Consider the following 72,089-nt stretch of genomic DNA (forward strand, 5'->3'; position numbering starts at 1 on the left):
GAGTGCTTGACACGTGTCCACATTGTAGCCGACAGATCGGCATGTTATTTCATTAGAACCGTTCGATAAATCGGAATGTAATGTTGTGAGAGAGAGGATAGAGAGAACAGCGAGAGAGAACACTAGTAAAAGCGCATCACTTTACAACTACCGATCGATCAAGTCTGAGTTACTATAGTTTAGTTTTAGAGAGAGAGAGAGACTAGGAATGGAATGGGAGGGCCTGTATGTAAAGGCTTAAATTAGTGTGTGTGTGTGTTTTTGCAGAACAGAAAGAGAAGAGAGGAGAGAGAGACGTTTGCTGCTTTTTTGGCCATGGCGGCGTTGCAGAGTTGTAAGTCTACTGCCTCTTAAATGCTCCACAAAATAGAAGCCTAAAAGCAAATCAAAGGACTTGGACTTCCCTCTCTTCGATTAATCTCTATCTCCAAAAGTCTTCCTTACCTTTGTCTGTCCCAAGAAAATTTAACAAAAGCTGCAACTTTTATCTAGCTACCAAATGCTCTCTTCCTCTCCCACTTCGCTGTCACGCGCTTATATAGTACAGACAAGAACTGTATTTTCCTTTTTTATTTTGTTTTAAGAGAGACTAAGAAAAATAACTTTGTTTTATTCTTTTCTTTTATTATACTCACAAATCAAGAAAAAGTGAAGGGGAGGTACCCATATCATTCTTGGGTCATAATCAAAGCCAGTGTTCGTGATCTGCTATGGATTGTCAGTCACAATTGAATTTTGGAAAAGTCTTAAAGGAGGCAACAAAATGGCTGGGTTCTTTTCACTAGGTGGAGGAGCTGCTAGTAGCAGCCAAGCCCAAGACCAGCAGCACCAACAAAGCACCAATAATCCTCCCACCGAAATTAGTCCAGAAAGTTGGTTCTTGTACAGAAATGATCAAGAGTTACCTACATACAGAGGCTTTGAGCTATGGCAAACTAGTAATTCCCAGCCTCAGATTCGGCATCCAATTAATCCGCTTCAAGATCTTTATCCTACCGCGGCTGTTGGATTAGGCGTCGGGCCGAGCCGCAGTGGCTTTACTATGACTGCGGCTCGGCCCGATCATGACCCTTCTTCTGGAGGATCGGGGGGATTGGTCATGATGAGAAGTGGGGGAGGTGGAATTAGCTGCCACGATTGTGGGAACCAAGCGAAGAAAGATTGTGAACACATGAGATGTAGGACTTGTTGCAAGAGCCGAGGCTTTCAATGCCAAACCCATGTGAAAAGCACTTGGGTTCCAGCGGCTAAAAGGAGAGAAAGGCAACAACTTACTACTTTACAGCAGCAGCAAGAAGAACAACAGCAGCAGCAAACGCAGCAGCTGCACATAGATAATAACCCCAAAAGGCAAAGAGAGGATCCAAGTTCTTCCTCTCTTGTTTGCACTCGTATATTACCTTCTAGTACTTCTGGTAAAGTTTTTGTCTTTCCCTTCTTACTGTATACGCAGAAATATACAGTATATATAGTCTCGATAAATCATACTCCTATTGCCTAAAGAATCTTTTACCAAGTAATTCACGAGAACAATATGAAAATTAAAAGAAACGAGTTTCCATTGTGGTAAAATAGTCAAGTCCACAGCTTTTACTTTTTCTCTCTTTCTTTCTTTCTTTCTTTCTTTCTTTCTTTCTTCTCATCACTGTTTTTCGGTAATCCTGACAAGGAAAGGCGCTATTCTCTCGCTCTCTTCTCTTTCTTCAATGTGTTTTTGATATCTGTGTAAGCACTACACATGCCTGTCTTTTTTCCTCTATCTACGCAAATTCTTCTCTATTTATTCTTCAACTTACTTCTTACTCGTTGAGCCATGCTTAACTTTGTGTGTTTTGTGTTATTAGGGTTAGAAGTGGGGAATTTTCCAGCCAAAGTAAGTTCAACTGCCGTATTTCACTGCGTTCGGATGAGTTCCGCTGATGATGCTGAGGATCAATTCGCTTATCAAACAGCTGTGAACATTGGCGGACACGTATTTAAAGGGATTTTATACGATCAAGGTCCTGAGAATCAGTACATGGCTGCTGGTGAAAGCTCGTCCGCCGGTGGAAGTGCTAGTCACCACCATAATCTTATTGGTGCTGCAGGCACCGCCACCTCAGCAGCCACGACTTCTGCTAGTGGTGGCGGTGCAGCTGCAGCACCCGAAGCCTCACCTTATCTCGACCCTTCTTTATATCCAGCTCCCATCAACACTTTCATGGCTGGTACGCAATTCTTTCCACCTCCAAGATCTTGATGACATGCGCTTCAATATTTTCCCACACTCCCAGAATTTGACATTTTGACTTTTACTCTGTAATGGGATACTGTTACGTTAGTATTAGCCGTTAAGGTTTGAAAATTTCTAGGAAAAAAAAGGAGCACATGAAAGAAAAGGAGGGAATTGAGGGGATGATGTTTAGTTTTGAGTTCTAATTTCAATGCATAGTTGAATTGATTCCATTAGTTGTCTTAGAAATGTCCAATAAAGGCGCTCTTTTTAAGCTGAAATATTGGCTTCTTGTTTTATTTTCTTTTCAAATTGCAAGTTATTCTTTTCCCCCTATTTTCTCGTTTGAATTGACTAAAAGTCTATTTTTGGTGGAGATACATGAATTTAGGAGGAAGTATGGTCTATAGCAATTTCAAATGACTTGTTATAAGCGTCTCAAAACGGGGTTCGATTTCCGAGAACAAACAGTGTTTGAGTTTTAGTAGGCATTTGGTCACAAAAATCGTAATTTTTGTAAGTAGTGTTTAGAGTTAAGTTGAAAAATGGTGTTTGAAATTATGTTTAGTGCATTTCACTTCGAAAAATGTTGCAATTTGGGTAAGGAGAACTGAATTTTTACTTGGAAAATTGATTTTCAAGTGGTACAAGCTATTTTGTCAACCTTGAAACTGATCTTCAAATTTTTCCCCCAAAATTCAGTCCAATTTGATAACCAAACAATGATTTGAAAATATTTTTTGGAGAAAAAGAAGAAAAATTAATGTCTTAACGGCTACTTATTTTCCAATTGTGAAATACTTATCTGAACAGGTGAAAATAATTTAATGCATTTGAAAGCTCAAATTCCTAGCTGAATTTCGAATTTAGCTCCTTTATCTTCTCCGTAAACGTGTAGTGAGAATGTAGTGACACTCAAGGAGGTAATTTATTCCTTTGGTCAATCGACATTGTCAAACATCAGTGTGGTCTTACTCGTTACATTATTTATCATGTTGTGTACATAGTAGTTTATTAATCTACACTACCCATAGAAGTTACTTTTACGTGATCAGTGAAATTTTTTTTACTGCCGGTGTATACTACTCTAGTTAAACTATGTGGAAAAAGCAATGTTATCTGTAGCTACTATGTTATGTCCGTTGTATCTTGAATGGAGCTTTGTGTTTATAAGAGATGTAACTTGCATGTAAAAAATGAAATGCTGCTTTTGATTGGTTCAGGTCTGATTAAATGCATATTGGCAGGCACATTAAGTTCAAATTAATGTGCCATAAAGTAAATAGGAAAGTTTTTGTTAAGAGCATTTAAAACAAGATGCATCAAGGTGTTTTTCTGTTTTCAACTTTTCATTGTCAATATCTACTTCTGTGGTAACTGTGTGCAACAGATAAATTGAATAGTTTTCCTTCATTTTGCATAATTTCTGACCTGTTGCCTGTTACTCTCTGATCTGAATTGAAGGGCTCTTTTGTTCTTCTCAGACTGTTATATTTCTTATTTATACTGTCGCATCTATACTTTTCCTGATTCATGAAAGTCTAGATATAGGTGTAAACATCCTCCACAACCTCAGGATTTTGATTATATCTTATCATCATCCTTCCTCATTAACAATTATCTTCTTGATAGTGGAGTAATAAGTATGTAGTTAAAATCTTTATCCTGGCTTAGGGATTAACTAAATTTTATTATCTATATGGATTAGTACATATAGTGTCCGTTTGATTTCTTATAATTCTTAGTTAGAAAATGGTGGAAAGCACAGCTCGAAATGTGTGCAACATCAACAAACCCATTGTAATTTCACAAGTGGATCTAGGTAATGTGTACACAATTTTATCTCTACCTTGTAAAGTTAGAAATGTTGTTTATGAGGGCGGATCTATAGCCCAAAGTATGTGGCACAGTTTTATTTCTACCTTGTAAAGTTAGAAAGGTTGTTTATGGAGGCGGATCTATAGCCCAAAGTATGTGGCATGCCAAACTAGGTATTTTATATACATTTTTTTAGAATTGATTTAATATTACCTAGTGACTTCATGCTCTAAAAAGCCTAAATAGTGCACTTGGTTGAATAATGTTTAATTATTTACCTAGAATAGCAGAGATTAATTCTCACTTAATACTTTTATTTTTATTCCTTTTTTTTTAGTGGTGTACGCATTTTATAAAAATCCTATATCTACCTCTAACTGTTTGCTCTTGGCTAGAGGAAGCATAGTCATATTACTTGTTGACAAGAAAACAATAGTGTACAAACCATGAAAATGTGTAATTAATGGTATTTAAAATAAAAACAATTATGTGTGCACACATTGATTAGTAGCCACTCCTATTTTAATGACCTTATATCTTATGAACGGAAATGACCGTATTCTTAGCTGGAAAAGTTAATACTCCGTATTTAAAGACGTTGATATGTTTACTTAATGGTCGAATCATTAATTAGAAGCAGTTAGAGAGAAGTTAAAAGAAAAATCTATCTTCTATCTTATATAGAATAGTAGAAGAAAAAGTATTACATTAAGACAAGTGTCTTAACCACAAAAAGCTAAGTGGTATTGTTAAGACAAAATAAACTACTTTTCAAACTAATTTTTTTTTTGAATTATTTGGTTACACTACTTGAATTAATAAATATAGATATCTTATATTTATTAATAAAAAACGAAAATACAAAAAAAAATATTCTACTCATTCAAATTGGAGTTTTAAAATTATTTTAAAATAAAAAAAAAACAAAAATAACAAAAAATATAAAACTACCAATTCAAATTAGAGAGTAATTTCATCCTAATATAGTAGTAGTGCGTGTGTGTATGGGAGTAGTTATTATACTAAATTGATAATTTATTAATAATTCATATGTCAATTTAACAATATTAAATAATGGATAATACAATTAGATAATAAAGAAATATATATATATATATATATATATAGATTTAACTGCAAAGAATTTTTACTATTAATGTCCAATAACCGCAACAACTACACCCATCCAAAAAGTTTTGCTAGAAGCCTTACTCAAAATTTAGAAGAATTTATAATAGACATAGATAGTGGATTCTATTCTATAATAGATCTAGCAGTACACTTTATCTACCTAGAACAAAATAACAGAATCTGTTTAGATAAATATAGAAAACAACTATACCTAATATCGGAAATATTCAGATATCACCAGTCAATCTACTCCCACTATATTTTTCTTACAAGCTTAGAGGAGAAGGGAAAATTACTATATAATACATAAAGGTATTTTACAAAGATGGTTGAGAGTTTTTGGATAGTTTGAGAGGATGGGTTTTTCGAATGGTTCATATATATATATATAAGATTTATAAAAATAATTAGAATTATTATGAAAAAAGGTTGTACTTAAAAAGGTTGTACTTATACACTATACTAAAATCATAATAAGCAAATAGTCATAACTGAAGAATACTAAAAAAATAAATAAATCAAATGATATCGTAAAAGTACATATACTAATTAGTTAATAAATAAAACTCATAATATCATAATAAACAATACAAAAATATAAAGAAACTATTAGGATATTATACATAAAATAATATATTATATATAAAAACACATTTTATTAATTATTAAAAATATTATACGTTTTTTATAGAAATAATAAAAGGCTTATCTCTTTATAGTTTTGATGAATTCAAAATTATAATTTAGTAAAAATGATATTATTTAAATTTTCAGTAATTATAAAATGAGAAAACTAATCAAATATTATAGTAGAAATGAATGTACAAAAAGACGTGGATAAAAATAATTTTATAATATTTATATTTTGAATTAATTAATAAACAAAATATAAATAAATAACACTCAAGAAAATTATTGATAACTTTAGACAATTGAAGAATTTTAAACAATATAACATAAGTATAAAAATATATATTTCCAGAGTAAGAAAATATGTACGTATGTTCTACTAGAAGAGAAGTAGTATCAAAATATTAAGCCAATTGACAAATTAATAAAAAATCACATTAGTAAATGTATAGTATTAGGTACTTGCTAATTTAATAAAGAATAAACAAGGAATAAACCATTTATTTAATTACTATAATGCTCTGCATCCTTTGGTTTTGTATAGATTTTATTATATTTATGTACACTACATTAAATAATAAAATAGTAACTAATATTTTTTAAAATAATATAATATATTAAATCATAATTTTATAAAATTAATATTCCGTCAAATTATCCGCGTGGGTTCTAACACTATTGAAAATGAAAATGAGGAGCAGTTCTATCCATATTTTCAGATAAGAAAAGACGTAAAGTGTGAAATATATGTATATGTCCAAGACTGCAATGGATGTAGCAATGTAGAACACCTGTAGCAGACCATTATTACATGACAAGATGGAGGGGACGTACATCAACAGGAAATATTGTCACTTTTTTTCTTCTCTTCTTTTCACTCTCACACTCTATTGCTTTAGATAATGAAAGAAAATGTTGCTATTACCTCCATTTTTTCTTTGAAGACACCCCGTAGAAGCGACAACTACTTGCATTTCAGCTTAGCTAATTATATTTACTATGAATGTGAAGTGTAAAGTAATTTTAGAAAATTACTGCAATTTACTGTAGAAGTTATATATATATATATGTACTTGTCGTATTTTTAAAGGTTTTCTACTGATTATTTGTAATAATCTTCTTTAATTAACTTGATATGATACTGTAAATAAAAGTTAACCCTTATACTATGCAAAAAATAGTGTTTTGACATGCAAACAAGTTGCATTTTTTCTCCGACATTAATTTTGTAAAGTCACGGTAGAGTTTCTTTCCTAATTTGTGTGAGATGGAATGATTCTGGGTATATACGTAGAAGTTAATTACTTCTATTACAACTGCTGTGCATTATTTGAATGAACTGCTTTTTTTCGTGATGATAACATATATTAATTGCTCATTTACTGCTAATGTTTGAATTTGAGGGTCATTATGTCATTTGAAAATTTGATTTGTTAGAGAGCATATTTAGTTTCTTAATTAAGTCTTCGACACGATTTCTGCTAAGGGGTTCAAAGAAGAAAAAAAGTAGAAGAAACTATAGCCAATGAGTATTGAACTAGCAACCTAACAAAATTTTGAACTCCCTTAACCATTGATCTATGCTTTTGGATTGTGCTAAGGAGATTCAAAATATAATATATAGAGGTATAAACCGAATTTTGCCTTATATATACAATGTAATTTTCCGATGAAGGGGTTCGGGTGAACACCCTTCCGTCCCCCTAAATTCGCCCCTGCGTGTGGGGTTAACTTTTTTCATGAGCCAAGTGCATGAAATTTCTTTTTTATAATCTGTAGCAGTAAAACGAGAACCCAAGACTTCTGCCTCCTTGGATACCATATAAGATTGAAGAATTCAACAGTATTTCACTGATAATACAAAAGCTAAGTTACAAGTAGTTTAAACAGATTACAAGTTACAACTTCAAGGTAGAATAGAGTCCTATGGTTATAGGGAAATTTGAATTAATGCTATCTACAAAATGTTGTTGGAGATGATGTCTACGAAGGGTTTGAATCCCATATTTTATCATATATACGTTGAGATATCCTAACAAAATTTACTAGAAGTATTTGCTAAATAAAGCTAATTACAGAAATCTAGCTAGGGTGTGATTGAGGAGGCTGTTCTCTCATTTTTCTATCTTACTAGTGATAAACAATATCACAATGGAGTGAATGCATTTGCAACTCCCTGTATATTTTTGACCTACTCTAACGAAAAGGTTGATGATATACATATATATTACAAGTTATTGTTTATATGTGTATATAATGGTAGAAATTTTTGTTTCATGCAGACTACTAAGATTAAAATGTGAAGAATATCTTTGGTCCGGCATTGCACTTATCTTGTCTAGATGTATGAAGCCTTTATTCAGCTTAGAACTATCCTTTTTATTCAAGTACATTTTATGGACCATAGTCTACATGAACTATCTCATGTTAGTCTTCTATATTTCAACTCCGGAATGTGATTGCATGTGCTTGTACACCAAATCTCTAATGCAGATGGAGCTTTATAGGTATCCTCGTTAGTATAGTTTGCACCTTTTCCCCCCGTTTTTTTTTTTTTTTTTTTTTTTATGCATCCACATGGGTTCATTTTCAGGGTTTTTAGAGTTACATTAACTCAACGAACCAGGTGCATGGTACTAAATTACATAGGAGATGCCCACTGATTGAACTGCAATTCCCATCACTCCATTAATCTGCTAGCTTAAAACTATTCTATTTTGCATGTTTGTTTTTCTGCGCATTTCCACTTGTAACCCCATTGCAAAATAATTTGAAGTAATTGCGAAAGAATACATGTCTCCAGGCTAAAAGTTTAACTTATACAATCAAATGGGTGCTCATAGAGCTGGCCAAATGGTTAAAAGAAAAAGTTATCCACTTGCATGTTATCCATTAAAAATGAGTTGAATAATAAACTTTTTATCAACGGGTCGAATATGGATAAGAACCATATTATCCACTTAGAAAATGGATAACTAATGGGTTAACTTTTACATTTGTAAAGACTCAAACAGGGGGTTTCTCAAGTTTGGGAGATTAGGTATTTTCCCAAAAGTAATCATATTCAGAAAGCCATGGATAATATGAATATCCATATTATTTGTTAGATTACTCATTTTTTATTCGTATTAAATATGGATCGGGTCGGATCATTTACCCTCGTTTTCGACGAACTCATATCTGACCCGACCCGCTCGTTTGCCATCGTAGGTGCAAAATTCTAGGGGGTGTATCTATGTTTGTTTTTTGAGAATCTTTCTGAAGCTGATGGAAAGTGAAAGTTGAACAAGTGTAGGTATGTAGTAGAGGAGGAGAGAATGGGTTCTACTGGCTGTTAAGTGGGACTGGTGTAATAATATTAACCTGATGGATTTAATTGAGAGAGAGAGGGAGAGATTCACAGCAATATTAAAACAAGATAGAAAGTAGTTGTGGAAAATTAAGTCTACCATCGTTTCATTGTGAGATCGTATATGAAAGAATTTGAGCATAAAATCTTAAGGTATTGCGCGAAGTTGCGTTAGACCATTTAAACCTCTTTAATTATGTTTTTTAACAGAGTTGATAAGAGATAAGATTAATATTCTCTAAAAATAATAAATATCACAACTATATAGACTAGTTGTCAATGAGGTTTCAGATCTTTAAATCCCGGTTCAAAATTCTGCGGAGACAAAAATAACTACTCCCTCCGGTCCACAATCAATTTGATTTAGGCATACCAATTAAGGAAATATTAAATTCTAGATAAAAATAGTTAGTGTAACTGAAATACCCTTAATTAAATGTTGCAGTATAATTTAATGTAAGGGGTAAAAGACTTTTTATAGATATGTACATAAGGATAATTTTGGAAAAACAAATTAAATTTTTTCTTGATTATATAAATGAACACTTATTTTGGACCAAAATAAAAAGACAAATTAGTCACTTATTGTAAACCGGAGAATAACCTTTACCAAAGGCAGAATTACACGATACATGTAAATGCTAGTGTATGCACAACTATTACGGAAAAAATGATAAATATTTATATATGGACGAATACTCCCGCATATATAGACAGAAATGAGGAACATGCATCGCAATGAAAGTGAAGAAAGGCATTTTACCTAGTTTGAACATAAATACATGGGGAACATATAGTCTGAAAGGTCAGGTTTTCAATTCTGGCTAACAAGTAGCAGAAAGAAGACGATCATATGAGCAAGTATTTTCCCATTCCCAATGCTGACAACTATTATTGCAAGTTTACTTTCCCAGGAAATTTTGAACGATGAGATTCGAGTCAGGAACCCAATTATGGTTCTTTTGGATTCAAAATACATAAATAGGTGATAAAAAAGGTGACATTTTTTATATATAGTGCCACAATATTTGGCGCTATACATTAACATTAACTGTGCCGTTAATGTATAGCGTCAAGTATTATGACACTATACTGAAAAAGCTGACACGCCCAAGTATAGCGCCAAGTATTGTGGCACTATACTGAAAAAGCTGACACGTCCAAGTATAGCGCCAAAATACCTGGCGCTATACATAAATTTTTAAAATAGAACCGTCTTCTTCATCGTCGTTCTGTTCTCTTCCTCAATATTTTACTCCTCTTGATCCCCCCATACCCGCTGCCCACGATTTTTAAAAAAAAATTCTAGGTCCCCCCGTCACATAAAAGTTGTAAAAAGTAGGTCCCACATTCGAGTAGAGCTTCGTATTATTGTTGATTCACACTTTCGAAGTCAAAATTTCAATCTATTTGCTTTTCTAAAATTCTAAATCGATGTATTTCGGTTTATTTTAAGTTGAAGCTTTTATAATAATGCATATTATTTGATTTGTATGTGTTCTATTTCGGTTTGTGTTTTTTTCCGAAACTAGCATGTTAAATTTATCCGAATTTAATATTAGTGTTTTATTAAAAAAAATATCCTTATTTATATATATATGTGTTTTCATGCCGTTTTGTGTTTTATTTGCAAGTAAATTTATTTGTTGTTTATGTTTAGTTTAGATTATTTTTTAGCGTAGTAAAATCTAGACCTTTTTAGCGTAGTAAACGTAGACCCTTTTAGCGTAGTAAAATTTAGAGCCTTGTAGCGTAGTAATGTGTAATAGTTTAGCTTAGAATTCCTTTTGTTTAATTATCATATACTGGTAGTTGAAAATGCAAACTTTTTACAATTAAGTTAATAATTGTATCAACACACATAATTAGTAATTTGTACAATTAAGTTATTAAAAAATATGAATTTAAATTATAAAAAAAATACATAATTATTAATGATAGTTTGGTGCCACTGGGCCTCAAAATATCGAGCCCGGAACCCATAGGTGTGTGTGTGTGTGTGTGTGTATATATATATATATTGTACAATTATGAATTTAAATTATAAAAAAACACATAATTATTAATGATAGTTTGGTGCCACTGGGCCTCAAAATATCGAGCCCGGAACCCATAGGTATATATATATATATATATATATATATATAATTTGTACAATTAAGTTAATAAAAAATATGAATTTAAATTATAAAAAAAATACATAATTATTAATAATAGTTTGGTGCCACTGCGCCTCAAAATATCGAGCCCGAAACCCATAAGTATATATATAATTTGTATAATTAAGTTATTAAAAAAATATGAATTTACAGTTGACGACATGGACGCAACTATACATCCCGGCCCTCGGACGTTGGATCTATTAGCCCCAGCATAGATCCGAGTATATATGGGACGGACAGTTGCTTACGCAGACTTTTCGGGCCAGGAGAGTGGATCTATTGTGGGAGTTTTTGAGTCCTCCCCGCGTTTTACATCCCCGCGTGGTCCATTACCTGGAGGAGATGGGATTATATATATTATTAGGATTGGCCGGATACAGCTCGACTATGCTTTGATCACGACCTTGATTGAGCAGTGGTGACCGGAGACACATACTTTCCATTTGCCCATCGGCGAGACCACCATCACACTCCAGGACGCTGAGATTTTATATGGCCTGTCCGCTGATGGCTTGCCAGTTTTACTGCCTGTGACCATGAGATATTATTCGCGGTAGGCATATTGGGATATGCTGCACATGCTCACGGGGTTCATGCCGGAGGACAAGGAGGTAGCGTCTGGGTCCAGTCATATATAGTTGGTCCCCATTACAGGCCACCTGGTGCAGATCCACCATATTATCACCGACGAGTCAGTGGTGGTGGATGTACATCGATACACGAGGCTGCTGTTGCTCCTTCTATTTGGGGGGTTTTTGTTCCCGAACACTTCGGGGAACCTACTGAGCCTCCGTTTTCTGCATCATATTGCCCGGTTCGAGGATACAACTATCTACAGCTGGGGTGGTGCTGTTATCTCATATCTATACAGGCAGATGTGCCGGGCTTGCATCGGCACACAGAGAGACGTTGGTGGCTTTCTGCCGCTTCTACAGGTGACAACATATTCAAATAATATGTCCATTAGTTACAACTCTATCTAGTTATAGTTAATCTTATACTTTACATCAACTTTGTATGTTAGGTTTGGGTTTGGGAGCGACTTCTGCAGTTTCAGCCACCTCTACCACAGCTACCGGCTAATGTAGAAATTTCGCAACTCCCTCTAGCCTGTAGGTGGGTTATGCGTCGTACTCTTGCACGAGAGTATGATGCCCATCATAATCTCCTCCTCTGCATGGATGTATTGGATATGCTGGAGGACACACAGGTGAATATTTAACTAAACTTACCTGTTATAGATTAACTTAGTATTGCGCATACTAATGGTTTGTGTTCTTATTTGATAGTTCATCTGGACGCCGTACAACGATGAGGTGATAGCTGCCCTGCCAGCGTATTGCACGTTCGGCCGACATATTTGGAGGGCTTCTATCCTTCTCATATGCCTCGATATTGTTGAGCATCATGCCTCCGAGCGGGTATTTCGTCAGTTTGGCCTGCCGCAGCATATATCGACTCCACCTGCATGGCATGCTTTACATTATAAGAGGGATGATCATCCAGGGCGGACGACACATTTATGGCATGGCTTAACGAGCAGTTGGGTACTTGTGACATGCGAGGGGACTTGACCCCAACTCCACAACACTTTCCTATCTAACGTTATATGGCATGGTATCGCACTGTTTCCCGATTTTTTATCAGGAACCCAGTTCATCAGGCACACGGTCGGTACGTCCCATACGCCGGGAGACACGAGGCCCTGGTATATTTTCTGTTATTATTAATTATATACCTGTAATTTAGTGCCAAATATATAGTTTATATTTTTTACTTTGTGCAGGCGATTGGATTGCATACCATCTATCATATGGGGCAGCAGATGCAGAGTCATGTCCACGATCCTGTGGTCATGCAGGAGTATAGTCGTCGATTCATGGATGTGGCTGGCCAGACACTGTAGCGAGCCTGATCGGATCAGCGTTTGGCACACAAGGCTGATTATATGGACCCAGCGTAGTACCATCGAGGTCGTAGTATCCCACGAGTTGGTGGTGACCGACGAGCTGGTGGTGCCGGACGACGTGGTCGTGGGCAGAGAGGAGGTAGTCCCCAGTAAAGGGGAGTTAAGGCTCATACTGATGATGTTGCTGCTGATATGGCAGGTGTCATGCATGAGACGGACATGCCGTCTTACAACCTTGGAATTTATCGCACTCCAGTGCCATCGCAGGTGACCCCATCGGGTCAATTATTGATCACGGGCTCGGATATTCAAGGAGTGGATTGGGGTAGATACTTCCCAGGCCCGTCTACCACTATTGAGGATCGACCGACCCAAAATTTTTATAGTGGGCGCCGACTGAGTTATGACTCCACATCACATACGCAGGTATGAGTTTATTAGTATTGAATTTGAATTTATTTTAACTGTAACTTATTTATTTTCTTTAACTTTATTAATTTCCTTTTTAAGGCTTCATGCGATGCAGCGACAGATGACTACATTCAGGATCTAGACACGATGATAGTAAGACAATATAAATTGTTGTGAATTGTTATGTAGTTTTCTATACTAAGTTTCATATTATTATGTATCCTTCTACTGAGCTGACAGCACCACCGATACATGTCATCCTGCGCCGCATCCGGCTATAAGGAGACGACTTGATGATGATGATCCTGATAGCGTACCCCGGCGGGAGGGGATGCGCCTCAGGCCAGCGGCTGCATTGAGACACACCGGATGCGGGACACATTGACATGGTGTAAACAATATTTTTGTATACATTAACAATAATATTTAATCGAATATGCCCATTATTTTTTTAGTTCTCCATTCGTTTGATAGTTTCATAAAATAAAATTTAGAACAACACAAGCACTTAAACTTAACTTCCACTTCAATTAAATAAAATTTAGTACAACACAAGCACTTAAACTTAACTCCCACTTCAATTAAAATAAAATTTAGTACAACAAACAAGAAAAATATTACTACAGCACAAACACAAACATAGCAGGCCAACATAATAAAAATACATGAAATATGAAAAATATACTAAGCACATACATGCCAATGTTTAGCCCCGGTTGCCATTTATTCTCCACTCCAACCACTTATATCGTTCTTCCAGTTGTTCTTTTTCTTCTTCTACCTCTTTCAGTTTAGCCTTCACCTCCGCAAGTTCCAGTTTATATTTTTTTACGTTCCTTTTGTGCTTCACAATTCCATTGTGTTTTCCATTTTTCTTCTCCCACCTCCTTCAGTTTTGCCCTCAAGTCTGCAATAATTCTATTGCTTTCTTTTTCATGTTTCCGTTGTCTTAAACACATATTATGAAGAAACTGCAGCTGTTCTCTGTAACATTCCTAATAACATGATTCATCAACCCATTCCTCAAAATCACAAATAGGTTCGCCGACAACCTTGTAAAACTGGTTCATATAGTGCCAGTAGCGGCGTCCAACTTCACCACCGTCCCAACAATTTTGCATCAAGCATGCTTTTCCACAGTTGTACTTTGGTGGACGAAGAGGTTGAGCCATTTGTGAAATATTTGCTTTTAGTAAAAAAGACCTTACTTTTAATGAAATATTTGCTTTTGAGCACACAAAATAACTACAATGAGCCCGTTATTTATAGGCGAGACAACACACACATAACGTACTATCTAATGGCGCTATATTTTGCGTGTTAAATATCATGATGTAGACAAGACAACTTTATGTCAGCTGGTCTGCTTTTTCAGTTCGACAAGACAACACACACATAACGCACTATCTAATGGCGCTATATTTTGCGTGTTAAATATCATGATGTTGACAAGACAACTTTATGTCAGCTGGTCAGCCTTTTTAGTTCGACAAGACAACACACACATAATAAATATACAGATAATTTTATTAAATTATTATTTAAATAGATAAAATGGGAAAGTACAAATCATAATTAACAAGCATAATTTTATTTCATAAATCTTGCAACATAGACATAACAACTAATTATTACAACATTAACTCATGGGTAATTAGGTACACTAGAAGAACACCCACCTCGAGCTTGATTACTATTGCCACCCAAAGGATATTTTCTACGGTCGTGTCCTGTTTGCGAGCATATACCACATTTGCACGCATAAACGGTGTCACTAATATCCATTTGGTTCCATATACACGTTCTCTTCTGCACCTGTCTTTTACGCAAATAAGACTTGTTACACACCATTTTAAATGGTTCTGGAGGCCAATAATGCTCAGCACCCACTGGCATAAATTCAACACCCTTCTCCATCAATTCAACACCCCTCTCCATCAATTCCGTTGCAGCTGCAGTCCATTCAACAAACCTCTCCGCCATCTACTTGAACGACATCCGCACCATGGCTGTGACGGGCTATCCTCTTGCCGACTTCAATAACCCGTTGAAGGACTCTGACACGTTTGTAGTAAGAATTCCCCATCGTCTGCCACCATCCGCATGCAACGTCCACTTTTAAAGGTCATGTCGCATTAACCAACAATAGGCTGCCTCATCTTCTTGCCTGATAGAATCCATATGCCTCTAGAATTTATACTGTTGGTGGTCTGTAACTGCCATCCACATCAAATCATGTAGATCCTTGTTGGGATGTGCCTTCTGGAAACTGGTCTTCAAGTGCCTCACACAGTAACTGTGGTATGCATAAGGTTCTTTCTATGCAGTCAAGTTCTCCACAGAACTTAATATACCACCATGCCGATAAGATATTAGACAAATACCTGAACGCTGTTTGACAACGTGCTCTTTCAGGTGGTTCAAAAATAGCGCCCGCGTCTTTGTGTTTTAATTGGCACAAACAACAAAAGCTAGAGGAAATATCTGTCCATTAGCATCCACTGCCATGACTATCAATAGCTTGATATCGTACTTTCCATAGACATGAGTTTCGTCTATGGATATTACTGGCCGGCAATGCGAAAAACCATCAATTGCTGGCTTAAACGCCCAGAACACGTAATTGAATATGTATTCTGGTGTTCCCGGACTCTGCTCAAGCTTCCATTCAACAACTGTCCCGGGGTTAAAGTGCTGCAGTGCGGTCATGTACTTTGGTAGAGATGCAAATGACTTATCCCAATTACCGTAGAAAATTTCAAACGCTCGTTTGCGCCCGAGAAATGCCTTTCTTTTCGTAATGGTATGGCCATATTCCTGGTGGACTGATGTAATGCACTCTTTGATTGTATACCTTATGGACGCTTCGAGGTGCAGAATAAGTACAAGAGAAATCAAGTCAATATCCAAGTTGAAGTGATTCCCGTTGAATGTGTCCATTTCGCATGTGTGGGTGGGAATGAATTTACCCAATTTCCACATACCTGTCTTCTTCTTAGTCGCACGCAACATCCAATTACATGGCCAAAACCACCTGCGGCAAACAGCTTTGTATACCATCGGACTTGACTCACGTACCTGTATCTCATGACACTTTTTGACGTTGTGCATTTTACAAGCCCTACTTAAGCGCGCTTTATCATGAAAAAGCATCCCCTTTGCAAGCACCGTTGGTGTAGACTCATCCCACATTACTGTCCGAATTTTATCAAAATCCCTTGTGAGAGCTTCCACATCCGGTACGGTTGGCAAGTTATCAATGTAAGGAATCTCCCTTGAATGAAACGACACTTCAAACTCGTACACTCTTCGTCTATGGGGGTCTCTCTTCAAATCAGGTCCTTCTTCCTCATCCTGCTCATCACCATCCCCATGAGGAAAGGGTGTCTCGTCTCCGGATTCATCGGCATTGTTATCGTAATCACTGTTTTGTTCCTCACTCTCTGCATCTGCCAGATCCCGATGTAATACGTCCTTTTCGGTCAATTGAGTGAGTACGGGTGGTTCAACTTGCTCGTTTTCACTGCACAACCAACAAAAATATAAGCTACTGAATTAACAAATGCTTTCCATATGGCTATATCACTTCACTTACATGTTTTAATGTGATGAAATTCCATAATGGACGTTTTTAATTAGGTGATGACTACCGGATGGGCCATTTGTAAAATTCATATCCGGCCGGTACTCCCTATTAAATATATAAGCGTTAATACAAATTCAATACGCCAAAAATATACATAGTTAACACAAATGAAAATTGAAGTTTACCACTCGTCTTGTGAATTATGAAAAGCAGGGTATAAATTATTTTCTCGCTGCTCATTCGCCGGCGGTGATAAGTTTAAATCAAGGAAAACTCTTTCATCCAAACCTGTCCGGCAAAAACTGCTCCAAAATAACCACCCGATGACTGGGGGTTATCTGTACTACGCACAACCTCGTTTTTTGGAACGTCTTCGACCTTCACATACATCTCCAACATTGTGATTACAAGAAATTCCCGGCATTCGTCCGGAGTCCTCAGAAAATCACTCAAAGTTTCATCATCGTCGATGTTAAACTCCGAGTAAAAAGTAACCCCCTGCGGAGTGACGAAATACGAATATTTTCCGGTTACTTTAAGTATCACTGAACGTTTCCTCACACTCATTTTTTTGCATAACAACGATATCAATTTATCGTACTCCATTGTAAGTGGTAATTTAACATGACACTAAACAGGTAAATTGTAGCCCATGGAGTTATTCTCCATCATAACCTCACCCCCAATATAATGAAACTCTTATTCTACGCTCTTCAGACATAATGAAAAAAATGCTGGTAAATTTAACAACAATAAACGTTTCAACAAGAGTTAAATTTTTTTTTGAATGAATTTCTATACAATCCTAACCTCTTTATATAGGGAATGACTAGCCGGAATTTATATATATATATATATATATATATATATATATATAGCCCAAAAAGTTGGCACTATACGCTTTTGAATCATTGAAGGCAGGAATTATTGGTGGGGCCAGGAAAAAGGGGTATAATGCCAAAATACCAGGCGCTATACTTGGGCGTGTCTGCTTTTTCAGTATAGTGCCACAATACTTGGCGCTATACATTGACGATACAGTTAACGTTAATGTATAACGCCAAGTATTGTGACACTATATATAAAAATATCACCTTTTTTTTTATCACCTATTTATGTATTTTGAGTCCAAAAGAACCACAATTGGGTTTCTTGGAAAAAATTAAAAAGAATACTTACAAGATTCCAAGAAAAGAAGATGAAAGATTTCCGCTTTCCTCAGGTTCAAGAAATCCTCGAGCAACAAAAAAAAGCAGATTTCTCCTGTTGTCTTGCTATGCCCTGTCTATAGTTGATTCTGCAAATTTTTTTAAAATAATATGCCCCCTTTTCGAGCTAATATTACTATTGCCAACATATATTCGCTTTGATAAATTGAAAAAATAAAAATAAATACTTTCACCCTCTTGGGACAATGTTGGAATTATGTAGACCGTTCTTTCTCGTTAACATGCCAGACAATTGAACTATTAAAGGGTGGATTTTCCTTCGGTCTCACATTATGTGTCATATTTTTTTTACGCGTCCTTTAACAAATATTAATTAGAAAAGGGATTGGACTATTCTATTCTTATTTATATCTTAAGATATAATCTTTCTTCATTAAATATTTATTATATTTATGTGTTATTTCTATATTCAAGAACAAATATTATTAAGAAAAAAAACTATCAATTTTGTCTTGAACTTCTAAATGAAAAATAATTTAAGAAAATTATTTTTAGTAATCACGACCGTTAATATGAGACTGAGAAAGTACATAAACCATAAGCTTTACACAAATACTACATTTTGGAGGAATACCTAGGTTTCTACCTAATTTTGTGTACCGATTTGCAAGAAAGTTTGAACCTGCAAGATATGCTTTAATCATAAATTAGTCGAGCGCCCAATTATTTGCTGGGAGGCGAGCAGATCTACTTGACTTTCATTTAGTCTTAGAATAATGGACTATTTGCTCTGTGCTCGAGATAAAATTGTAATGGTTCACTTCTGAATGAGAAGGGGTATTAGGGTTTGTAGTATTTTATAACATAAGAGGAGGATTATAACACATTTCTTTTTAAGGATTGTAGAGTAGCAGTTTTTCCTTTTAGGGTTGTTGCTTTTTTCAAAGCTGAATTACTAGCTAGGTTAACTAGGTTTAAATCTTAAAACACAAAATACAAATACGAGTGATTTTATTCCGTTGCCTCTTTTTATTTCACATATTTGTGGACTCATATCTTATACATCTGGGTCCACAAAATTCTAGGACCCACACAGTTGTGCGACAAAAAAGAGGCCCCACACAACTAGTGTCAGTTGTGTGAGACAAAAAATAAAAATTTTCACAAAATACTGAAATCATCTCCAACCCCAAGGTGGAATGATAAAGTGGTCCCATTGCTCCATAGGGTCAACCTAAAGTTTCTCAAAACTTGAGTACAAGAAGGATTATTTTGGTTGAAGAAGATGCTGTTCACTTAATCCCCTCGGCAGAACAGTATATATTTGCAAATAAAATCTGTCTTCATAAGGAAATAAAAGAACATGCAGTGGCCAGAACTGCAAATTCTATTGTGTTTTTTTGGGACTTTCCAAATCTTGAAAGCAGAGGATGATTTTATGGCGGACCCATTTTCAGAAGAGTTAGACTACTCGTTTTCTTGATGTAGTGGGGTCAAAATTCTTAAGCTGCATATGATAATGGAGCTATTGTATGTTGGATTTATATGTACGAGAATATGAAGGGTTGCAATAATAACGTTGCTAAATCTGAACAATGTTCCAAAAGACACGGTCAGAGTGACTATTTTAGATCCAATGGTTGCAATATATACAACGCTATTGTTAGTTCGATTACCTTGTCATGAAATAAAAAGGGTAGCTGCAGTAGTGTACAGGAAACAGTGGACACCGAGTCACATGACCCTATATATTCTAGGCTTACTCTTTTAATTCGGCCTTTAAATACCTAAATTTATTTACGAAGTCTTTTTCGGAACGTCGTTGGGGGTCGTGTGTGGGGGAGGGGGGACATAGAAAGGAAAAATTGCACGGGCGTCCTATTTGGTCGCCCCCGTTTAATCTATACCCACTTTATGAAAAAGTTTTAACTTGTACCTACTTTTTAAATAATTTTAGGGCCCTTTCTCCTCCTCCTCTTCCTTCGTTTTCTTTTTCTTCTTCTTCGGGTGACAATGATTTTATATGGTGTTTGTGAATATATTTTAATGTACTTTATAATATTTTACAGTGATGAGCTGTTATGACGCTTTATTTTTTACTATTGCTTAGAGTTTCTTCTTATTCTTCTTTTTCTTAATTGCAAAATAGGTTCATCACATTTATTGTTGTTTTGACAAATTAATGATGGGATGAAATTGGCTCACTCCTGTTGTTGGATCTATGTGAACGAAGTCGACACGGAAATTAAAAAATCTCAAAATTAGTCCATGAAAGGTGATAGAACATGTGAAACTTAATTCAAGGGGGAGACTAATGGGTATGTATGAACAAAGTCCTACGTGAAAAATAGAAAATAAAAAACAAGCTACTTATAAGGAGTTGGATATTGTTAATGGTGTGAGGCATTTGAGAAAATTCATACGGGCTTGGCTTAAAACAGATAATATCACACCATATTAAGAGGAGTAAAACCGATAATAGCTACTTTTTGGATAGACCATTAGAGTTTGACCGCCTTTTCATAATTGTATTGGCAAAGTAGCCGCTCAAAAGTAACCCTTATCTTAAATAGTGAAAATAACATGAGCTAGCTAGTTTTCGGATTGATAATCGAAAAATAGTCACTATTTTAGCGGAAATACGGAAAGTTCCAGCATAATATACTGGATTATGAAGTTCCTGCGTATGAACTTTCAGCATATTATGTTGGAACTCCAGCACATTTTGAAATTCAAACACATTATGGTGGAATCTCATATGCAAAAAATTCAAACTTTTTTTTTCCAGATTTTAAAGTGTTTTTTCTAAGATTTTATCTTTACTTGGAAAAATGGCCAATTTTCGGTTATTTTTAAAATTGTGGCCTTTTTCAATTGTCCGTTGTAAATTAGGTTATTTTTAAATTTTTACCTCTAAAATACGAAAGAACTCCAACAATTGGTGTCGGATTTCATACATTCTACAAGTAAAACCCCAGCATAATATATTTGAGTTCCAATCTACAAGTGTAATTCCAAATAAACGGTACTAGACTTTAGAACCTTTCAAGGTAAAACTCCAGTACACTGTACTGGAGTTCAAACCTTCATAGGTTCAAAATCCAGCAACATTTTTTTAGCGTTCCCTTTATAAGTTTAAACTCAGCAACGATTACTAGGTTCAAACTTTTTTATGTTCAAACACTAGCAATCTTTAGAGGAGTCTGAGTCCTTTGTCACATTATTTCACTCAAAGGTACCTTGTTTTGAATCCTATGATATAATCATGGAGTTCTAACTTTCACAAGTTGAAACTACAAGATATTATCCTTGAGTTTAAAAGAGGTACCAAGGTAAAATAATTATTTTAGGTTCAAACCCCAACATAATTACTAGGTTTAATTTCAAATCTTTATAGGTTCAAGCTCTGGCAATGATTACTGAGATTTGAATTCTTTTCACATTGTTTCATCTATAAAGGTTTGGACCCAATTATTTTGAACTCTAGGAATCGTTCCTGAATTTTACACTAGTAAATACTCAAAATTCAGGAAACGTTCTTGAGACTTCAAACTCCAGAAGAGATTGCTGGAGTTGTATTTCGTATTTTAATTAGGGGCGAAAATGTAAATTTAATTGAACAAGTGGATACTTTGGCATTATAATTTAAAATATAGTTAAACTTTAATAACCTGCAGAAAAAGTGACCAAATTACCTCATTTTTCTTATTAAGAGTATATTTGAACCGTTTTAGTCGAACCGTTTTAGTCGAACACCTTTTTCAAAGGCCAGGTTAGCTGAATGCTCACTAAAAGAGTCAATTCTTTTTACTCCGGCAATTGGCATAAAGTTTATACTGATTAGTGCGCCGTACCAAGGGAATAAAGGAAAAAAAGGATGAAACTCTTCTCTTGTAGCAATGTGTTTGGTAGATAGAGTTACACGTATTCTACATCAGTTATATTGTATAAGGTTTCCAAAGAGGTTTAAACGATAAAGAAAATTTAAATAGCAGCCCACCAAATCACTTAATTTAACTACCGCAAATTAATGAGATGGAACCAAAAGTACCATAGTTGATGTAAAAACAATTGAATTTAGGATCTTAAAGTCTAAACCCTTTAATTTTAAATTTTATATAAAGTTCCCATTAGGATATGGGTTGTTATTGCATAACCAGACACTTCACCCGAGGAGGATGTGGCCTTGCCTAAGTGATACAACATTTTTGTACAATATTACAAAAAGTTACTACCACAGTTACATTTCAAGCGTCAATATCTAGTCGAATTGCTCACAAGTTTTGTTGGATATGTTAAACTTAACTCAATTTTTTCTCGCAGTATTATTCAATTATTCGTAAATTTTGTCTGACACACAAAGTTTGCTTTGTCCTCGTGCTACCTATCTAGTAGATATATTGAGTATTGAGATTTTGATGATTAACAAAGTTTGTTCTGATAAAATGTTCGAAGAACCAGGTCATCCACTGTGTTGCTTAATTGCTCTAAGAACCAGTCCTCAGAGTGAAGGACCAACTCACCATGATTGATGATTGTACGTCTTTGCAAGACACTAACTTTATCTCAAAGTTACCCAGGTCCGAGTTTAGTGGAAGAAAGCTTCTTCACATGATAAGGGTTGTTGACCAAGAAGATACACATAAATAAGTGAGAGACAAGAGTCCCAAGACTGGTGGAGCCCGTGGAACAGTAGGAGTCCTATCAAACGAGAAGCAAACTACACATAGGACTCCTAGAAGATCTTGGAGTCCAGGAGTTTAAATACTATCCATGTGGACTGCTGAGCCTATCCTTTCACACATCGACTGAAGAACTGCATTTTACACACTCTAGTCGAATACTAGTATTGTGTTCTTCTTGAGTCAGTCTGGTGAATGTGTTTTAGGAAATTAAGTTGTAATCAAAGTGTCACAAACAATTAGTGAGTTGGAGTGAGTGTTTGCTTTACAAGTTAGAGTAACTTGTAAAGCAAATAGTCGTAGTAGGAATACTGAAGAGTATTGAGTTACAGCCTCATAATCGATACATTTTGGCTCATTGTTCTAGTGGAGTTGAATTGAAAATCCTACACAGTAGGTCGTGATTTTTGCACCTTTTGATCCGGGTGAATTTTCACGTAAAATTATTATTTTTACTTTACTGCTTATTTTACTTCACGTTTAAGGAGTACGGTAAAGAACCAAGCTCTTTAGTAATTCATAAGGGCACTCAAACTAACAATTAGTATCAAAGTAGGTTCTCTCACACACATGGCTAACACCTAGAGAGATATATGAAGCAAAATGAGTGCTCCACCCGGAATTAATGAAGGACAATCAACTACCTGACTATCTCAGTTCAATGAAAAATATTACAGTTGGTGGAAAGCAAAAATGGAAGATTTCCTAACAGCTGAAGACTATGAAATATGGACCATAGTAAACCAAGGTCCATTAACTCCTACTAAACAAAATACGCAATATGAAACAATTCCTAAGGACCCCTCTAAATTTGTGGTAGCAGATTTCAGAATGTTGGAGAAGAATGCAAAGGCTAAGAAAATCCTTATCTTTGGACTTGGTCCTAATGAGTACAATAGAATATCTGCTTGCTCTATTGCAAATGAGATCTAGAATGCACTCCAAACTGCTCACGAAGGAACAAACCAAGTGAAGAGATTAATGATAGAATTTCTTATGAGAAACTATGAGCTCTTCTCCATGAAGAAGTCTGAGCCCATCCAGGAGATAATGACTAGGTTTACCATAATAGCTAATGAACTAAAGTCACTTGGAAGGTGTTCACCTCAAAAGAGTTGGTTAGCAAAGTTCTAAGGATCCTTCCAGCTTCATGGGAATCAAAAGTCACATTTATTCAAGAAGCTAAGGAGCTGGACCAAATCTCACTTGATGAGTTGGTTGGAAACTTAAAGACTCATAAAATAAGAAAGATAGAACTGTGTAAGGAAGAACCAAATAGGGATAAGGCCTTAGTCGTTAAAGCGTTCGAGGAAGATGAATCTGATAGTGATGATCCTGACTTTGCAATGTTTGCTAAGTTCAAGAAGTTCATGAAGAACTCCAAAAATACATCTAAGAGAGAGACCAGTGGTAAGCCTAAGCAAATAGACAAAACTAATTATGATGGGTGCTATAAGTGCAGAAAGCTAGACCACATGGTCAAGGCTGTCCAATGTGGGAAATTGAGTGGAGGAAAGAATGAGCCAAAAAGGAGAAAAGGGAGAAGATGAGAGAAAAAGGTTCCAACAAAGGAAAAATCCTTAGTAAAGGATTCACTGAAGCAATGATGCAGGCCTTTCTAACAGCTTATGAGGACATTGGAAGTGATAAAGAGGAAGAAAATGAGGATGAAGCCATAAGTCTCTATGCTGTAATTAATGAACATCATATAGTGGAGACATAATCTCCTTTACAGCTTGGAATGCACATTGGATGACCTTCTCTATTTGATGGACATCACTATGATGAATGAAAGATGCATATGAAAACGTTCTTTCATGCCACTGTCTTTGACCTATGGGTTATTGTCAGTCATGGACCAATCATCCCTACCAAATGGATGTGACTGTAACAAGTGTAACAAGAGAGAAGAGGAATATGATGATGAAGACTGTCAACTAATCCAAAATATTGCTAAAGCAAATGACCTGCTCTATAGAAGTTTGCCTAGAAATATTCCCTTGCATATCTGTCCATGATATATGGAGGACCTTGGAAGCTAATTTTAGAGATGTAAACATTGAAGCGGCATTGATGACAATTGAAGAAATCCAAACAGAAGAAGAAGTGATAGAAAATAATGGCCATGAGTGATCAGAGACTGAAGAAGAAATAAATCAGGTAAATATCTCTAACTTGAAATAAAACATTCATGCTATATCTAAAAAAATAACTGATGGCCATAATTGTGACCATGATGAGTAAAATGGACAAAATGAGTGCTGGAAATAATCAGTTAATAAGTAAACTTTCATGTGTCAAACTTGATCTCAAAGAACTTGAATCTGACCAAGCTGATCTAGAAGGACAAGTCAAAGACCTTAAGAACCAGGTTCTTGAGCTCACTTCAAAAAAAAGAGGAGTCACCTGATATACATGTGATCGGCTCCAACCCTACACCACTATATAATGACAAAGAGTGGTCGATGCAGCTTTTACCCGAAGGGTCGGGATCGATTTCCACAGGGAGTTAATATTGGTTGGGAGTTGAGTTTCTATCTAATTTAGCTATGCGTTTTGCTTTTAATTGCACTTCTAACCATGTTTGGATCTGTTATTATTCTACTTTTAATGCTATTGATTGCTGAAAATAAACTAAGTACAATGTTTTTGTAAAGTTTTCTCAAGTGATAAAAAGCACTAGGAAAGTGACTTACACCTAGGCGAGTATCTAGTGTGATCTAAAATTTAGGACAAACTTGTTATATTTGGGGTTGTGATATAATCTTTACACAAAATTACTCACTCTATACCTCTCAGTAGTTTGGGTGACTTTGCCTTAATTGGTTTTCTCAAGCCCAATTGGGTGTTCAAACAATACAAGTAAAATTGGCTCAAGTCGGGTATTACTATCTTTAGGTTTAACCCTTTAATTGGGGCTATCAATCTCTTGAGTGCACCCCAATTGCTTGTTAGCCTAATTTTCCTAGACTTAGTCCCTCTTTCTCAAGAAGAGTCTAAGTTATAAAGGCATGAATCAGTATTTGCAACCACCAATTTTATAATTAAAGCATGAATCAAGCTAAATATCACTAATCCATAAATAATTAAGCTCTAAGATAGAAGACCCATTAAATACACACACTAGGGTTGGGTCACAACCCTAGCTAATTGGTTTAGCTACTCATAATCAAGGTAGAAATCAAAGATGAAGATGAAATATAAGCCATAAAAGTTGATTACAAGAATAAACTATAAGAATATAAGCTAAAGCTACTCTAAAATTACTCAAAGTGGTAAAGTAAGGCTGTTCACGAGCTCCCTGCTACAAAAGATACCCTAAAAATGTAAAAAAGATCTATTTATACACAACTAAAATTACTGGACAAAAATACCCCTACGGAGGTTTCGCTGTCAGCGTAATACTGAGCGCCTCAGCGCTTAGACTTCCGCGGCCATGCAAAAGAAGGCGTGGACCGAGTTTCTTATCTTTTGTGCTTGGTCTGGACTTGATTTCTCTAGGAGCATAAGCGTTAGCATCAACTACGGCCCCACAATTTATATGCGGACCACGTTTCTCATTTAGGCTTGGTTTTCAAGGTCTCTGAACTTTGATTGACGCTCTCAGCAGAATTTGCACCGTGACCATTTTAGGTCTTCCACTGCCGTGCTATTTCATCGCGGTCAGCGGTATCTGTTGTACCCAAAAATACCTTCTCTGAATCTTAATTCCGCTGACAGCGTAATTATGGCCGCCCCAACAGTGGACCTTCCGCGGTCGCTCTTTTCTTTCGCAGTCAGCACTTTTATCTCAGCTTTGAACTTGTGCAATTTTAAATCCTTCATGAGTTGGTTATGGCTTTCTTGCCTCACTTTGACCAAATCCTGCAAACAAGCACAATAAGTCAATTTTCGGGAATACTTTTACACATTTTTTTATCCAAAACCTAAGCAAAAGAGGGCATAAGATAGGCTAAAATCTATAGTTATCAACTCCCCAAACTTAAGCTTTTGCTTGTCCTCAAGCAAACAAAGTAATTCCCACCTCTACAAGGTAAAAGAAAGAAGAATTTCAGCTGCTCTATGGTGACTTCAACAAGCATCAATTGGGACTAACGATTACCCTCAACACAAATGTATTATCAACAACACACAACCTTTTTAGCACCATGGCTCTAGTGAGACACAAGAGCATCAAGAGTTGACTTAATTCATCAAGGAAGCTCGCTCTACTACGTAGGTCGCTGTGGAACCTAAACTCTTTCTTCTTTACTCTCCATAAGCAAATCTCACTTTAGATTATAGCACTCAGAACAAGGATTGTGGAAAATACACTCTTCTTTCTCGAAGGAAGGTCACAAGTCTGGCTCTAAGTACCACAAGCTTGCCCCTCATGTGAATCACCACTAATGTAAGCTCACTCAACTCAAAATCATATAGGAATTTTGCGGGAATGTAATGAAGGCTTTTGGTTCACGATAGGATATATCGGTCTATGAAGGTTTCACCTTTCCTTAAGCTCTTCATTTACCCATTTCGGCTCACACTTTCTTGACTCTTTGAGTCATTTTCTTCTTCCTTAGGGGACTAGAGAGATATACTGTCACTCTTTCTTGTTCATGACAACCATTTTTCTCCTTTCTAATCATTCCAAGCTTTCATCATTGTTTTTATTGAATCCCTTTATTTTTCTATATTATTCACTTTTTTTTTTTGACTTTTTGGCTTTTCTTTCTTATTTTTTTTTTGCCTACCCTTTTATCTTTATTTTTTACCTTTGATCACTTTTGCATTCCTCGTCTTTCCCCTCTAACTTATGCTTTTTCCAATTGTGCTAAGGAAAGATCAGATGCCAAGAGAGGGTCATCTTAGAATGGATAAAGGCTTGTATCATGGTTATTGAAAGAACAAGGGCTATGGCTCAACGAGGTTGACTAGAGATATCATATTTGGTGGGATATGGATGCTTTGAAGTTTCAATTTGGATAAAGGAGTTCCTATAATCATTTCTCAAGTAGAGTTACACTATTTCGCCTAGGCAAACATTCAGGGCAAGTTCTAGACTTATTGGCACGAGACTTGGACTTGCAAATCAATACCTCACCTCACAAGCTGTCGGATTGCTAAAGAGAATAGAGTCGAGGGACACAACAACCTTAGCTAAGATTGAGCAACATAAATGGTCCCGAAAAACCACTCGGTGATTGTTTAGTCAACACAAAAGTCTAAAGGTCAAAACTAGCACCATTCTTTTCAAATGAACTTGTTTCTAACCATAAGGTCAAAGGTAAATGTGCTAGTCCCAAGTGAAGCTTTGCCTGAGACACTTTTATTCTTTATTATTATTTACACAAAAACATAAAGAAAACAGACTCAAACTCTTAAGAAAGTTGTCATGCCGTCCATCATCGGGAAGAGCCACCCGATTCATACAAATTTTATCTTTGGAAAGAACTGTGGCATTAAGAAAATCAAGGGATTATTGATCACGAAAACTTGTAAAAATAAGAAGCTACAAATTGTAAAAAAGAAACAACTAAATGAAATAAGAAGCTATGCTATTAAGGAAAATTGCAAAAGAAGTTATAAAGTAAAATATGTAAAGTAAACTGAATATGTACAATAGGGGATTGAGACGAATATACATAAATGGGGAATGAATATATACATGGAAAGGTAACTTTATATACATACCGAAATTGAAAAATAGCGAAAAGTAAAAAATAAACGGTAAAGTTATATACATACCAAAAGTGAAAAATAACTATAAAGAAAAATAAGTATCATAATTACATTCCAGTCATCAAATCAAAATAGGACCCCCCAAATAAAAACTAGCATTGTCCTCAATGCTAAAAGCAAAAATAAGATCAAAGAGGGGTTAGAGAGTAAAGAAAACTCCCTATGTTTTCTCTGTCTGCATGGGGTCACTGGCTGGGTCCTGTGGCTGGCCCGAGTCACCTCCCCGGGGGTCCTCCAGCTCAATCTCTAAGTCCTCAGTATGGGGAATCACCCCTCTCCTCATGGGCTCTCTGTCAGCCTCCTGCTCTGGTGCCTGTGCTGCTTGAGCTGCTAGAGCTAGCTCTTCCAATAGTAGGTCCAATGGGATGTCTCCAGCTGATCTAATCTTTATCACCTCCTTCCTCAGCAGCTTTACCGACTCCTTTGAAGCTCGAGTCTTCTTCATTTTCTTTGATTGTTTGGTCAGGTCCATGATAGCTTTTCCTTGTGCTTCCAAAGTGGCCATGATCAGCTTCTGGTTATCCAGAAGCATTTTTAGTGATTCTTCCACAGAAGCAGGCACCTTAGGCTGTGCTGGAACTGACTGAGCTGTCACTGTGCTGGATAAGACAAATAACTTTAATGTAGCTGCCTGCATCTAGTTGTTGATGCTGGACAGAGTCTGGTTAACCCTCAGTGCAGTCAGAGGGTATGCTGATAAAGAAGGCACCGAAGAAGGCATATAAGTAGATGGTCCAGAAGGAGGATGCGGTATGGCAGTGGGAGGCTCGGAAAGTGGCCACCACCCCTGGATCTTCAGACTGGCCAGTGGAAGTGGTGGATTTGCCCTTGGACTTGGGGTTGTCTAAACCCTGAAGGCTGTACCAGGATAATGGCCTCTTTGGTTTCACCTTAGTGTCAAAGTCCCTTCCTTCGACTTCCTGATCCTCTAAGTACATGGTAAGGAAGTTCGGGAAAGGGTATGAGCTCTCATTCTTGTTAACCACTCTGGTGTCACCCTGGACATAATATTCCTGATGTTGATCGGGTACCCCGCCATGATGGCCCCCACAATAATAGTCTGTGAGACCGACATATCACTGTCATGTGTAGTGGGGGTATAACTGGCTGCACACAAACATTTCCCAACCCTTCGCCTCGAAGCTCAAAGTGTTCCTGTAGATTGGGACCCCAGGTGTTAGTCAAACTAGAGTAGTCCCCGGGAGAGCAATCACTGATGCCAACCACGGGCGGGCTAACTCATCCATAGCCACCTTCTCTAGATACAAGGACTCATCCTCATCATTGAACCCAACATAATTATTCAGAGTCTTGCCATTAAACTTAATATTCTTGTTCCGGACTTTGGTAAAAAATGTGCCCTTTTTGATGTGGGCGACATTAGTGTAAAACTCCTTGACCAAGTGTTTATTGGCATCCGGTAAGTTGCTTGTGAAGAACTGATAACCCACTCTCTCATTGAATTGCCTCTTGATATTTGGGTTATGAGGTAGCATATCCCGCTCAATGAAAACCCTTTGATGTGTAAGTGACCTCTGAGGCCACCACTCCCGAAACTTGTGGTAGGCTTTTTCACTCACAAATCTTTCTTGCCATACCACCGGGTTCCTTGTTCTCTCTAACCCTCCTGTTTGGGTGTCACCACCCCTCCCGTCATCAGGGATCTCAACATCTACATCAATAAGGTTTGCTAGTGAGGCTAAAGGTGTAGCTGGAGGAGAAGCTGATGCTGAAGACACACTACTTTCCTCTGAACCATCAGACGACGCAGAAGAAGTAGGGGAGGCAAAGGGTGTAGGCTCATCCCGTATCTGGAATCTCTCTTGGAAGTCCGCGGGCATATGTGTTAGCACTGAGTCTCCTTCCGAAACTTCTCGGGAAAGGACATATTCACTACCCTCTGAATGCGATGCTGCTCTGTCCGCAACTTTGATTGTTTTCTTCTACTTCCCTATCGATTTCTGGACTGTTAGTGGTAATTTGGTCCTTCCTTGTCCTCCTTTTCCCCTGCCTTAGGAGTATTCAACCCTCCCTTTTTGTGTATCACCGACACCTCTAGATCGGACCATTGTCTGCAGATAGTAAGCCATGAAACAAAGTCAGAATAATGTATCAATCATATGGTTATGCATTACTTGTGAAACTAAAACATTGCACCTAGAAATAAGGCATAACAAAGGACTTGCATAAACTGCCTCTCAAAATCAGGATCCATTACCAGTGAAAAAAGAAGCGTGACTGCGTAAAGGCAACCGTAGACTGCGGAAAAAGCACCGCGTTCGCAAAATACTGGGAATCAGACTACCCAATCTCTGAATCTGATATACCGCTGAGAGCGGAATTTTGGGCGCGGCCACAAAAGCTACACCGCTGTCTGCAAAAAAATAAACGCGGTTGCGGACCCAATTTTGTAATTTTTTGACCATAGAATCCGTTGTCAGCAAAAAAGGAAGCGCGGCCGCATAATGCAGGCCATTGTCAGTGGAATTTCCTCCACTGACCACGTATTTCAAACCAATTTTAACTCCACATTTGAGAAGAATGCTGACCGCAAAATTACGGTCTCGACTGCAGAATTCAAAAAAAGAAACGGGTAACCTAGGGTTTTCACTAGCATACAACTTAGGCCATTTAAGTGCTAAAATGAACAACCCTACCCCCTATTAGGCATACATAACAATTACCTACATGAATTTTTAATATCAATGCCAAGTTTATGGGTATTAATCAAACCCTAATTAAAAAGAAGAAGTTAAAACTAAGAGAAAAAAATAGAAACAATGCTATGATTTGAACATACCAGTTGTTTGATTTTAAGTTGGAAACTAAATGCTGTCTAGCGCTATAAAGTTGGATCAAATTAGAGGAGATGAACAGTAGGCTCTTTCTTTTGAGAGCGTGCGAAAAAGGTAAAAGGAGGAGGACCCTCCTGTCACACCTCCTTTTTCTACCCCCGAAAGGGTATAAAGGAGTTTTTTCCAATTTAAGTGACAATCGAAACGGGATTATTTATTTATGATTCAGAGTCACCACTTGGAAAAATTTATGGTGTCCCAAGTCACCGGTATAAAATACCAAATCGAGGAAAGATTGACTCTGTTTTATAGTCCGCGAACACAAAAATCCGAGTAAGGAATTCTATTAACTCGGGATAAGGTGTTAGGCATTCCCGGGTTCTGTGGTTCTAGCACGGTCACTCAACTATTATTGTTGGCCTAATTATCTGATTTTAAAGCACTTTTAAACCTCTGTGCATTTTTCAACTTTAATACTGCTTTTATTTATTTAAGGAATTATTTCAAGGTTATTTAAAACACATCGTAAGCCACGCTACATTAAATGCACCTGTGAGTCACGACACGTTCTATTTAACCTTATTGGAAATTAGAACCGTTTCACATAAAATATACCCTCCGATTTAGTAGTAGCCATGATAATTATATAATTAATGCGCCTAAAGCAAACTACGAAGTTTATTTTTAATATATAAATTATAACACATGAGGGCCATAGGTTGTGGATTTTGTTTGCGTATAGCGCGCCTCAAATTATTTTTAAAGGGAAAGATTTGTAATATTCTTTTTAGGTGGCAAACTAAAGATGCTCTTACTTTAATCTAATTTGAAATTGGGTATCACAAAGACGTCACGAGAATCGTACCCGTAATTGTAATAATTAATTATGTGCCTAACTTAAACTACGAGATTCGTAATTCTTGAAACTAATGCGAGGTAATGACAGGCTATGGATTAACGCTAAGGTATTAGATATTGATACATGCTTTTAAAAACCCCTTGTACTATTGGGCCCAGGGGAAACCTATCATGTTATTTAAAATATATAACCCCTACGAGCCATTGAACTCAAAATCAAGCCCAAGCGGAAAGAGGCATTTCCAAGCCTCATTATGGCCTTACCCCGTCATTCAGGCCCAATGGCAACAACTACCAATTTCAACTACCTAACAAACGAATAGCATATTTACAGCTGCATACCCAAGAGGTGAACGAACTAAATAAAAATTCCATTCAGATTGAAACATGGCACAATTACAAATGACTCATTTAACTAACTTTATATGCATTAACCACATAGTAAAAAAAAAGGCTTGAACTATTGCATAAACCCCCTGAACACTTATTCAAACCTGTCACACCTCCCTTTTTACTATCCCGCAGGGGTATCAGGGAGTTTTATAAATTTAAGTGACAAGCAAAACATGATTATTATTTAAGATCAGAGTCGCCACTTGAGATAATTTATGGTGTCCCAAGTCACCTATTTAAATCCCGAATCGAGGAAAAGATTGACTCTGTTTTATAGTCCGCGAAACACAGAAATCCGGGTAAGGAATTCTGTTAACCCGGGAGAAGGTGTTAGGCATTCCCGGGTTCCGTGGTTTTAGCACGGTCGCTCAACTGTTATTATTGGCCTATTTATTTGATTTTTAAAAAAAATATCTTTGAACCCTATGTGCATTTTATTCTTTTTAAACCACTTTTAATAATTAGTGTGACATATTGCGAATCATCACGGGAACCGTACCCACGATCTACAACATGTTAATTTTGTTAATAAGATTAAATGTGGCCGGATCACATAAATGTACCCCTGAATTTTAGAAATTAAGCATCACAACTACATTACGGGAACCATACCCGTAGCTGTGATAATTATTTAATCAAATGCGCCTAAAGTAAACTACGAGAGTGCAAAAACATTTTCTAAACCAATTTTGTGAGGGCCATATGTTATGGATTTTATTTGTTTATGTCACACCTCAAATTATTTTAATAGAAAAAATTTGTATATTTTATCACAACCACGTCGCGGGAACCGTACTCGTAGTTGTAATAATTCAGTTACGCGCCTAAAGAATACTACGAGATTCATTTTAGTAACTAAGTTATAAAATATGAGGACCATAGATTATATGATTCAAATGTATTAATGACACGCCTCAAAACTATTCAACTAAATGAATTATGGATATTCATATTAAAACTAATTTGAAATTAGGTGTCACAACTACGTCATGGGAACCGTGCCCGTAGTTGTGATAATTTATTTATGTGCCTAAAGCATACTACGACGTTCTTGAATCTAAGTGAGCCACAATCCCGGGAATAAACGCTCATGCCGTTCAATGAAGCTAGATGAATAAGCATCCAGATAAAACAATAGAATACCAAGCTAAATAAATCAAAATATTGGGAGAAAACATTAAGATCAAACATGATAACAATTAGACACAGTAAAGTCGAACAAACATGCATCCGTATAAATGAGTAGGATTTGGTATTCTAGTAACTTTCCATTTGTTGTGAAGCTAACTCTCTGAATTGTCATAATATAGTACATTATTCATAAGCCAAAAATGCCACCAACATCAAGAATGCCTTCAATCGATATTGTGTTTCAAGAACTTATTGATTGCAAAGTGGATAAAACTTGGACAGAAAGGAAAGAAGCAGACAGATATCTTAAAGACTCTGAAGGACAAGATGAGAAACATCAGGCAGGTAAGAAGGGGGAATTGCTCTCAAATAAAACTGTGCAGGCAAGAAAACACGAAGATAATCAAGTGAAAACCATAACTTCACCAAATCCAAGGAATGGTTTAGCAAGCTTAAGAAGAAACAGTTTTCTTTGAATCAAACCATACTCAATACAAAAATTTTCACACAAAAAAAGAATCCAGAAATGGAACACCTTCAAAAGATTTCTCTAACGGTATAAAACAAGTTGATCTTTCCATACATCGGAGCTCTTCTACCTCTATAATGATCACGCAGAGCAGCAAGAACAAAATGCCATTTAAAATGCATTGTCAATACAGTATTATCTAGAGAAATGAGGCTAGACAGTATCACTCAATCATCCAAGCAGGAGAAACCAATCAAACTGCTACTTACGGGAGGGGAGGGATGTCATATAGAACCTCATCCATGCCATATCACCTTTAGCACAAAGCTCTAAACAACAAAGAAAACAACTCAATCTAAGAGCCAACCTGTTTTTGACGGAATTTACGTTAGATTTCATATGTAACCTACCCAGATCCAATCACCTCACGGAATTTAATCCAAACAATAGAAGACGACGAGCATAAAGACTTAAATAAACTCACGTTGAAGCAAAAGATAACCAACAAATCCTACATCAACTGGATACAACAAAACTATAACTCAAACTAGCAGAAATTGCAGCTGAAGCTACTCAGAAGCGCATCAAACTGGACAGAAACATGTTAAGGAACTGAACTTGCAATATCTCTTTATTACAACTTTAGGTCACAACCCATGAATCAAATTCTCAGTCAACAACACTCCAAATCGGTCTCCTTTTGTATTCACATTTCCATAAAAAAAACAGCAGAACCACTCAAACAAACATGTTCAAACTCAGAAAACCAACTCAAAGCTCAACCAAACATCCCAAAATTGTTCAGTGATGTTAATTTTTACATCTCAGGTATCCAGAAATCGATTCAAACAAACAAGATATTTCAGCTCACACAAAATAGAAAAATAGGGGAGTTTGGAAGTGAACCTAAAAATGAACTTTCGATTAATGCAATTTAACAATTACAACGATTCTCAAAGGAAGCGAGTCCAAACAGAGATTGCAATGAACTCACGAATCAGCAGCTAAACGAACAGCGTTCGAGCAGCTCCAAATGAACAACACTCAGTCGACTTCCATTAACTCAAAATGAAATCCAGAAAATGAACTCAGCCTTCGAGCTCAATCCAAAATCATCATGAAAAATGAAAATTTCTGAACTTCAAGATGAAGAGAACAAAGGGGCTCAGATTAAAAAAACGAAAATGATTTTTTTTGTATTTTTCTATTGTAACTAGAATTAAACTAAGATGGTTTCAAAATGAATCAAAAAGAAAAAGATGCTTTCTTAGAACCCTATTTCCCAAGTGACCTCTGCTTCTCCAAAAGAAAATCCCTCAGAATCATCCCCCTTTACAAAATCGGATTCGGTCCTTTTTGAAAACGAGCACCTGATGAATGTGGGGCTCGGATTGAATGAAATCAATCCAACGCCTCACACTCATCCAATGATTGTCCTCCAGAACCTTCCAATCACGCGATATGGTTCAAAATTGGGCAAGTGAAGGGGTGGGGGGGGGATTGGTGTCAGAAACCGTTACACCTATGGCATGAGGAGAGAACTGAGAGACGCGTGATGCAAGTTTGGATTCACTCGCCTGAATTTGGACTGAATTGGGGCTTGGTTTGGGCGAGAGAGACGATTGAACAGTACTATGCGCCACTTTCGGGTCTTCGGGATTTAGGTCTAGGGTCGCTTGTTTTGTGTTATTAGTTATTTGGGGATGGGTCGGGTTTGGGGATGACGGGCGGGTGAGTGGGGTAATTTGGGCTGGACCTGGACGGGCAGGCGTGAGACTTTGGCTGGGAGGGGAATTGAGTTAATTCCCAGCCCAATTTGAATGAATCTCCTTCCCAAATTCATTTTCTTTTTCTTTTTTTCTCTTTTTTCTTTTTCTTTAATTAATAAAATCCTAGAATTAACTCCTAAATTAATCTAAGTTGTAAAATTAAACTAATTGCCTAGTCATAATAATTATAAAATTACTTAGTCCTAAATTAAAGGAAAAAATCAATAGACTAAAATTAAAAGGTGTAAAATGAGCTATTTTATGATTTTCGTTTTTAATAAAATAAATAATTGCTAATTAATTCCAAAAATATAAAATCAAACCTAATTGTGATGCATGGTATTTTTGGATTTTCATGATTTTTTTAATAAAAATGAACATGCACAGAAAATGCAAATAATTAGCACGAATTTCCACAAAATCCTATAAAATTGTAAAAAATAGAAAAAAATATTTTCTTGTATTTTATGGGAGTAATTCACATAGGGCAAAAATCACATGCTCACAGCTGCCCCTCTTTGCTCGGAAACGCGAAGAGTTTTCATGTAAAGATAAAGTTAGCGGATACGAGCGAATTTTGCCCGTTTGAATACTCCGTGTGAAGCATCTTTTGAATTATTTTCATTCCTGCTTTTCTTTGCTTGGTTCTTATTTTTTTCTTTTATTCTCTCATTTTCCCCTCTCTTTTCTTTTTCTTTTTCTTTTTTTTTCCTTTTCTTTTCTCTCTTTTCGTTCTTTTCTTTCTTTTCTTTCTCTTTTTCTCTTATCTTTTCCCCTTTTCCTTCTTTATTTACCTTTTGTATCCGTTCTTCTGAACTTTACTACTGATTCTAAAAGAGGGGTATAAAATAAAAATAAACAAGGCTCAAAGAGGTAACAAAGGGTAAAGTGTTTAGATAGGAGAATAAAATGCCTTCGTCATTCCAATCTTCAAAACATGCCAAGTACAAGCAAACACAATTTAAACCAAAGAAATCATACATAATGTCTTTTGACTACATCAGAATTGATAGCCATATCTACACATTTGCCTTCTACATTTGTTAAATACAAAGCACCAACAGACAACACTTTCGTTACGATGAACGGCCCCTGCCAATTTGGGGCGAACTTGCCTTTTGCTTCAGCTTGATGTGGGGGGATGCGCTTCAATACTTGTTGACCTAGTTCAAATTTCCAGGGACACACCTTTTTATTGTATGCTTTTGCCATTATCTTTTGATACAGCTGGCCATGACACAGTGCTGCCAATCTCTTCTCATCAATCAAACTTAATTGCTCCAGACGGGTTTTGACCCACTCATCATCATCAGTCTCAGCTTCAGAAACAATCCGAAGGGATGGAATTTCAACTTCCGTAGGTATCACTGCTTCTATGCCATATACCAACAAATAGGGAGTTGCACCTACTGAAGTGCGAACAGTAGTGCGACAACCCAACAATGCAAAGGGTAACTTTTCATGCCATTTCCTGGAACCCTGCACCATTTTCCGAAGTATCTTCTTTATGTTCTTGTTGGCTGCCTCAACTGCTCCATTCGCCGTGGGGCGGTATGGAGTGGAATTGCGATGCATAATCTTAAACTGTTGACACAGTTCTTTCATCAGATGACTATTAAGATTAGCACCATTATATGTGATGTGAGATTACAAACCCACAAATGATATTTGAGTGAACAAAATCGACCACTACCTTCTTGGTCACAGATTTGAAAGTTTTAGCTTCAACCCACTTAGTGAAATAGTCAATGGCCACCAGAATGAACCTGTGTCCATTGGATACTGCTGGCTTAATCGGTTCGATGACGTCCATACCCCAAACAACAAAGGGCCATGGTGTGGACATTGTGTGCAATTCAGATGGCGAAGAATGAATCAAGTCTCCGTGTACCTAGCATTGATGACACTTGCGCACAAAACTGATACAATCTCGCTCCATGGTAAGCCAATAATAACCTGCTCGATGAATTTTCTTTGCCAAAACATATCCACTCATATGCGGTCCGTAGACTCCAGAATGTATTTCACAGTCGTGGCTTGTCTAGCATCTGTACATCTTAACAATCCAAGATCTGGAGTTCTTTTGTACAAAACTCCTCCACTGAAGAAAAATCCACTTGCCAAACGTTGAATTGTTCTCTTTTGATCCCTTGTGGCTTGTACCGAATATATCCCCGACCTGATGTACTCCCTGATATCGTGGAACCAAGGTTCACCATCAAGTTCTTCTTCCACCATGTTACAGTAAGCATACTGATCGCAAACCTGAATATGCAAAGGGTCAACATAAGCCTTATCTGGATGATGTAACATCGATGACAGAGTAGCCAAAGCCTCAGCAACCTCATTGTGGATCCTAGGGATATGCCTGAACTCCACTGATCTGAACTACTGGCAGAGATCCTGCAGACATTGTCTATACGGTATGAGTTTCAAATATCGGGTCTCACATTCTACCTAAATCTGGTGCACTAACAGATCTAAATCTCCCCAAACCAACACTTCTTGGACTCCCATGTCCACAGCTAACCTTAAACCCAAAAAGCACGCTTTGTACTCGTCCATGTTGTTGGTATAATAGAAACGAAGCTGAGCAGTGACAGGATAATGGTGCCCTATTTTAGAGATGAGTACAACTCCTATTCCAATACCTTTCATGTTAGCAGCCCCATCAAAGAAGAGTTTCCAACCGGGATTTTCATCCTTCTCGACCTCATCAATATGTATTACCTCTTCATCAGGAAAGAAAGTTCTCAAAGGTTCATATTCTTCATCCTCCGGGTTCTCGACCAAGTGGTCGACCAAAGCTTGGGCTTTCATCGCCGTCCGAGTCACATAGATAATCTCAAACTCTGTGAGCAAAATCTGCCACTTTTCAAGTCTTCCTTTTGGCATAGGCTTCTGAAAGATATACTTCAGAGGATCCAGGCGAGAAATGAGGTAAGTGGTGCAGGACGACAAATAATGCTTTAACTTCTGTGCTACCCAAGTCAGGGCGCAACATGTCCTCTCAAGGGGAGTATACCTAACCTCATAAGACGTGAACTTCTTGCTAAGATAATAGATGACTTTCTCTTTCCTGCTGGTGATGTCATGCTAACCCAATACACATCCAAATGAATTATCCAGGACTGTCAAATAATTAATCAAAGGTCTCCTTGGTTCTGGTGGGACCAACACAGGTAGATCCAACAAATACTCTTTGATCTTATCGAAAGCTTCCTGGCACTCATCAGTCCATTTGACCGCATCATCCTTCTTTAGTAACTTGAAGATGGGCTCACAAGTTGTCGTGAGCTGAGAAATAAACATGCTGATGTACTTTAGCCTCCCTAATAGACTCATCACCTCGGTCTTGTTCTTTGGTGGTGGTAATTCCTAGATAGCCTTGATTTTTGAAGGATCTAACTCAATGCCTCGCCGGCTAACTATGAACTCCAACAGTTTCCTAGATGGAACACCGAACACACACTTTTCAGGGTTGAGTTTAAGATTGTACCTGCAGAGCCTCTGCAAAAACTTTCCAAAATCTCTGACGCGGTCAGACTGCTTCCTGGACTTTATGATCACATCATCCACGTAAACCCCGATCTCCTTGTGTATAATGTCATGGAATATGGTTGTCATTGACCTTATGTAAGTTGCCCCAGCGTTTTTCAAACCAAAAGGCATGACCCAGTAGCAGTGTGTTCCCCACGGCGTGATGAATGCCGTCTTCTCCGTATCTTCATCATCCATTAAAATCTGATGATACCCCGCATAGCAGTCCAAAAAATACCCAATCTCATGCTTGGCACAATTATCAATCAAAATGTGGATGTTCGGCGGTGGGAAGTTGTCCTTTGGATTTGCGTTGTTGATATCACGGTAGTCAACACACACTCTGGTCTTGCCATCTTTCTTTGGCACAGGCACAACATTGGCTAACCACGTGGGATACCGCGTGACTCGAATGACCTTTGCATTAAGCTGCTTTGTGACTTCCTCTTTAATCTTCATACTCATGTTAGTTTTGAACTTTCTCAACTTCTGCTTAACGGGAAGGAATGCTGGATCAATTGGAAATTTCTGGACCACCAAATTGGTACTCAAGCCTGGTATGTCATCATATTACCATGCAAAAATATCATTATATTCAAACAATACTTTAATTATTTCTTATCTGATTTGTGGTTCAAGATGGACACTTATCTTAGTTTCTCTGACATTATCTAGGTCCCCTAAATTGATTGCTTCCGTATCAGTCAGGTTAGGCTTGGGTTTTTCTTCAAAATGATTTAGTCCCTTACTAATCTCTTCAAAGGCCTCATCCTCATCATATTCTGATTCATCATCACACTCTAGTTCTTGGATTAATATTTCGGAATTATATTGACTTTTAAGACTTGGCCAAAGATTCCTCATGCATGTCATGTCATTGAAACCATCATAAAAAGAACTGTACAGAGAAGAAAAGAAAACAAAAATAAAACTATCAGAAATGATGGAAAAGGGAAATTGCATTTCATTGAAAATAAAAGACAACAGGGTTTGTACATCAACAAGCGGAAAATAAAAAATCTGGGTCATAATCCTGGAATGACCCAAATAGAAAGGAAAACAAAACAAACTACCAAGACTCCTTCTGAGTAGGGAGAAGAGTAGCCTTCCAATTGTTAAGCTTTACATTCAGCCCGACGAACTGCACGTCTGCTTTGCTAGAACCTTCTCCAACTTCTACCATGTTCACATTATCAAACAACCTCTAGAACCTTTCAATAAACTCCTAATCAATGTCAACCACAGAACTTGGAACTGTCATCACTGGGTGTTTCGTGGCACCGGGCTTGACAAAAGATCTGGAGAGATGCAGAATAGGCTTTGGAAGTGCACACACCTTCTGTTTCAACCTTTTAGCCCTTTTCACATCTGCCGGTGTAGGTTAGAATCCAAGACCGAACGTACCCAAATTTTTAGGGAGGGACACTGGCTGTATGGTACCGTGCAGGGATGCACCAGACCTTTACCTGGCATAAAACCGTTTTTCAACATTTTAAATGCCACCATGACGGATGTATAGGCTATCTTTGGAGTTGGAACACATTTCCCTTCTGGAACCTTCTCAACCGGCACTATTTCAAAAACTTGATAGACCTAGGGCCCTTTGTCATCTTCGGCCTCAATGAACTGGACAGAGGCATCACTGTGAGCACATAAATTTTCCTCACCATACACGGCGATCTCCTGTCTATCCGACTCGAACTTGACCATCTGGTGCAGAGTGGATGGGACTGCTTTGGCGGCATTAATCCAATGTCGACCTAACAACAAATTGCAAGAGATGGCTACGTCCAGTACCTGGAACTCCATAGTGAATTCCACCGGTCCTATTGCCAATCCAAGCACTATATCACCAACCGAGTCTTTCCCCCCACCATCAAAACCTCGAACGCATATGCTATTTTTGTGAATCCTCTCATCATCAACTTTCAACTTGTTCAGAGTAGAAAGAGGGCAGATGTTTGCACTGGAACCTTTGTCAACTAATACCCTGGTGACCACAGAATCTTCACATTTCACCGTCAGATAGAGAGCTTTATTGTGTTCAATACCTTCCACATGCAACGCGTCATCAGAGAAGGTGACCATGTTCACCTTAAATATTTTGTTGGCGATCTTTTCCAGATGGTTCACTAAAATTTTGTTGGGGAGATGAGCCTCATTCAAAATTTTCATTAGGGCCCGACAATGCTCATTTGAATTGATCATCAATGATAACAAGGAAATCTGAGCAGACGTCTTTCTCAACTGCTCCACAATGGAATAATCTTGTACCTTCATTTTTCTTAGAAACTCCTCTGCCTCTTCTTCAGTGACCACTTTCTTCACTAGAACTGGGTTATCTCTAGATGTTTTAGCTTTCCTTAACTCTTCCGGGGCAAAGCATATCCCCGAACGAGTTAATCCCTGGGCCTTCCTTTCCCTTATAGGTCACTACCGCCCGTTCATAGTTCTATGGGATAACCTTGCTGTTGATTACTGGAAACTGGGTTACAGGCTTGATGATGACAGGATCCGTACAGTAACCCTCTACAATTATCATAGGCTTATTTTCCAACCCTGGCATGACCACTTTTGACTTTTCTTGCTTTGCTATAACATCATTTGGGGATATTTTCTTAACTACCACAAATGGCTCACTGTTTGTCGTGCTCAACTTGTTCACTGATCCTTCAACCGTTGGTTTTTTGACTGGCTTGACCTCATTGGACCGAATCATCATGACGGTCTGTGAAGGTTTCTTGGGCTCCCCCCCTTGTGTACTATCTCAATCGTGTTTGTTTCCTCATGGGTTGACAATGGGTTCTGGTTGATGTTGGGTGCCTCTGGAGTTTGGACTTCAATCCGATTTATATTAATGAGCTCCTAGATGGCATTTTTCAAGTGCTAACACTTCTCTATATCATGCCCCGGAATACCAGAACAATATTCAAAGCTCACGGAGTAATCAAGATTCTTTGGAGGAGGGTTTGGCAATTTCGACTCAATTGGCCTCAGCATATCCAACTGCATCAATCTATGGAATAAACTGGTATAAGACTCCCCCAACAGGGTAAAAGTTTTCTTTCACTGCAACCTCTCATTTTTGAATGCTGGATTGGGTCGAAAACCTGGGCCGACAGGGTTTCAGTAGGCTCGTGGGGGTAAAAAAGCATTTTGTGGAGTTGGGTAGGTGTTTTGGAGGGCTGGGGCACGCCATTGTGAGTAGGAAGAAGGTTGAGTATATGCCTAGGCATGGTGGAAAGAAATCTGAGGGTCAGGTGATAGGAAGTAATGCTGGGGTAGATTATACGGGGTTTGGGTGTAGGTTTGGATATGGGGTCGAGGCTGGGTATAATGGTGTGACGGGACCCTTGGTCAAAACCATGGTCCTGAATCAACTGTTGCCACATCTTCTTTCTTCTTCTTTCCGATCACTCCTCCAGTGCCATTCTGAATGGCTTGGGTAATTGCCTTGATGGACGAGTAACCCATGATTTTGCTTGATTTAAGCCCTTCTTCTACCATGCCACCCATATTCACTACCTCGTTGAAAGACTTGCCTATGGCCGATATCAGATGGCCAAAATAAGTAGGCTCCAGAGCCTGCAGAAAGTACTCCACCATTTCGCTCTCCTCCATTGGGGGGTTAACTTTTGCTGCTTGTTCTCTCCAGCAAAAACCGTATTCCATGAAACATTCACTAGGCTTCTTCTTGATCTTAGTCAAAGACAAATGATCTGGAATAATCTTGATGTTGTATTGGAAATGACGAGCGAATGCTTGGGCCAAATCATCCCAGGTATACCATCTGCCGTGATCCTGATGAGTGTACCACTCCAATGTCATGCCACTCAGACTTTGGCTAAAGTACACCATCAACAACTCATCTTTCCCACCAGCTCCTCTCATTTTACTACAGAATCCCCTCAAATGGGCCACCGAGTCTCCGTGCTTGTCATATAGATCAAATTTAGGCATCTTGAATCCCACCGGCAACTGAACATCGAGAAATAGACACAAATCCTTATAGGCTACTCTCACCTGGCCTCCCAATCCCTGCATGTTTCTGAATGTCTGTTCCAAGCTTCTAACCTTCCTGAACATATCCTCTTGTTTTGGGGTTTTAGATGGTTTCTTAGTCTCAACTGGGAGGCCGAAGCGAGGAGTGTAGGAGTAATGTTTTGGGGCCTTGAAAGTAGGCTCTGGGGGATAGTATTGGTTATCTTGGATCTAGAATAAGGGCATACTAGAGGATCGATAGAGTGTAGTGGGTGGGGGTGCCATGAAAACAGGGGTGGTTGGTGGAGGGGGAGGGGGTATGGGATTGGTTTAGCTGGTGGTGCTTGTGTGGTTTGGAATGTGGTGCCTTGGTAGTAGTGGTAATGGGGAAAGCCGGGAGATGAATCAATAGTGGGAGGTTCTTGGGACTGAGCCAGTGGCGGGACGAAATCAGGGTTGGCAGGGTATGATGGTGGTGGATGTCCTTTCATCCATGCCTGGTACATCTCTGCCATTTGATGTTTCAACTTATGTATCCCCTCTTTCAGATTAACATCAGACTCTTCCACATCTCTTGACGGATCATTAACACTTGCATCCAGTTTTTGGCCAGCCATGATCAAGTTGGCTTTGGACCTGGTGTTGTATGGGTGAGTTGCCAGAAAGCCAAACAGACTAACAACCTGCCGCTCTTGATGACAACAAGCAAAACTCGTTAGATATTAGAGCTTAATAGATAGGCAACTGCACGTTGGGGATGTAATGCACCTAAGCAGTTAACCATTTCTATTATGCATTTGAACGGCCGCTTGCATCATCACGACTTTCACTAATTTTCATTTTGCAATTTCTCTCTCTTCTTATTCCTGCTTTTCTTTGCTTAATTCTTGTCTTTGTTCACTTATTTTCACTCTCTTGTTCTGCCATTATTTCCCTCCCACAATTCTCTTGTTTTCTCTTTTTTTTTGTCTTTTCTCTTTTTTTTCCTCTCATTTCACGGTTATGATCGAATCCTATGGGGATTGTCTACGTATCATGATGCCCCATGAATCAGACCAAACGTAGTTCTGGAAATAAGTGTAAAATAAATAAATAAAAAACAATTTGGGGTTTTCAAATTTTTCATAAAATAAAAACGTCTTGATTACAACGACTCATCCTACAGAATTTAATTATAAAAACTAACAGACTCGAAAAGGGGGACTAACAAACTCCAACATAAAGATGAAAATACAGACTCGAAAACAGACTAACAGACTCCAACAAAGAAAATGAAAATACAGATTCGAATGAAAATCATGAATACATCAATGCCTCAACTGCTCCAGGGACCCGTGAGACATCAGTCGGTTTTGCCACGGGCCTATGCACAAGATCCCCTTGAAGACGCTCCAGGTCACTCATTATTTGGCGAACAAAAGTCATTACCGCAACAAAGAAGGTGGTTCTAGTCATGCCTTCACATTCATGGCACTTCATGACGATGTAGTCAGCAATTGCTCTAACCCTCTCCCTGATGATACCCTTTTCTTGTAGCAACTGTCCAATCTGCTGAGACCAGGCCCCTAAAACTTGTTCAGTTGTATGATTTTGTTCTTAAAGCTACTGCAGGTCTTTTTCTAACTGCGACATCAGTGCATAACAATGTTCTCTTTCTGCTTTGAAATCCCTTCCCTTCTTAGTCATTTCATTCTCGAGGACAATGATATTTTTATTCAACCCCACGATTCCATTGTCATATTTCTCTTTTAACTGTTTGACCAAGCGTGCTTGTTCCTCCGCATTTTTAGCCAATTTTGTTCGAGCTCTTGCCAGTTCACCTTCGGCCTTGTTCAGATCAAAACCATATTCACCCACTTTCTGCCTATGGTTACTTATAAGCTTTTCATCTTTTGCACTTCTAGCGGGGTTTTCGGTTGCTATTTTCATTTCCTGAATTTGGGCTCGGAGGGCATCATTTTTTTTGGCTTTTGCTTTTTCTTTTCACCCTCAACCTCAACAGCTTGCAAATCATTCTCAAATTAAAGATCTCTAACTTTCTTTTCCAGCTTGCTTATGGTGGCCCTATACTCATTTTTTTGGCCAACCAATCCCATTATTCCTGTGACGCCTCGACAAATTCTTGAAGATGGGGTCTTTTGGCTGGTCTTCCAAACTCAACACTTCTTTTGTACCATGTGAGGTAACCGAGCGAGACTTCACCCTTAGATAGATCACGCACTTGGGTGTTTGCTGTAAAGTATTGACACTCACTCCAGATCTGGCAAACAACCGCTTCATGAAACTGACCATCAGAACTGATCTCGATTACCTGAGTACTAAGGTCTTCATCTTTTAGGACTATTTGACATCTCCCCAGCTGTCTCAAAACCCGACACGGGGCATAAGATTGTATACTTCTGAGACCCATCAAGAGGAAGTGAGGACCGATAGCAGGCATGTATATGCTTTCATCAGCAGGAAGCCAACCCAACTTCCATGCTATTTGATTGGCAGTGACGGAGCGGAGGCAAGATATCCATTTTGCGACCCCTTCTGGCATGTTGAACCCGTCGACCCTTGTATAAAACTTCTATATGCAGCTTTCTCCCGTTGATCCATGGTTCATGTACTGGGGACGATGACATAGATGCTTAGTCATCGATATTTGTAGCAACAAGTTACACCCTTCGAAAAAAGTCTGCTCCGGCTTTACAGGCTGTGAGAGCTCAAAATATTTCGGACACTATCATGGGTGCGAGGGTGCTTTTGGCCTGGGTAAGCAAAGTGTTGACAACCCCGACTACATGTACATCGATATTTTCGTCCTTCCTGGGAAACACTAAAAGACCCAAAAATACTACCATGAAGGCGAATCATCTATGCTCTTCCCATTTTAGTCGATTTCCTTTGCTGCTAATTTTGCTCTCCGGGTTTTCGAATCCCCATATGTGTCCGTACCACTGATATATGAACTATGGAGTATAAAACCCAACCGCCAAATCTGCATATTTGACCCCCTGCTTATTTTTAGCAAATGAAGAAACTTGTGAAGGGTGACGGCTCTCGGGGCAACCAGATTTTTATGTCTCAAAGCTTCGGCACTCCCAATATAACCAGCTATCTCTTCTAAAGTGGGTGTGAGTTCAAAGTCCGAGAAATGAAACACGTTGTGTGCTGGGTCCCAAAATGTAACCAATGCTTTTATTATGTCTCCTCTAGGCCTGATCTTCAATAACCCAGTGAGACCCCCCAAGTACTGGTTGACCACATCTCATCCTGATTTTCCCAGATCTTCCCACCACATGTACAGTTCCAAAGGAATCTTGGTCATGACCTTCATTGACAAGTTTTGACTCGTGCTCATTCTGCACATTTAGGTTAGGGTGATTGGCTTACAGACAAAGTGAATCTTATTTGAAAAACCGACAAAAGTTTTTTTTGCAAAAATCAAGAAATTAGGGCTACTTTTGCGAATACGGCCCTCCAACACTTTGAAATGGAAGTTTTTAGGGCTGTGCTCGCTAAGTGGCTAAAATTTGTCAAAAACACAGTCAACGGATATTCTTGCAAAAACAGCCCTCTGGCGTTCCATTGGGACATTCAGCTATTTAGACAAGAACGACATCACCCACTTTATTTACTACAAAATGATGACGCTTCATTTATTTTTTCCAAAATTTTTCAAAAAGCGGGGCTGGACCCGATGAGGGTTGCCTACGTATCCCACATCCGATGAGAATCAAATCCGCGTAGTTCGGCCAGTTTTGACACAACTGAAAACATAAAAACACTTTGAAATGATTTTTCTACTCTTTTTCTCTTTTTGTTTTCAAAAATTTCGGTGGAGTTTCGGGATGTTTTGGATACCGGATTTTGGGCAACAAATGAAATTTTCTCTCATTTCCGCACTTGGTCTCTCTTTTTTTCTTTTCTCTGAAAAAACATATTTTTTTCACTTAACCAGAAGCTGGTCAGCATGCAATCCGAAATAAATTAAATGCATAAGTAGCACACAAAAATGCATCAGGTTGGTTTTTTATTTTCGGGTACGCCTGTCCTAGACGGACCCAACCCCTGTGTTGAGTCCCCAAAGTCAAATGCATATGATTCAAACAAGCGTTCCTACTAGGGATCCAGTATGAGGCTAAGTTATTCTAGGTTCAAAACCTGAGTATGTTGTTCTAGACTTGTGTACCTGAGCGGACAACTCGAGCCGAGGGGGGCTACGTATCGGGAACCAAAAGGCCATCCGGCTTTGTAACTTGTCCGAGCCTCTTCTTAATTTAAGGTATGACACTAATAGAAGAGGAATCATGCCAGCGTGCACATCCCCGAAGATGAGAAGAGAAGGGTTTCGTAGCAGTTTATATACAGTTCAAATAGTATCAAAACGGTAAAAAGTAACATTTAGCACATTAGGCCCAAACATGTAATACAACCAGATAGTAAATAAAAGCCAAATATAATAATTATTCTAAGCTAGAATTCTTGAACCCTGAACTAGAGATTCTGGGTTCTTATCCCTAGCAGAGTCGCCAGAGCTGTAACACCTCCTTTTTAACTAACCCGCAGGGGTATTTGGGAGTTTTTTCAATTTAAGTGACAATCTAAAGGAGATTATTATTTAAGATCAGAGTCGCAATTTGGGATAATTTATGGTGTCACAAGTCACCAGTTTAAATCCCAAATCAAGGAAAAATTGACTCAGTTTTACCGTCCGCGAAACACAGAAATCTGGGTAAAAAATTCTGTTAACCCGGGAGAAGGTGCTAGGCATTCCTGGGTTCCGTAATTTTAGCACGGTCGCTCAACTATTATTATTGGCCTATTTATTTGATTTAAAAAAAACATCTTCGAATCCTATGTGCATTTTATTCTTTTTAAACCGCTTTTAATAAATTAGTATTACATATTGCGAATCATGTCACGAGAATCATACCCACGATCTACAACATGCTTATTTTATTAACAAGATTAAATGTGGCAGGGTCACATAAATGTACCCCCGAATTTTAGAAATTAAGCATCACAACTACGTCACGGGAACCATACCCGTAGCTGTGATAATTATCTAATCAAATGCACCTAAAGCAAACTACGAGAGTGCAAAAGCATTTTCTGAACTAATTTTATGAGGGTCATATGTTATGGATTTTATTTGTGTATGGAGCACCTCAAATTATTTTAATAGAAAAGTTTGTATATTTTATCACAACCACGTCACGGGAACCGTACTCGTAGTTGTAATAATTCAATTGCGCGCCTAAAGAAAACTACGAGATTCATTTTAGTAACTACGTTATAAAATATGAGGGCCATAGATTATATAATTCAAATGTATGAATGACACGCCTCAAAACTATTCAACTAAATGAATTATGGATGTTCATATTAAAACTAATTTGAAATTAGGTGTCACAACTACATCACGGGAACTGTACCCGCAGTTGTGATAATTTAATTATGTGCCTAAAGCATACTACAATGTTCTTAAATCTAAGTGAGCCACAATCCCGGGAATAAACACTCACGCCGTACAATGAAGCTAGATGAATAAGCATCCAAATAAAACAACAGAACACCAAGCTAAATGAATCTAAATATTAGGAGAAAACATTAAGATCAAATATGATAACAATTAGACACAACAAAGTCGAACAAACATGCATTCGTATAAATGTGTAGGATTTGGTATTCTAGTAATTTTCCATTTGTTGTGAAGCTAACTCTCTGAATTGTCATAAGAATTGCAGCAAATGTAGTACATTATTCATAAGCCAAAAATGCCACCAACATCAAGAATGCCTTCAATCGATATTGTATTTCAAGAACTTATTGATTGCAAAGTGGATAAAACTTGGACAGAAAGGAAAGAAGCAAACAAATATCTTAAAGACTCTGAAGGACAAGATGAGAAACATCAGGCAGGTAAGAAGGGGAAATTGCTCTCAAATAAAACTGTGCAGGCAAGAAAACACAAAGATAATCAAGTGAAAATCATAACTTCACCAAATCCAAGGAATGGTTCAGCAAGTTTAAGAAGAAACAGTTTTCTCTGAACAAACCATACTCAATACAAATATTTCCACACAAAAAAAGAATCTAGAAATGGAACACCTTCAAAAGATTTCTCTAACAATATAAAATAAGTTGCTCTTGCCAAACGTCGGAGCTCTTCTACCTCTATAATGATCACGCAGAGCAGCAAGAACAAAATGCCAGTTAAAATGCATTGTCAATGAAGTATCATCTAGAGAAATGAGGCGGGACAATATCACTCAATCATCGAAGTAGGAGAAACCAATCAAACTGCTACTTACGGGAGGGGAGGGATGTCATATAGAACCTCATCCATGCCATATCACCTTTAGCACAAAGCTCTAAACAACAAAGAAAATAGCTAAATCTAAGAGCCAGTCTGTTTTTGACGAAATTTACGTTAGATTTCATATGTAACTTACCCAGACCCAATCACCTCATGGAATTCAATCCAAACAATAGAAGACGACGAGCATAAAAACTTAAATAAACTCACATTGAAGCAAAATATAACTAACAAATCCTACATCAACTGGATACAGCAAAACTATAACTCAAACTAGCAGAAATTGCAGTTGAAGCTATTCAGAAGCGCAACAAACTGGACAGAAACATGTTAAGGAACTGAACTTGCAATATCTCTTTATTACAACTTTAGGTCACAACCCATGAATCAAACTCTCAGTCAACAACACTCCAAATTAGTCTCCATTTGCATTCACATTTTCATAAAAAAAAACAACAGAACCACTCAAACAAACATGTTCAAACTCAGAAAACCAACTCAAAGCTCAACCAAGCATCCCAAAATTGTTTAGTGATGTTAATATTTACTTCTCAGGTATCCATAAATCGATTCAAACAAACAAGACATTTCAGCTCACACAATAGAAAAATAGGAGAGTTTTGAAGTGAAACTAAAAATGAACTTTCGATTAATGCAATTTAACGATTACAACGATTCTCAGAGGAAGTGAGTCCAAACAGAGATTGCAATGAACTCACGAATCAACAGCTAAACGAACAGCGTTGGAGCTGCTCAAAACCAATAGCACTCAGTCGACTTCCATTAACTCAAATTAAAATCCAGAAAATGAACTCAGCCTTCGAGCTCAATCCAAACTCATCATGAAAAATGAAACTTTCTGAACTTCAAGATGAAGAGAACAAAGAGGCTCAGATTAAAAAAACGAAAATGATTTTTTTTGTATTTTTCTATTGTAACAGGAATTAAATCAAGATGGTTTCAAAATAAATAAAAAAGAAAAAGAAGCTTTCTTAGAACCCTATTTCCCAAGTGACCTCTGCTTCTCCAAAAGAAAATCCCTCAGAATCATCCCCCTTTACAAAATCGGATCCGGTCCTTTTTGAAAACGAGCACCTAATGAATGTGGGGCTCGGATTGAATGATATCAATCCAGAGCCTCACACTCATCCAACGATTGTCCTCCAGAACCTGCTCGGATTGAATGAAATCAATCCAACGCCTCACACTTATCCAACAATTGTCCTCAAGAACCTTCCAATCGTGTGATATGGTTCAAAATCGGGCGAGTGAGGGGGGGGGAATATTTGGTGTCAGAAACCGTTACACCTATGGCAGGAGGAGAGAAGGGAGAGACGCGTGATGCGAGTTTGGATTCACTCGCCTGAATTTGGACTGAATTAGGGCTTGGTTTGGGCAAGAGAGATGATTGAACAGTACTATGCGCCGCTTTTGGGTCTTCAGGATTTAGGTCTAGGGTTCGCTTGTTTTGTGTTATTAGTTATTTGGGGATGGGTCGGGTTTAGGGCTGACGGGCGGGTGAGTGGGGTAATTTGGGCTGGACCTGGATGGGCAGGCGTGAGACTTTGGCTGGGAGGGGAATTGGGTTAATTCCGAGCCCAATTTGAATGAATCTCCTTCCCAAATTCATTTCCTTTTTCTTTTTTTCTCTTTTTTCCTTTTCTTTAATTAATAAAATCCTAGAATTAACTCCTAAATTAATCTAAGTTATAAAATTAAACTAATTGTCTAGTCACAATAATTATAAAATTCCTTAGTCCTAAATTAAAGGAAAAAATCAATAGACTAAAATTAAAAGGTGTAAAATGAGCTATTTTGTGATTTTCGTTTTTAATAAAAGAAATAATTGCTAATTAATTCCAAAAATATAAAATCAAACCTAATTGTGATGCATGGTATTTTTGGATTTTCATGATTTTTTTAATAAAAATGAACATGCACAGAAAATGGAAATAATTAGCACGAATTTCCACAAAATCCTATAAAATTGTAAAAATTGTAAAAAATTGTTTTTCTTGTATTTTATGAGAGTAATTCACATAGGGCAAAAATCACGTGCTCACAAAACCAATTCAAAATTGATGGATATCTATTTAAGCATTTTGGCATCACACTACCATCATGGCTAAATCAAGATGAACAGTACATGATACTCATTAACCTAAACAACAAATTTGCATTAAACCCTTGAGAAGATGAAACTCATACACACAATGTGACTCATCAGAACATCAACATGCAGTATAAAGCTTTATAACATGCAGTACAAATCCTTTAACATCCTATAATCTTACAGAGCTTTCAAACAGAATAAATTCCTACAATATTCGATCCTACTGGGACACATTACTATATACATCCATAACTAAATTCTAATTAGCTAAAAGGAACATAGATGACAGAGTAAAAGTAACAAGAATAAAATCAGCAAATATCAATCACTCCACGCATTCATTATGCCATTTTTGAAGTAAGAGGCAAACGATCCACATATTCATATTCATAATCGATAACCAAGAGATGTTCAACTTACATACCTGGATACAAGTAAACAAAGCAAAAGAATAAATCTTTGAACTTGACAAGGGACAAACAAGCAACAGAAAACTAGCAACAAAAATGCAGCAGCAATAATCAACACCAGCTTCAGATTAAATCATTTTTCTTGACTCCAAAATCACTAGAAATTGAAAAAAGAGTTCCCCTTAAACTTTTGTGAAAGAAGGAAAGAGTGAAAGGTTGAATACAAGCATCAATATTTTCAGAAAAGAATTATTAGCCGTTTGCTATTTTTAGGTGTTGTAATCTCTGCCCTAGGTTTGAATGAAAAGAGCCTTTTATAGAAAGGTTCTAGGGCAGCAAAACCTGATTTTCTTAATTCACTCTCACCTCAATTGAATTTGCTCTTGTTCATTTCAGTCCCTAAATTTTAAGCATGTGTGTTAAACCTCCCAATTCTCACCTTCCTAGATAGTTAGGGAAGATTCCTTCTACTCAATTCTCCTAACTACCCCTCAAAAGGTTTGGTAATTACTTTAAACATTAACAGACTACCCCAAATGCCTTTGGGCTTCTGCACCAACAAGCTTCAACAGACTTTTTGGGCTTCTTGCACTAGCAAGCCCAATTTCAAGTCTAAGCAAACAAATTCACAAGAAATCCACCAACCAAATTCTGAATCCAACTAACATAAGATCTTCTAACGAAGTAGAAATAAAAGGAAAGGAGTAAAAGGAAAGAAGAAAATTAACAATTACTAACAAAGATATTATCTGTACTATTAAGCTAATACTACCAAATTAGTCGATTGAAAACCCATGTTTTTTAAACCCAACTGAGATAAAGAGGAAGAGAACTATACCGACTAGATCGATAGCTCAAAGATGATGGCATTCGACGAGAGGAATCTCAACCGCATGGTGTGAACTGTAACATTGAGCACTAGCCGTAATTTCTTCAATGGCTTGTGCTCTTTGCCATAATCCTCATCACGAGTCAAGAACGAAGACGAAGCAGAAGCTCAAAGTATTGGCTCATCAATGGTTATCTTCACCAGAAATAAGTTACCATGGAATGAATCGAAATCACAACCAATTGACTAGTCGATTCCCACATGTTATTTTCAAGAAGATGCCAGGTGAGGAAGGAATCAGAAAAGGGAAACAATGTTGGATCTTCTGCAATCTTTGAATTAAGATTCGGAAAGATTTGGTAATTTTTGGAGGAAATCAATAGTGGATTTGGAATGGAAGGGGGGGGGGAACGGAGGTTGTGTGGTCAATTTTTGGTGGAGTTTGGAGATCCACCGTCGGCAATGGTGAATTCCGGTGGTTGGCGGATGGTGGTGAGAGATAAGGTGTGAGGGAGATGAAGAACAAGGTACTATGTTGTCTCTGAAAGATTTGGACATTCTTAAACGGGTGGGCTGGGGCTTTAATGAACGTTGGATAAAAGAAACTGAAGGGCCACGATTCACTTGGACTGGTCTACGACGTAGTTTGGACTTTGTACTTTGTACTAGAATCTCAAAACCGTGGGGGTTCCCATAACGCCGGTACAAGAAGTAGAATGTGCAGAATCCCTTAGCCAAATTTCCGTCTTTAACTTCCCGACTGATGCTTAGAAGATCCAAAAACTTATGAGGAGTCACTGTTCTAGGTGCCACTGGGTATTGATTTATGTGATTCTCACTAAAACCAGTGTATCCCGGTATTTCCTTAAGCATATGGGTTAGCTCAAAATCAGCAAAATAGAACACATTATGTGCTGGGTCCCAAAAGGGTATCAAAACCTCAATTATATCCTTTCTCGGCTTAATCTCCAGAAGACCAACAAGACCTCCCAAAGCTTTTATCACAGTATCTTGGCTGACTTCCCCTAAATCATTCCACCACATGTGGAGTTCTAACGGGATTTCCTCGAGGACCGTGAAAGGTTCATTTTCAATCATGCTCATCCTGCACATTTATTTAAAGTGATTGGTTAAAAGACTGTGATTTACTTTGACTAAAAAGAAAAATACTAATTTTCGAAAAAATTGCAATTTAAAAACAAAACACTTTCGTGAATACAACCCTTCAACACCTCAAAAAAGAAGATTTTAGGGCTGTGTTTGCTAATCAACCAAAATTTGAAAAAGGGCCTTAGGTGGATATTATTGCAAAAGCAGCCTTCCGGTGCCCTTTTGGGGCATTTGGCTATTTTGGACAAGAACAGCACTACCTAATTTATTTTTGACAAAATAGCGACACCTCATATTTTTTGGGTTATTTTCGCAAAAATGGAGTTGGACCCGATGAGGGTTGCCTATGTATCGCTCATCCGGTGAGAATCAAACTTGCGTAGTTCGGTCAATTTTGACGCAACAGAAAACATAAACACTTGAAATGGTTTTTTTTTTTCAAAAATTTCGGCAGAGTTTCGGGATATTTTGGATACCAGATTTTTTCACAGGTGGGTAATTTCCTCTCTCTCACCTCAATTTGATTTTTCTCAATTTTTCTCCCCTATTCTAGAAGCCGGTCAACATGCAATCCGAGTCAAATAAATGTGCAAGTAGCAAGTAAAAATGCATCAGGATGACCTTTTGATTTTGGGTACACCTGTCCTAGATGGACCCAACCCCTGTGTTGATTCCCCAAAATCAAATGCACGTGATGCAAACAAGCGTTTCTACTATGGATCCGGCATGAGTCTATGTTATACTATGTTTGAAAACCTGGGTTTATTTGTTCTAGACCTGGCTTACCCGAGTGGACAACTTGAGCCGGGGGGGGGAGGCAACGTACCGAGAATACAGAAGCTTCACCGGCTTTGCAACTTGTCCGAACCTCGTTCTAAAATTGGGATATGAGTCTAACAGAAGAGAAGCTACACGAAGTGCATTCTTCCCAGATGATTTAGAAAACTTAGAGAGAGGAGGGTTTTGCAACAATTTATATATAGTTCAACAATATCAAAGCGGTAAAAAGTAACATTTAACACATTAGGCCCAAACATGTAAATAGAACTAGATAATAAATAAATTCAAATATAACAATTATTCTAAGCTTGAATTCTTGAACCCTGAACCAGAGATTCTGGGTTCGTATCCTCAGCAAAGTCACTAGAGCTGTCACACCTCCTTTTTTTTTACCCCGAAAGGGTATAAGGGAGTTTTTCCCAATTTAAGTGACTATCTAAACAGGATTATTTATTTATGATTCAGAGTCACCATTTGGGATAATTTATGGTATACCAAGTTACCAGTTTAAAATCCCGAATCAAAGAAAGATCGACTCTGTTTTATAGTCCACAAACACGAAAATCCAGGTAAGGAATTTTGTTAACCCGGAAGAAGGTGTTAGGCATTCTCGGGTTCCATGGTTCTAGCACGGTCACTCAACTATTATTATTGGCCTAATTGTCTGATTTTAAAACACTTTTAAACCTATGTGCATTTTTCAACTTTAATACCACTTTTATTTGTTTAAGGAATTATTTTAAACACATCATAAGCCACGCTACATAAAATGCACCCATGAGTCATGACACGTTCTATTTAACCTTATTGAAAATTAGAACTGGGTCACATGAAATGTACCCCCGGATTTAGTAGTATCCATGATAATTATATAATTAACGTGCCTAAAGCAAACTAAGGTGTTTATTTTTAATATCTAAATTATAACATATGAGGGCCATAGGTTGTGGGTTTATTTGCGTATGGCGCACCTCAAATTATTTTTAAAGGGAAATATTTGTATTATTCTTTTTAGGTGGCAAACTAAAGATGCTCTTACTTTAATCTAATTTGAAAATTGGGTATCACAACCACGTTACGAGAACCGTAACCGTAGTTGTAATAATTAATTACGTGCCTAACTTAAACTACGAGATTCATAATTCTTGAAACTAATGCGAGGTTTAATGAGAGGCTATGAATTAACGCTAAGGTATTAGATATTGATGCACGCTTTTAAAAACCCCTTGTACCATTTGGCCCAGGGGAAACCTATCACGTTATTTAAAAGATATAATCCCTACGAGCCATTGATCTCAAAATCAAGCCCAAGCGGAAAGAGGCATTCCCAAGCCTCATTATGGCCTTGCCCCATCCTTCAGGACCAATGGCAACAACTGCCAATTCAACTACATAATAAACGAATAGCATATTTACAGCAGCATACCCAAGAGGTGAACGAACTAAATAAAAATTCCATTTAGGTTGAAACATGGCACAATTAGAAATGACTCATTTAACTAACTTTATATGCATTAACCACATAGTAAAAAAATAGGCATGAAATATTGCATAAACCCCCTGAACTCTTATTCAAACCAATTCAAAATTGATGGATATCTATTTAAGCATTTTGTCATCACACTACCATCATGGCTAAATCAAGACGAACAGTACATCATACTCATTAACCTAAACAACAACTTTGCATTAAATCCTCGAGAAGATGAAACTCATACACACAATGTCACTCACCAGAACATCAACATGCAGTATAAAGCCTTATAACATGCAGTACAAATCCTTTAACATCCTATAATCCGACATATCTTTCAAACAGAACAAATCCCTACAATATTAGATCCTACTGGGACACATTACTATATACATCCATAACTAAATTCTAATTAGCTAAAAGGAACATAGATGACAGAGTAAAAATAACAAGAACAAAATCAGAAAATATCAATCACTCCACGTATTCATTATGCCATTTTAGAAGTAAGAGGCAAACGATCCACGACTTCATATTCATAATCGATAGCTAAGAGATATTCAGCCTACATACCTGACAGCAAACAAAGCAAAGGAATAAATCTTTAGACTTGACAAGGGCCAAACAAGCAACAGAAAACCAGCAACAAAAATGCAGCAGCAATAATCAACACCAGCTTCAGATTAAATCATTTTTCTTGACTCCAAAATCACCAGAAATTGAAAGAAGAGTTCGCTTTAAACCTTTGTGAAAGAAGGAAAGAGTGAAAGGTTGAAAACAAGCATCAATATTTTCTGAAAGAAGTATCAGCCGTTTGCTATTTTTAGGTGTTGTAATCTCTGCCCTAGGAATGAATGAAAAGAGCCTTTTATAGAAATGTTCTAGGGCAGCAAAACCTGATTTTCTTAATTCACTCTCACCTCAATTGAATTCTCTCTTGTTCATTTTAGACCCTAAAGTTTAAGCCTGTGTGGTAAACCTCTCAATTCCCACCTTCCTAGAAGCTTCCTAGATAGTTAGGGAAGATTCTTTCTACTCAATTCTCCTAACTACCCCTCATATGGTCTGGTAATTACATTAAACATAAACAGACTGCCCCAAATGCCTTTGGGCTTCTGCACCAACAAGCTTCAACAGACTTTTTGGGCTTCTTGCACTAGCAAGCCAATTTCAAGTCTAAGCAAACAAATTCACAAGAAATCCACATTAACCAAATTCTAAATCCTACTAACATCAGATCTTCTAACAAAGCAGAAATAAAAGGAAAGGAGTAAAAGGAAAGAAGAAAATTAACAAGTACTAACAAAGATATTATCTATATTATTAAGCTAATACTACCAAATTAGTCGACTGAAAACCCATGTTTTCTAAACCCAATTGAGATAAAGATGAAGAAAAATATACCGACTAGATCGATGGCTTAAAGATGATGGGATCCGGCAAGAGGAACCTCAACCCCATGGTGTGAACTGTAACATTGAGCACTAGCCGAAATTTCTTCAATGGCTTGTGCTCTTTGTCACGGTCCTCATCACGAGTCAAGAACAAAGACGAAGCAGAAGCTCAAAGTATTGGCTCATCAATGGTTATCTTCACCAGAAATCAGTTACCATGGAATGAATCGAAATCACAGCCAATTCACTAGCCTATTCCAATATGTTATTGTCAAGAAGAGGCCAGGTGAGGAAGGAATCAGAAAAGTGAAAATATGTTGGATCTTCTGCAATCTTAGATTTAAGATACGGAAAGATTAGGTAATTTTTGGAGGAAATCAATGGTGGATTTGGAATGGGGGGAGGGGGCAACAGAGGTTGTGTGGTCAATTCTTTGTGGAGTTTGGAGATCCATCGATGGCGAATTCCGATGGGTGGCGGACGGTGGTGAGAGATAAGGTGTGAGGGAGATGAAGAACATGGTACTATGTTGTCTCTGAAGGCTTTGGACATTCTTAAATAGGTAGGCTGGGGCTTTAATGGCCGTTGGATGAAAGAAAATGAAGGGCCGGGATTCACTTGGACTGGTCTTAACTCAATACGACGTAGTTTTGACTTAGTACTACGTCGTTTTAGCTGTCTCAAGGGTTGAAGGGTTTGGACTGGGCATGAGGATTGGGTTGGGGTGTATTGGGCCATAGAAAATCGTTTGGGCTCAGCTTAATTGGCCCAATATTGGGTTTAAGAAACAACCCTTCAATTCCCTTTTCTTTGTTTTCTTTTATATTTTTTCTTTTTTTTTCTATAATTAATTAAAATCCTAAATTAAATCCTAAATTGATCTAATTTGTAAAATTAAACTAATTATCTATTAACAACTAGTTGACCCTAAATTAAAGGAGAAAAATTAATAATCTAAACTTAAAAGCTAAGAATGTAAAAATGAGCCAATTTTTGTGATTTTTATTTTTAAATAAAACAACTAATTTCTAATTAATCCTAAAAATATGAAAATGAAACATAAATGAAATGCATGGTATTTTTGGCATTTTTCATGATTTTTTAAAAAAAAGACAAACATGCACACAAATGCAAATAATTAGCACAAATTCCCCAAAAATCCTAAAAAATGGGAAAAATTGTTTTCTTGAATTTTATGGAAGTAATTCCTACAGGGCAAAAATCACGTGCTCACACCTCCTATTTATATTAAAAAACTGAGGGCCCACACCAACCTACCTAGCGCGGCCGCGGAATTCCATCGCAGTTAGCGCTTTGGTTGTTCTGAAGAGTTGCAAGTTCAACACTACCGCTGAGAGCGGAAAAGTGGGCGCGGCCGTGGAACAAGGTCCGCTGACCACAAAAAAGCCACTGCGGACGCGGTTGAAACTTCAGAGAGGTCATATTTTGGACTTTTCAAGTCCCCGTCTTCTACCCAATCACGTCCCCGTGAAAAAGCTTTCGCTGACCGCGGAATTTTGAGCGCGGTCAGCGGTCCAGTTGCATACTTAGCCAAAATTTTTAGTATTGTCCTGCACTGCATAAAAAATTCCTACACAAGTCTCACAACCAGTTAGTCCAAAACAAATCCTACACTAAGAAGAGAATCAAAAAGAAGAAAAAACATATGGGTTGCCTTCAAAGAAGTACCTGATTTAACATCGCGGCACGACGCATGTTACCATCATCATTTGAAGTTGATCAAGGCCACCACATGGCTTTCATCAAAGTTTCCCAGGTAGTGTTTGGCTCGGTGCCCATTAACTCTAAAAACTTCACCATTTTTATTCTTCAAATCAAGAGCACCAAATGGAGTCACATGTACCACTTCAAAAGGGCCACTCCATTTTGACTTGAGCTTTTCCAGAAACAATCGTTACCGAAAGTTGAATAAAAGAACCAAGTCACCTTCCTTGAATTCCTTGCTCCAGGCATATTTTTCATATAAGTACTTCATCTTGTCCTTATACAAGGATGAGATGGAATAGGCATGAAATCTAAACTCATCAAGTTTATTGAGTTGTTCTACCCGGAGATTTGATGCAACATCCCACTTAAGATTTAACTTCTTCAGCGCCCACATGGCTTTGTGCTCTAACTCAACCGGAAGATGGCACGCTTTTTCAAATACCAACCGGTACGGAGACATACCAATTGGAGTCTTATATGCGGTCCTGTAAGCTCACAAAGCATCATCTAGTTTTCTTGACCAATCACTTTTATTTGCACTGATAGTCTTTGACAAAATGCTCTTTATCTCCCTGTTAGAGACCTCAACTTTTCCACTACTAGCCTGAGGATGATAAGGGGTTGATACTTTGTGATTGACACCATACTTTGCAAGCAAAGTGTCAAATGCCCCATTGCAGAAATGAGAACCCCCATCACTGATGATTGCCCGAGGAGTGCCAAACCGTGTGAAGATATTTTTCTTAAGAAACGCCACCACTCTTTGGGCTTCGTTGTTGGGCAAAGCCACAGCCTCAACACACTTGGAAACATAATCAACAGCCACCAGAATATAAGTGCTGCTACACAAACTCACAAAAGGCCCCATGAAGTCTATGCCCCACACGTTAAAAATGTCAACCTCAAGAATAGTAGTGAGAGGCATTTCATCCTTCTTGGAAATTCCACTATCTCTTTGACTCTTATCACATCTCTTAACAAGCTCACCAGCATCTTTATATAGAGTAGGCCAATAAAAACCACAGCTAAGAACCTTTAAAGCAGTTGTTTCCCAACCGTGATGACCACCGTAGGGCGAGGAATGACAAGCATCAAGAATACTCATTTGCTCCTCTTTCAGAACACATCTCCGGATCACACCATCATTATAAATTTTGAAAAGATAACGCTCGTCCCAGTAATAACCCAAGCTGTGCCATTTATGTTTCTTCCTTTGGTTAGAAGAGAGCTCACTCGGAACAATGACGGTCACATGAATATTGGCTACATCGGGGAACCAAGGCATACTTTTCAAAGAAATGCATCATTGATTTCGAGACCATCTTTGGGTCTCCCCTCCTCTTCCAAGCGGGAAAAGTGGTCCGCCACTTGATTTTCACTTCCTTTCCGATCAACAATCTCTAGGTCAAATTCTTGAAGAAACAAAACTCATCTCATCAATATAGCTTTAGAGACCTTTTTGGTCATCAAGTAACGGAGTGCCGTGTGATCAGTATGAACAATCACTTCGGCACCCATGAGATAAGGCCTAAACTTTTCCATTGCAAACACAATTACTAGCAACTCTTTCTCTGTCACCTTATAATTAACCTGAACATCATTTATAGTTTTGCTTGCATAGAACACTGTATGAAATATCTTATTCACTATTTGCCCCAAGACCGCTCCTACCACAACGTCACTAGAATCACACATGAGCTCGAAAGATAAGCTCCAATTGGGTGCGGTGATGATGGGAGTGGTAGTCAATCTACTTGAGAAGCTCAAATGATTTCATTCACTCATCATTAAACACAAACTTTGCGTCCTTTTCCAACAATTTGCACAAGGGATTCACCACTTTGGAAAAGTCCTTGATGAACCTTCGGTAGAACCCCGCATGCCCAAGAAAGATCCTCACTCCTTTGATAGAAGCAGGAGGAGGGAGTTTTTAAATCACTTCAATCTTTGCTTTGTCCATTTCGATACCGTTCTTTGAGATCTTATAGCCGAGGACAATGTCCTCCTCGACCATAAAATGACATTTTTCCCAATTAAGCACTAGATTTGTCTCCTCACATCGGGCCACTTTGTCAAGATTACCCAAACATTCTTCAAAAGAGTCACCCACAACACTAAAATACTTCATGAACACTTCCGAGAAGTCCTCCACCATGTCAGTAAATATAGCCATCATACACAAACCAAATGGCATCGGGGAAGATGCAAAGGTACCATACGGACATGTGAAGGTGCTTTTCTCCTGGTCCTCTGGTGCAATCATAATCTGGTTGTACCCTAAGTACCCATCCAAAAGACAATAGTAGGAACACCTAACAAGTCTATCCAGCATTTTGTCAAGAAAGGGCAATGAAAAATGATCTTTGCGGAAACTTTGTTCAGCTTCTGTTAGTCCATGCGCACCCTCGATCCGGTGATAGTCCTAGTGGGGATCAACTCATTTTGCTCATTTGTGACCACAATCATACCCCCTTTTTTCGGCACACATTGTATCGGTGAAGTCCATGAACTATCCGAGATAGGGTACACAACCCCTACATCTTGCCATTTGATAACTTCCTTCTTGACGACCTCTTGCATAGCCTCGTTCAACCTCCTTTGATGTTCCACGAAGGGTTTGGCCTCATCCTCAAGTATAATCTTGTGCATGAAAAAGGCGGGGCTTATCCCCCGAATATCATCTAGAATCCATCCAATAGCCTTCTTCCTTCTTTGAAGCACCTCAAGGGTGGAATCTACCTACACGTTAGTAAGGCACGAAGAAAGAATAATAGGTAAAGTTGAACAATGGCCCAAGAATTCATACCTGAGGTGTGGAGGCAAAGTCTTCAACTCCAATACGGGAGGTTCCTCGATTAAGGGCTTTTTTGGTGGAGTCTTTCTGTTCTCAAGATCCAAGGAAAGTTTACGGGGCTCACAAGAGTAAGAACCCATTATATGTAGGGCATTGACGTACTCTACCAATCCTTCATCCTTAGTCACATCATGGTTCAGCAATACAGCTTCCAAAGCAGCCTCATTGATTTGTACACGTGGAAGACAACTTTTTCGTCACCCACCCGGAAGGTGAGGTCCCCTGCTTCCATATCAACCAATGCCTTCCCTATTGCTAGGAAAGGCCTTCCCAATATTATCGGCAGCTCATAGTCGACTTCACAGTCGAGAATCACAAAATCAGCAAGCAAAATAAACTTGTCAACTCGGACAATAACATCATTAATAATACCAAGTGACCTATTCATTGTTCTATCCTCCATTTTCAATCTCATTGAAGTATCTCTCGGTTGACCAATACCTAAAGTTTTGAATACGGAGTAAGGCATTAAATTTATACTTGCTCCCAAATTACACAGGGCCTTTGCAAAATTTGCACTCCTAATGGTACGTGGAATGGTAAATGCATCGGGATCTTCAAGATTTGGAGCCATCAAGTGCACAACGACACTCACTTGATGAGTCATTTTGATGGTCTCACAATCCATAGATCTATTTTTAGTTACCAGGTCTTTTATAAACCTGGCATATCCCAGCATTTGCTCTAGAGCTTCCACCAAGGGCACATTGATCGACAAACTTTTCATCATCTCAATAAACTTTTTGAACTGGTTTTCATTCTTCTGATTTTCAAGTCTTTGAGGGTAAGGTGGAGGAGCCCTAGGCAAGGGAGCCCTGGCTTTAGGAATTACCATTTCCGGTATGTCTATCACGTGTTCCCTAGACGGGTTCACGTCATTTTGAGTGTCCTCCTCATTGTCATGAATATCAATTCTCACCTTACCATCCAACTTCTCTTCACTCACTTGTTCAACAACTATAGGATCATCTTCATTTTGCGCTTCAACATCATCACTAACAACTTCTTTTTGCTTGGATGTACTTGTTTCACCACCTCTACCGCTCCTTGTAGTCACTGCCATTGCATGGCCAGTATTGTTCCCACCCTTTAAGTTTACTATCGTGTCACTAGGTAGTGCTCCATTAGGGCGAGTGTTTAAAGCTTGCGAAATCTGACCAAGTTGGACCTCTAGATTGCAGATAGAAGTATTATAGAATACCAAGTGGGCATCATAGTCGACTTTCTTCTTCATCATTTTCTCAAACATTGACTCAATCTGTCCCATCTCATTGTCGAACGATCTAGGACCTTGGGACGGAAATGGAGGCGGTTTGTTTGGTTATTGAAACATTGGAGGCCTTTGAAAACCTGACCCTCGATTACCTTGATTACCGTTATTCCAACCTCCTTGGTTATTGTTGCCACCCCAATTGCTATTATAACCCCAATCCTAGTGTTCCCCAAATTGTTGGAGTTTTTGTTGTTATTGTTCCAATTTCCTTGGCCTTGGTTGACCCAATTCTAATTATTCCATTGCGATCTCCATTGTTGATTTGGAGTATTACCTCGTTGTCCTTGATAGTTCTTGGTATACAAAATCTCTTCACTTTGCTCACAATACCCATCATCCTGGTAGTAACCACTACTACCTTGCTCATATTGTTCTTGATTGCTTGCATTTGTTGCCCATGTTGTCTCCTCTTGTTTACCAATAGATTAACTCTTTCCATTGCGTTTACTTTCTTTGGTCCCTAAATCTAATGAAGTTGTGATTTGGCTAACTGGTTTATGGTTGTTGTCAACTCAGCTATGGCTTGTTCGTGGTCATGAAGTTCCTTGTGAAGATTTATGGCATAAGGGTCCCCCTGAGGAACATTTGCCTGACTCTGCCATGCTGAGGAAGTGTCAGTCATCTCATCAAGAATCTCATAGGTCTCAACATAAGGCAGCTTCATGAAATTACCCCATGCTAGCTGGTTTACCACACATTGATTGGTCGTGTTTATACCCCGATAAAATGTCTGTTGGATCATTGCTTCAGTCATATCATTGTTGGGGCATTCCTTGACCGTAGTTCTATATCTATCCCAGATTTCATGAAGGGGTTCATTTGGTTCCTATTTAAACGCTAAGATCCCATCCCTTAATGTAGCCATATGTCTTGGTGAGAAAAACTTGGCTATAAACTTGTTGGCCAACTCATCCCATGTAGTGTTGGAATGATTGGGGAGTCTTTTGAGCCAGTCCAAAGCTTTTCCTCTAAGTGAAAAAGGGAACAATCTCAGTCTCAATGCATCCTCCGACACATTAGTTTGTTTACTTCCCCAGTAGGTATCCACAAAGCCCTTTAGATGTTTATATGCATTCTGATGGGGAGTACTGTGAAGTACCCTCTTTTCTCCAATAAGGTCAGCATGACATTTGTAATCTTGAAATTGCCCGCTCGGATCCGAGGTGGGACAATTGCACTTGCATACCCTTCATTTGGAAGCACCGAGGAGGTACTCGCAGAGGAGCTGGGGGAGGGTCTGAAATATTTTCATTGGTCCTGGCGGCCTCTTCTTTGAGCTTGAGGTAATAGAGGCACCTCATCTTCAGCATTATCATCTACCTCCTCCCCGAGAGAAAATTTCCGATAGGATCATTATTATTACCATTTTGTACCTGAATCGATTAACTTACACAAGTTAGTAAAATAGAAGGAAAGGAAAAAAAAACACACAACTAGTCAGATAGATAGCCAAAACTGTTTAACTCGTCGATAACGGCACCAAAAAATGATCGGCTCCAACCCTACACCACTATATAATAGCAAGGAGTGTTTGATGCAGCTTTTACCTGAAGGGTCGGGATCGATTTCCACAGGGAGTTAATATTGGTTGGGAGTTGGGTTTCTATCTAATCAAGCTATGCGTGTTGCTATTAATTGCAATTCTAACCATGTTTGGATTTGTTACTATTCTAATTTTAATGTTATTGATTGCTAAAAATAAACTAAGTACAATGTTATTGTAAAGTTTTCTCAGGTGATAAAAAGTACTAGGGAAGTGACTTACACCTAGGCGAGTATCTAATGGGATCTAAAATTTAGTACAAACTTGTTATATTTGGGGTCGTGATATAACCTTTACACAAAATTACTCACTTTATACCTCTCGGTAGTTTGAGTGACTTTGCCCTAATTGACTTTCTCAAGCCCAATTGGGTGTTCAAATAATACAAGTAAAATTGGCTCAAGTCGGGTATTACTATCTCTAGGTTTAACAACTTAATTGGGGCTATCAATCTCTTGAGTGCACCCCAATTCCTTGTTAGCCTAAGTTTCCTAGAGTTAGTCCTTCTTTATCAAGAAAAACCTAAGTCATAAAGGCATGAATTAGTGTGTGCAACCACCAATTCTACAATTAAAGCATGAATCAAGATAAATATTACTAACCCATAAACAATTAAGCACTAAAACAGAAGACCCATTAAATACCCACACTAGGGTTGGGTCACAACCATAGCTAATGGGTTTAGCTACTCATAATCAAGGTAGAAATCAAAGGTGAAGATGAAATATAAGCCATAAAAGTTGATTACAAGAATAAAATCTAAGAATATAAGCTAAAGCTACTCTAAAATTACTCAAAGTGGTAAAGTACGGCTGTTCACGAGCTCCCTGATACAAAAGATACCCTAAAAATGTGAAAAAGTTCTATTTATACAAAACTAAAATTACTGGACAAAAATACCGCAATGGAGGTTCCGCTGTCACCGCAATATTGAGCACCTCAGTTCTTGTACTTTTGCGGCCGCGCAAAAGCAGGCGCAGACCGCATTTCTTCTCTTTTATGCTTGACTGGACTTGATTTCGTTGGGAGCATAAATGTTGCCGCCTCGGCGTTAGCATCAATTGTGGCTGCACAATTTGGACGCAAACCGCGCTCCTCAGTTAGGCTTGGTTTTCAAGATCTCTTAACGGAATTTGCACCGCAGCCGCGTCAGGTATTCCGTTACCGTGCTATTTCACCGCGGTCAGTGGTATCTGCTGTATCCAAAAATACCTTCTCTGAATCTCAATTCCATGAATAACGTAATTATGGACGCCCCAGCGGTGGATCTTCTGCGGCCGCTCTTTTCCTTCACGGTCAGCACTTTTATCTCAGCTTTGAACTTTTGCAATTTTAACTCCTTCATGTGTTAAACCTAAGAACATCAAGGAAGCTCTAAAGGATCTAGATTAGATTCTCACCATGCAAAAGAAACTAAATCAGTTTGAAAGAAGCAAGGTCCGGCACTTGGTATAAAGACTTAAGAACAGAACTGTCATAGGTACCACATGGGTGTTCAGAAACAAGTTGGATGAGCAAGGAAACATCAGAAGGAACATGACCAAACTGGTGGTTTAGGGATACAATTTAGAAAAAGGCATTGACTATGATGAGACGTTTGCACCTGTAGCTAGAATGGAAGCTATAAGAATGCTAATAGCTTTTGCTGCACACATGGAGTTCACCTTGTATTAGATGGATATAAAATGTGCATTCTTGGATGATTATCTAATGGAGGAAATGTTTGTTAAACAACCTCCCGGGTTTAAAAGTGATGAATTTCCTGACTATATGCTCAAGTTAGATAAATCCATGTATGGACTGAAACAGGCTCCAAGAGCTTGGTGTGAAAGAATCTCAAAATTCCTCTTATCTAAAAACTTTGTAAGTGGAAAGGTGGACAACACTCTGTTTCTGAGGAGCAAAGGAAAGAATGTTCTGATTGTATAAGTATATGTGGATAACATTATCTTTGGAGCTACTAATGAAGCAATGTGCAAGGAATTTGTTGAGATGATGGGGAATCAGTTTGAAATGAACATGATGGGTGAATTGAACTTCTTCCTGGGGTTGAAAATCAATCAAACACCTATTGAAATCGTGATACATCAGCAAAAATATTTCAAGGAACTACTGAAGAAATTCATCATGGACTCCTCTAAGTCCGTTGACACTTCGATTGCCATTGCAACAAAGCCAAACCTTGACGAAGAAGGGAAAAACGTTGAACAAAAGCTATATAGAGGAATAATTGGGTCATTGTTGTATTTCACAGCAAGCATGCCCGATATTGTATTCAGTGTGGGGTTGTGTGCAAGATTTCAGGCAAATCCAAAAGAGTCTCATATGAAGGATGTCAAGAGGATACTTACGTATCTTAAAGGGACTCATGATCTGTGTTTGTGGTATCCTAGAGGGTATATCTTTGATCTAGTTGGTTATGCTGATGTTGACTATGCAGGTTTTCATGTTAACAGGAAAAGCACTTGAGGAACAACATATTTTCTAGGTTCTTGCCTGGTGTCTTGGGGAACAAAAAAGCAGAACTAAATGGCTTTATCCACAGCTAAGGCTGAAATGCGACAACAACATCTTGTTGTGCTCAGTTGTTGTGGATAGGGAAACAGCTAAAGGACTATGGTATTTTTGTTGATTGTGTTCCTATTTTCTATGACAACACCAGTGCTATAAACATTGCTAAAATTCCATGTCAGCACAAGCGAACTAATCACATTGACATTAGACACCACTTTCTCATAAAAATGTTGAAAAGGGGAATATCTTAATTAATTTTGTAAAACTGAAGACCAAATTGCAGATATCTTTACTAAATCTCTAAGTAGGGATTACTTTGAAAGTAATAGACTGAAACTATGTCTAATCAATACTTCCAACTAGTTGCACCCCAATGATTGGCTAGAAAACTTATAATTAGATGTAGATAGTCCAGTACAATGTGTTTGATTCAGTCCCGTACTTGTATTAAGCACACACACTTGTCTAGGAAAATCTAGCTGATAACTATATCGTATGGTACTAACCTGTAGTGCTGAAGCTTTATTGCAAAAATAAGAAAGGAGTTACTAAGGAGTTGGTTATTTGACTTAGGTACGTGTTATCTTGTCTTAATTCACCGGGACTTAATATCCTAAATTACTGCTATGCTCAGACTTCTAATCTTGTTAGCATCACTTCCAGTTGTCATCTAATCAAAGAGTAAAGGGGAATCCTAGAGCAATTAGAGTTTAATTACTCCTAAAATCCTAATAGTCAAAGTAACCGTTATTAGAGTCCCATTAGAACTTAAATTTGGTCACGCTCTCTCTTTCTTTATCTCTCTCTCTCTCTCTCTCTCTCTATCTCTATCTTTCTTCTAGTCAAATCAAGAGTAATGTCTTAAAAAACCCTTATGATCAATTTCTCAGACATTACTATTTCTCTCAAACCCTATGCAAGAATCAATAAATAATTCTCCCTCTCCCTTCATCGATTTTCCTCTCTTATCACTATGCCTAAATCTAGCCAAACCCCGTCTAAAGCAAAATCATCATCCAAGACTGAAGCCAAGTCCAAGAACTTGAAGTCCAAATCAAAGAACATTATCAAACCATGAAGGGAACCTGCACCCACACCTGCTCCTTCTCTATCGATATCTTCTACTGTACCTATACCATCATCCTATATTCCTGCTTCTCTCACCATCCCCACCTCCACTAGGCCGTCACTTCCAAAACTAACCACCCATACATCTGTGCCTACGTCTAAAAACACCTCTAAGTCAACCAAGATCAAGGATACTCCAAGAAAATCTTTCCAGAGTGACAAGGTAGTGCCCGATGCTGCTGCTAAAGTAAATACAGTGGATAAGGAATATGTGGTTCAGGGGCAATCTGTGTCAGTTACTACAAGTAAGGTAAAACACCCTCCCTCAAAATTATATGTTCTGGTATCTACTATAGTCGTTGCACCGTTAGATATTGTTCCACACATAAGTGATAAACCACAAGTGGAGGAACCTACTATAGAAATAAATGTAGCAACTATGAAGAAAAGGGTAGATACCACTAATGTTATGCATATGGTTGAGGGGGAAGAAAGTAAAGAACCAGTACAAAAGGAGGAATTTGTTGGTCTTTCTTTCAGTTGGGTTGAGGATAAGGATGATAATGAAGGTGAAAAAGAAGAAGGAGTAGTGGGCAGTCATAAGGAATATCCTACTCAGGACATTGCTAATGAAGAGAAAAGGAGTGAGAATGAGGGAGATTCTGGTAAAGAGAAGGAGAATGAGATAGAATATAGGATAGATGAACAAGTGGATGACTCTGCAGAAGGAAAAACGAATAGTGAAGAAGAGGGTGATTGTGAGAGTGAAGGTAAATATCAAGAAAAGGCAAGTGACAGTGAATGAGAGGATGAAGAAAGTGAGGAAGAGAATGAGAATACAAGTGGGGAATCTGAAGGTTCTATAACTATTGGGAACACTCTCATAGCCTCTTCAAAAGAAGCAAGTGGAGAGAAAAAGATTGAAGAACCTGGGCCCTTGTTAACTCCTTTCGTTGGAGATGAGGAGGTCAATAGTGATGTAGATAACTTGACCTTGTCTGAAGTAGGGAAGAAACCCAGGAAGACTCATGTGAACACAACAAATTCTGCTATCCCAACAAAGAAAGAAGTGGCTCTTCTTGCCAGGACTCCTCTCACAAGGAGTAAAATAAAGGTTATTGATGAATAAATCATTAAGGGGTCCAGAGGTGCCAAGAAGACAAGGAAGCAAGTTTCAGTTGTGGAACATGTTGTTGAGTTTGATGGAGAAGATGAGTTTGATTCTTCTCTGCCAGAAAAGTCATCAACACAAAAGAAAAAGGTTGTCAAAGTTCTTAAAGGGGAAATTCTTGCAAACACTGATGAAAAAGGGATGGCTCAACTGGTTGAAAAACTTGAGCTACAAGGATGGAAACACATGTTTGTCAAGACTTTATTTCCTTTGTGTGTGCCTGCTGTGGTGGAGTTCTATGCAAACTTCCAGTTTGACGAAAAAGTGGTCAAAAGTAATGTAAGGGGGTTTGAGATGGAGTTTGATGTTGAGGAATTGGGATGCTTTTGTACATTTCTTCTTTAGGTTTTGATAGTTAAATGAAGAAAAAGTTGTCATCCATAGACAATTATGGGGAAACAGGAATTGTGGTCACAAGAAAGTTCTCTCAAAGTATGAACTGGATACTCCCCAGAAGGTATACAAGACTAATATGACCCCGTTCCACAAGTTTTTGTTTCACTTTGTCAACTCTTGCATTCTGCAGAGCTCTGAGAGAATGCGTGAGGCTACCCTGTTGGATAAGGCTGTGATGGAAATGCTTGACACTTGTAGAACTATCAATCTTCCTAGCATGATGATTCAGCATATGGTAAGAGTTGCTGACATTTCTAAGCCTAAGCATGTTATGCCTTATGGCTTCATGTTGACTGAGTTATTTGACAAGCTCAACATTACCTTGCATGAGCTAAATTATGGAAATCAAAATGATGTTTTAGATGTTGTTACCCTTAAACAGTGTGGTTATGAGGAGATCAAGGCCAGAGGACCTACAATTTCTACTATTTTCCCAGGCAGCAGCAAGGCAACAGAGCTCACTAAGAGGTTGGAGTTGGCTGTTGAGGAGAATGCCAAGCTTAAGAAGACAATGATGAGTTGAGAAAAGAAAGAAAACAGCTTAGGGAAGAGCTCTGAAGGGATAGAGAAGATCATGCCCAATAGATTGCCACCATTGTGAAAGCATTGACCCCCTCTACTTCTCACTCATGAACCTATTCCTTTACCGGTGTCCTTAGTTTCTTTTGTTGTCCTAGTGATGCTTTAGTTTCTGTCTTTTTATTTCTAGCCTGAGTATGTTGCAGTAGATTTATTTTATTTTGTTCTAATGGTTTAAGACTAGGCCTGAGCTTATTTTGGCACTGCTAAATGACTTCTCTTATAATATTTTAATGCTTTATACATGGTTAGATCATCAGCTTAGTTTGTTTACTTTGATAATTTTGAGCTTGTGTTGTAGCCTGTATGGCCTTGAATCTTTCATTAACTGTGCTTAATATGTCTAACATCTTTAAATTATTTTTAAGGGGGAAGATAGAGTTGGGAGTGTTGTGCATGTTGGTGTGGATATGTCTGTATGTGGTATGATGTGCCTATTGATCATGATTTGTGTGATTACTTGGTTCTAGTATGTACAAAGTTTGTCATCATCAAAAAGGGGGAATTTATTGAGTACTGAGATGTTGGTGATTAAAATAGTTTGTTCTAATGAAATGTTCGAAGAACTAGGTCCTCAATGTAGTTACTTAACTACTCTAAGAACCATCTCCTCAAGATGAAGGACCAGCTCCTCATGGTTGATGATTGTACGTCTTTGCAAGACAGTAACTTCATCTCAAAGTTACCCAGGCCGAGTTTGGTGAAAGAAGGTTGCTTCACATGATAAGGGTTGTTGCCCAAGAAGATACACATAAATAAGTGAGAGACAAGATTCCGAAGACTGATGGAGTCCGTGGAACAGTTGGAGTCCTATCAATTAATAAGCTGAC

The 72,089-nt window shown here is 38.0% G+C and overlaps 3 protein-coding genes across 4 annotated transcripts in view; 1 reads left to right on the forward strand and 2 right to left on the reverse strand.

Moving 5' to 3' along the window:
* Positions 1 to 2,493, forward strand: part of LOC104215789 (protein EXPRESSION OF TERPENOIDS 1-like) — a 2,561-nt gene extending 68 nt beyond the window's left edge. Inside the window, exons 1-3 of one of the 2 annotated variants that reach the window (XM_070168021.1) lie at positions 1 to 334; positions 644 to 1,415; positions 1,845 to 2,493. The exon at positions 1 to 334 is cut by the window's left edge and continues 68 nt beyond it. In XM_070168021.1, coding sequence (XP_070024122.1) covers positions 764 to 1,415; positions 1,845 to 2,239 — 1,047 coding nt within the window. In that variant the 5' untranslated portion in view covers positions 1 to 334; positions 644 to 763 and the 3' untranslated portion in view covers positions 2,240 to 2,493. Of the gene's footprint in view, positions 1,416 to 1,844 lie in introns of both variants that reach the window. The other variant, XM_009765691.2, reaches the window with a different exon arrangement.
* Positions 2,494 to 37,214: 34,721 nt separating this feature from the next.
* LOC138885152 (uncharacterized) lies at positions 37,215 to 39,540 on the reverse strand. The gene is made up of 7 exons (XM_070166056.1): positions 39,376 to 39,540; positions 38,672 to 39,291; positions 38,224 to 38,563; positions 37,889 to 38,086; positions 37,674 to 37,779; positions 37,384 to 37,568; positions 37,215 to 37,229 (listed from the first exon to the last, which is right to left on the reverse strand). Exons 1-7 carry the CDS (start codon positions 39,538 to 39,540, stop codon positions 37,215 to 37,217), a joined length of 1,629 nt encoding a protein of 542 aa, XP_070022157.1.
* Positions 39,541 to 62,851: 23,311 nt separating this feature from the next.
* Positions 62,852 to 63,982, reverse strand: LOC104215798 (uncharacterized). Its single transcript, XM_070166057.1, has one exon. The coding sequence runs from the start codon at positions 63,980 to 63,982 to the stop codon at positions 62,852 to 62,854; it is 1,131 nt and encodes a 376-aa protein (XP_070022158.1).
* Positions 63,983 to 72,089: the final 8,107 nt, after the last annotated feature.

This window comes from Nicotiana sylvestris, chromosome 2 (assembly GCF_000393655.2).
Source record: "Nicotiana sylvestris chromosome 2, ASM39365v2, whole genome shotgun sequence".
NCBI lineage: Eukaryota > Viridiplantae > Streptophyta > Magnoliopsida > Solanales > Solanaceae > Nicotiana > Nicotiana sylvestris.

What these genes read in the sequence shown, in the direction of transcription:
- LOC138885152 (XM_070166056.1), bottom strand. Translation starts at nt 39,540, where the DNA reads ATGAGTCTATTAGGGAGGCTAAAGTACATCAGCATGTTTATTTCTCAG. An exon ending in ATGCTAGACAAGCCACGACT is followed by an intron (nt 38,087 to 38,223) that starts GTGAAATACATT and finishes CATCAATGCTAG; the next exon opens with GTACACGGAGACTTGATTCA. An exon ending in TCAAATCTGTGACCAAGAAG is followed by an intron (nt 37,780 to 37,888) that starts GTAGTGGTCGAT and finishes CTGTGTCAACAG; the next exon opens with TTTAAGATTATGCATCGCAA.
- LOC104215798 (XM_070166057.1), bottom strand. Translation starts at nt 63,982, where the DNA reads ATGGGACAGATTGAGTCAATGTTTGAGAAAATGATGAAGAAGAAAGTC.